This window comes from Ictidomys tridecemlineatus, chromosome 6 (assembly GCF_052094955.1).
Source record: "Ictidomys tridecemlineatus isolate mIctTri1 chromosome 6, mIctTri1.hap1, whole genome shotgun sequence".
NCBI lineage: Eukaryota > Metazoa > Chordata > Mammalia > Rodentia > Sciuridae > Ictidomys > Ictidomys tridecemlineatus.
Window position 1 is genome coordinate 135,441,339 of NC_135482.1, and position 72,089 is coordinate 135,513,427.

Sequence of the window (72,089 nt, forward strand, 5' to 3'; positions counted from 1 at the left end):
GGTGCCAGATTTATTTTGACATAGCCTTACAATCAAATTTGAGATCTTTTATATTCTATAGGTCGAAGCCTACCATCCACCTCTTGCTTTGTAATAAGACATATTTATCTTTTATTGACAACTATGTTATATAGTAAGCCAACAAGTAACATCATTACAAATTTATAGATTCCTTTTTGAGTGATAAGAGGATGTAAAAATCAAGGAATAAAAACTTACTGGGAAAAGGGAGATGAGGGGCAATTCTATTTACTGGGGTTTTGGAATTAACAACCAATTTGTCATGGGCTTTTCAGTGAATATTTGGTAGCTCCATAGTGGGTTCACATTCAAACTATTGGGATTCATTTGACATCAGCCTGCTTTAAATGTAATTATAATTGAATTGATTCAGTTTCTATCAAGACATTTTCAGATGAATTATTTTGAAATATAGATCTTGTAACTTAGTTCTTTACTATGATTTATAAGACAAGATTGTCTAAGGCTGGAATGATTCCCAATTTTCTCTCTTTGTGAGTGTGTGTGTGTGTGTGTGTGTGTGTGTGTGTATGTGTGTTTGGTATGATTTTGTTTTACAATTTTTGTAGTTGTATCTCTGCTGGGCTATTTCTATCGATAACTAGTATCTCAATGTCTCTATTTACTTTTCTGTTAAATGGAAAGGAAAATGCTTAGTGTATGATTCCACCTAATCCTTAAGGATCAATTGAGACTATTCTCATGAAATTGCTTTTTAAATAATAAAGCACTAAAATTTTTGCCAGTTACTTAAGGAGACAAATATAGTGTGGACAATAATATATATAGAAGGAGGGAAGCTCAAGCTTTGCTGAAAGTTGTTGGTTGTTCAATATGTGAACGTAAAAATATCAGTGAAAGAGTATAAAATGGGACTGGGCTGGATTAAGTCGTCTGTGTTTGCTAGGCCAGGTTTGGACTTGAGTTCATTAGGTTTTGAAGTCATTGCCTTAGAAAGGGAGGGTTGGTGGGATGGGGAAATATTATGCGGCATTAGGTTTAAAACATCTTAAGATGGAACAAAGGAATCAAACAGTTATTGAAATAATCCAAATGGGAGAAAATTAGGCTCTAACCTGGAGAAATTGAAAATGAGGGCACACTGGGGAAAGGGAAATGGAAAGGATCAGTCAGTTTCGGATATGAAGGGTGGATGGATAGGAAGATTTGTGTTATCTTTGCTTCTACATTTTGATGGCTTGGAGAATAGGGAACACAGGTGTGGCCCCAAATCTCAAAATTAATCTGGTTCAATCATTGCTTTTTTTTTTTTAACTATACCATTACAAGAGAGATTTTTGTGCCTCTAGGCAATTTCTTTTTCTCAAATTGCCACTGCATGTGTGTATTGGTTGTTTAAAAATTATAGCTATTAGATAGTCAATGTTTTTACCATATCCTATATTATGAGCCAACATTCCAGCTTCCATGTGTTCACTTTTAAACAAAACACATTTGCAGAATTTTTCTGACACTACATTCTATTACATGTGTGAGAACTAAATCTGGAAAAGTTTAACAGATAAATACCCATCCTTTTAGTTATGCACAGAGGATTAGCACAGGCAACTTCCATAAATGTTAATTATCTGACTCCTTGGCCGTTAACATTTTACCACATTCAGAGGGAGAGGTCACATATAAAGAGGAAGAAGAGAGACAAGTAAATTATTTCCATACAGCATATTGCATATCCATTAAATTTAAAAAAGACATTTATAAAGTGAAACAATGTCTTCCCAGTATAAATACAAAAGAACAAACAGTTATTTCCTCTTAAGTCTTTCAAATTTGCTTTGGCTGAGTGACCTTCCACCTGTGTTCTAAGTTGTTGGGATTTGAATTCTTGGTTGTATCTCCTGTGGATTGTCAATGTCTTTCCCCTCACTTGGTATTTCACTAAAGTGATTTCTATTTTTCAGAAATAATACTTGAATGGCTGTTTTTGGAAGGTGCTTTAGACCAGAGTTCTCAAGATATAGTCCCTAGACCCTCAGCATCAACATTATCTGAGAGAATTTGTTAGAAATGCAAATTCTTGGCCTTTATTCTAGAACTTCTAAGTTAGAAAGTCCAGTGGTGGAGCTTACTACTACTGTTTTTTAAATTAATTTATTTATTTTAATTAGGTATGTATGACAGCAGAATGCATTTTGATTTATTGTACAAACTTTTCATTTCTCTGATTGTACATGATGTAGCATCACATCATATGTGCAGTCATACATGTACCTAGATAATAATGTCCATGTCATTCCACCATCTTTCCTGCCCCCATACTCCCTTCCCTCCCCACCTCCCCTTTGCCAATCAAAGATCTTTTATTTTTTCTATCCTTCCCCCTTACCTGCACTCCACTCTCATCCCCCCCCCCCCACCGGCCCTGTTAGCTATTGGTTTTTAACAAGCCCTTCTGAGGATGCTGGTGGGTTCTCAAGTCTGAGAACCATGGTTTTTGACTTATGTTCAATCATGATAGGCCTACTTGGTAGAAATTGCCTTCTTTTCTAATGTCAAAACTGAGGCTTAATGAGATAAATTAATTTTTCCAAAGTTGTGCAGGTCTAGGATTTCAGAACATACTCCACCACTTCACCAGACTGACTTTTTCCAGTGTGCATTGACTGAAGATTAAATGTAGGCTGTGTCTCAGAACAAAAGCTCAGCTCATGACTCCTCAGGCTATATTATGAAAATACTTTGCCCATTTCTACCTCTTTCCTTCGTAAATAAAGCAGGCCTACAGATAATTTACCAATTAGTGTGTATGTTTGTGTGTGTGTGTATGTGTGTGTGTGTGTGTATGCGTGCAGAACCCTAAATATGATCAGTGAATCAATCTGCTAGCATTCAGAGCTATGAGACAAAACACTAAGCCATGATAGGTAAGTAGAAAGAAAAATCACTGGAAAATATCTTTAGAAAAGAAGGCATGCAAATAAAATAATATGCTTTAATAAATTGATTTGCCCTTTCTTTACAATCTCTAATATGTAAATCTCTACTGAATGGCTTTAGGGCTTTCCATGATGCAATTCAAACATTTGAATCTAAAAGTGAATAAATGTAGACATGTTGAATTTTCAGCTCCTAATTCCCAGCTTGCTCCTCATTTAACTTCTAGGAGTTGTATTTCCCTTTCTTCGTACAAGATTACAAAAGCATAGTTCCTCCCAGTTAAACCCCATGCATGTCGCTAACCCCACTTCTCCAAGGAAACCATCTTCTCTAAGCTTAGTTTGACTTTATTTTGCAAATATCTGCTGAAAACCTGGTATAGTCCCAATTTTGCACACTGGAAGGAACATAGGTGATAACCAGGACATAACTGCACATTCTCTTCCTTATAGCCTTTCCTTGGTAATGAAAGTCAGTCACATACAAATAACAAATGTAAACAAAGCAGCAGTGTGATACATCTCATGGAGAAGCATCTTGCTGTTAGAATTGCTACAGATTCAGGGATCAGATTGAGATGTTTTCATTAGAGTGACCTTAGAAAAATTAATCCTGAAAGTTGAAAGCCTGGGGAGGACCCAGAGAGAGGGCCAGGAAGGGCCAGGAAAGGACACATTATGCTTAAATAGACCCTGTTTTCCCACCTGTCCATCTCCTTCCCTCGTTCTCTGTTCCTACTCCCTGCAAAACACAGAAACATCAGTGTGTATCTGTGTGGTCCAGTAATTGAGAGTTAGAACTCATGCACACTTGAGTTATACTTTCTTTTCTGTTTTCAGTCTTCTTAGATTGGGGGCCTGTATTCTGAGGTAAAGGAAAGAGTGAAAGTGTCTCACCTGCCTTTATGAGCTCTATTGACTTGTGTAAAATATTAACCTGACTTCATAGGAAAGAAATGACGTGGGTGAGGAAAATGCTAATTGGTGAGAAAGAAGGAGAGACAGGATTTCAAGCTGGCGTGGATCCTGGCAACCTGGGGAGAGCTCTGCAGCTGGGAGGCTCTCTGGGTGCTGTGCTCATCTATATTCAGTGGCAGTCTGTGTTCCCGACATGAGCGAACTGAAGAACTTAGAGCTGGTGCCAAGAGCTCCTTCTGAAAGCAATTATCAGGATTCACCATATGATTTCAATTCTTTGTGGACCATAAAAGAGACACTTCACCATTTTTTGAAAAGGGATATGAGCAGGAATGTTGGTAGCTTATGCATTATTTAGAGCCTGCCATCCTGCTTGGTCTCACAAAGGAGAATGACAGCATTGTCACATGGGGTTTCAGTGATGGTGGAAATAAAGATGTTGGATTTTGTAGCTTCTCTGAATTACCTGTAATCTGGCGACCTATAATTAGCTTGCTGAGGATATCAAACCTTCAATTTTTTCACCTATCACTGAAGGTAGGTGTCTGGTATCTCATTATATAAAAAAAAGTCATTATCACACATATTTGAGAAATGTAGTATAATGATAACAAAGTCATCAACCGCGGCTCATGTTTTGTCTGTAGTCAGGAATATGAAAGTTTAAAGGACATTGCATGAACACAGCTGATAGCAGGGTTTGACTTACTCCTATTTCTAAAACTTCCACAGAGAGCTATTTTGCTTTGTTTTGAGACATTTTCAGTGAAGTACTTAGAAGTTTGGGAGAGATTGTTGCATCAAGTCACATTAATAACATGCTTGCCCGCAGCACTATTTTGAAGTGTAATAGTTGCTTTCCTTTCCTGTCCTTTGACCGTTCATGGGTCTTTTTTTAATTGTTCATGAGAAAAAAGCTCAGATTGGAAACCACTGACTCAACCCTGGCCCTCCATTCTGAGCAGTCACTAGGCTCTTCTCCTTCCTCTTGTGTATACCTCTAGAAACTTGACCCACTATGTGTTAGTCTGGGTTCTCCAGAGAAACAGAACCAATAGGGTGATTATAGGCATCTAAAAGACAATTTATAATAGATGATTGTCTTGCAGGATTATGGAGGCTGAAAAGTCCCATAGAATGACATCTGCAAGCTTGAGAACTTGGAAAGTTAGTGTTGAAACTTTCATTCCGAAGCTAAAGGTTCAAGAACTCAGGAGTGGAGGATGAAGGGACTGCTTATATAAGTCCCAGAGTCTAAAAGCCTGAGAACCCAGATCTCCAGTCTCCAAGGGCAGGAGATGAACATCCCAGCTCAAAATAAGAGAAGATGTCTTCTGTTTCCTATATTGAGGCCCTCAATGGATTGGATGATGCTCACATTCAGGAGGGCAATATTCTTCACTCAGTCTACTGATTTAAATTCAAATATATTCAAGAAACCCATGCATAGACATATACAAGCATAATTTTTTACCAGCATTCTGGGCTCCCTGAACCCAGCCAAGTTGACACATAAAATGAATCATCCCGTATCATCCCCTCCTCACTTCTCTAACTGGTCCCCTCTTTCCTTGGTTTCTTTAGATTCCTGTGGGCTTTCTCCTTTCTTTGACACAGAATGTAAACTTCATATTACCAGATTCATCTCTGAACCACCTTTGGTCACATCACTGCCAACTCGGAAATCTTGAATAATTTCCATTTGCTTCCCAAATAAAGTAAAAACTCCTCTGTGTAACACTAGGGCCATCCTACAAAGTAGGGCCCTGTTGATTGCTTCTTCTTAGTGCATACTATGTTATAGGTGGCCTCTGCTAAAACTTTCTTATTGACAAGCATGCTTTTATTTGGCTAATTTATTTAGTAATTAATTTTAAAATTAAACAGTTCCTGGGAACTAGGAGATATTTATTGCCATGATCACTAAGGATTCAAATTATAACCACTCCTTGGCATCCATAATATGTAGAACGAGGCTACTTCCGTGAGCAAAAACTGGCTTGGTGCTCATTATCTGGTATTTTCCCTTTGAACTTATATGTATGACTTGTATTTCACAAAACCTACCTACAACAATATTAATGGTTCAAAATAACATACACACTTGTCTTATGGTTTCTGTAGGCCAGCAGTTCAGATACAACTAAGTTAAATCCCTTAGTTAGGGTTTCATGTCTGTAATCAAGAAGTCATCCAGTTTGGGCTGGGTTCTCATCTGAAGGCTCAATCAAAAATGGTCCTGCTTCCAAGCTTCCTTGGTTTGTTGGCAGAGTTCATTTCCTTGAAGTTGTGGGACTCACGGCAGCCTGCTCCTTCAAAGCTGGCCATGGAGAATGAGGGACCTGGTAAGATAGGCTCTTTGCTCTTTTGCTCATAAACATGTTTTTAATCACGGTTGACATTTTTTATTGGCTAGAAGCAAGTCAAAGATCTTGCTCACACTTAGGGAGAAGATATCACACAATGGCAACACCTTAAGTATCATGAGAACTCTTTAGAATTTGTGTGCTATACTCTATATATTACATTTTTGGCTTCTTTTATGGTATTTTTATATATCTTGATCTTTGAATACTCTGACTTTCTCCTTAGATTTTTTTTTAGCTCTGTGGGTTCAATGACTGTTTATTTATGATTTACTGTGGCTGCATGCTTGGAGCAAAGCATATCTGGATTAAACAATTTATGAATCCAATAGATCACTAGATGCTTATATTTTTCTGTAGTTTTTCTTTGTGTCAGATTGTAAACATTTAAAAGTAAGAGCAGAAATAGTACTTATTTTGCATACTACCTGATTAGGAACCAAGCAATTTTATACTATTTTATACTATTGTCACTTGTTAAATAAATATTTAAAGATATTGAAATTAATAAATGCTAAAATTTGTGAGATGACTTATATTCTTGCCTTCAAGATCACACAACTACCATAAGCTATGAGATAAATTATATGAAAGATGCCTCCATATCCTTAGTTTTCTAGGAATGTTATGTTGCTGATATTTGGGCAAACTATTTTTCTTAATTTGCATGAAACATTAACAGTTGTGGAAAGCTGAGAAATATCCTGAATAAGAGCACTAGATAAAAGATGTATTTCTGGACTAAAGTAATGTGGACAACCATTGCCATAGGTAGGGGAGGAGGATGCCTGGGAAGGGAGAATAAGAAAGATAATTCAACCTTTAGTGAAAGGATTTTCCAAATGATTCTATTGGGGTATCTGGTATCTTAAAATGTTATAAAGAGTTCAAAATTCCATTATCCAAAGAGTTTAAGGGATTTTAAACAGATTCCCTTAGAATATACTCTTTGGATTTTTTAATAATATTAATGAATATTATACACATCCAAAGGGAATATTTAACATTCAACTTCTCTGAAATTATTTTTTCTTGAAGACTATGTGTGTGCACTTGTGTGTGAAAAAATAATTAGAAAATTTCCTGGTTGGGTTAAAAAAAATAAGTTAAATTAGACGGAATAAAACAAAATGACATCATAAATTCCACCTTGACTCCTACATTGTTTGAGGGAACAAAATATTAATCATAGTTGTGTGGACGTGAGTGGGGTTAAGGACATCTGTGTGCATTAAGAAAGGAATAGAGACGTTTCTAAGCATCTGTGTTTGCATTTTGAATTTAGATAACTTAAACACAGCTTATCCATTAATTAGCAAATCTATGAGGGAAAGATCCATGGTCACTTTAGCAACTTGGTCAAGTTTCTACTAAACCATTTGAACATGTAGTGAATGTAAAAAAAAGTACGCATTATTTTTGCCATTAATTGAATGATATTATCCACATGTACCTATATGAGGCCCAGAAGCTAAAGCAAAACACATTTCTTCTGTATCGTGTCATCTTCTGTGTCCTGTCAACCTGTTTACTGAAAAGGGCATGGGGCTTTTCTGTAATAATCAGAGGTTTGCTTTACTAAGTCCTAAGGATGTTTTATAAACTTGAAATTGATTGTTAAAAAACAATCCCAAACAAATACATTTTTTAAAGAATGTTTACTCTAGAGAATTGTTTGTTTTCTTAGAGGAATAAACTGTGTTGGTCTGGGAAGCTGAATTTGTTCAACTACCTTTTGAAAATTGACCTGTTGAACACAATTTTACTGACCTATTTATAATTAACCATCTGATATATATGACATCTGAAATTCTTTTAAGGTTTAAATTTTATTTAAAAGCATTCCCCCCAAAAAGCATTCCTCAAAATATAAGTCTATACAAGTAAATATTGTAAGGGTTTTTAATGGAATACCTTCAAAAAACAAAACACTGTTTTTCCCTTAAAGATGAAAGTGAAGTTCTAAATCTAAACAAAGGAGATAATGGTGATACTTTTAACAGAAATGGCAAAATAAGACAGAAACATTTGATTTGGAAGAATGGTGGATGGACAGGATAATATATTTAGTTTTAGAAATGTTGACTTTGCGGGAAACTTGGACTCGAAAGTGGAAATATTCTGATGTCACTTTGGGAACCAAAGCGCTCAGTAAAACAGTCTTAGGGGAAGAGAGACATGTGTATCTGATACAGTCAATCCTGAAAGGGAGGTATTCATTATAAGGAAATGGTGCATGTGATTACTGAGTCTGAGAAGTCACACAATCTGCCATCTGTAAGCTGGAGACCCAGTTAAACCCAGGGCATAGTTTGAAGACCTAAAAGCCAGAGAAGCAATGGTGTAGGCAACAGTCTGAGGAATATCAAGGGCAAGAGAAGACTGATGTCCCAGATAGGCAGGCAGTCAGAGGGATTATGCACCTCACATTCCTACCCTTTTTGTTCTATTTAGGCTTTCAATGGATTCGACTATGCCCACCCAAATTGTGGAGGACCATCTGTTTTTACTCAGTCCCTCATTGCAGATGCTAATCTCTTCCAGAAATACCTTACACATGCAAACAAAAATAATGTTTGAACAGAGAGCTAGGCATCCTATGGTCCAGTCTCATTGACATATAAAATTAATCTTAACAAGGTGCTTGAGAAAAATTTTGTAAACAGCAATCTGGAATGCGGGTCTTTTTCTGTGAATGCTTCAACTAATGATGAGAAAAAAAATGAAGGAATCTTGGATGTTTGATGTCAACATTTCAAAATATATCTCATAATTGGTGATTTAAGATTGGAATCATTGAAATTTACAAATGCTTTAAAGTTTCATACATTGAAAAATCTGCATTTCATACATCTTTTAAACAAAGGAATAAATAAAGAACTATCTCGGTGTATATATGGTCAACACTTAGTGTTGGGTTGTGAAGTTAAGAAATACTTTGTATCTTTTCTCATAGTAATATTACAACACATAAGATATTTTATTTTGTAGGTGATATTTAGGTAGCAATTGATTATTTCTGATTCAATAATTAATGTTATACCAAGGTATACTAAGGTTAGAAATTCCTCTCTTTTTCTCAGGTATTTTTCCTTTTTATTTTATTTTATTTACTTATTTTTTGGTATCAGGAATTGAAACCAGGGGCACTTAGACATTTCCCCAGCCCTTTTATATATTTTATTTAGCGTCAGGATCTCACTGAGTTGCTCAGTGCCTTGCTAAGTTGCTGAGGCTGACTTTGAACTCACAATCTTCATGCCTCAGCCTCCTGAACTGCTGAGATTACAAGCATGCTCCACTGTACCCAGCTCCTTTCTATTTTTTTAAGTTACCATTTCATTTTTTTTTGTTTCTGTCAGTAATGAATTTAATGCTAGTATTAATAAAATTCTAAAGTTAGCTAATTTGTAAAGACATGTGGCAGACACAAAGGTAAACAGTACATGGCCCTGAGCCTACAGTTAATGTGACCCCTAGTGGAGTCTGAGAATTTCAGTGGGAATGCGGAGGTGGGGATGGAGCAGTATGACATAGAGTATTCATGCTCTGGTGTAAGGTCACAAGCTGAATCTCAGCTTTGATATTATGAACTATGCCATAATCTTAGGCAAGTTAATTTTTCCTAATTTCAGTTTCTTTATTCTAAAATGGAGATGAAGTTCTTTTTTTAGGGTTAATGGGGATCACTGAAAGTATACCTAAAGTACCAATAGTCTAACACAAAGTAGGCAATCTTAGAATCAGTGATTCTGAGTAGGGAAATGTGTGAAGCTGTCATGAAGGAGAATACAATTGAGCTGATCTGAAGCTTTTGATAGAGAGCTGATTGAATATTCTCAAAGCAAGCAAATTGTAATAAAAAATAAGGGAAGCTTGCTAGTGTGTTATATATTGAAACAGTATGGACAAAAATATGGAGAAGAGTAGTTGCCCTTGGTAGTTCACCCTTCAAAGCTGAGTTTTCTGGTACATATTGTTCGGGCACAAAATTAAGCTTTAATTTAGCTGCATGGTTTTGAGAAAATTACATAACCTTTCCAATCTCTTTCCTCAGCTTTAAATGAGGATAATGAATTCTGCAGCTGACTGTTCTTAGTGCTCACTATAGAATGACTATTATTTTATTAATATTTGGATGAGATTTTTGATAGGCAAAAACAATGAGATATGAAGAAAAAAACACTTTGGGCAAAGTAATAGTGTGAATGAAGACAGAAACGTGAAAAAAATCTGCTCATTGGGAAATTTCTTGGGTTATCTGAAGTATAAGAGATAAGAAGGGAGATGTTGGAAGGTAATGCTAGCAAGGTCAGTAGTGAATGCAGGTTGTATCCTTTAATGTTGATTTGTATTTAGTCCATTTAGAAAATGGACAGAGAAGTAACAAGATCATACTATGTTCTGTAGGATGATGTTTCTATCTTCTCTACAATTTTTGTTCCAGCATGCTGCCAAATCTTTGAGTTTGGCTGTGAGGATGGCCAAGAAGCTAGTTAGATGCCTAAGAACTTCATGGAAGACTTGATCAAAGACAGGAAATGGAGCTTGGATCTGACTGATGGTGCTAGCCTGAATGAGTGGCATCATTTACAAAGACACAGACCAGAGGAAAAGGGTCATATGTTAGAACAGTGGGGACAAGAGATGGAGCTTTGGAAACAGACTTGGGAGAAGGAGTAGAAAATTCAGTTGATGATTAATGACATCCGATTTAGATCATTGCGAAAAAACTTAAAGCTAGATCTAGAAAACCAGAATTCATTATTTTGGGTAAACTAGTCGAAGGCAGTGTGGGTAAGACCAACTAGAAATGTTTACAGATGATGAAATGGGCTTCCTTGCTGAATAAAATTGCTCCAATGCAGCTCAGGTTTGTGGCCCTAAATTAATGTCTCTTGGTTTTCTTCTTCCTGTTGGATGCTCTTTTTATCCCAAATTTAGAGAGTGCTCTTTTTTTCCTTTTGTGTTTGCATCTTTAGCTCATTAAGTCCTTTTTATTTGCTCTGTAACTTCCGTTAGTTATATCTTTCAAGCTATCCAACCCACAAACACTTATTAAGAAATAGACAAGATGTAAATGTGAGGCAGACATATTTGCTGTTCTCATGGATGAAGACAGACATAATTCAATAATTAAAATGCAATACACATTATGATATCCAAGTGTGGGCTATTAGGGGAAAGAGGCAAGTGACATAGTCTGTAAAATAGGGAGGGTTGAGAAAGCTGGGGGTAGAAGATGAAGCCTGATCTAAGTCATAAAGAAGAAATAGGAGTTATTCCAGAAAAGTGGCAAAGTAAGATGAAGTACATGGTCAAGAATTTCCTGGAAAGAGAACAGCATAAAGAAGAATAGAAAAAAAAAAGCACTTAATATCATTTCATATTTGGTTCAGACCCAAATCTCCCTAATTGTCCCAGGAATGTTTGTGTAGCTATTTTCTTTTCTCAAGCAGGGATCCAATTTAATTTCATATATTACATTTGTTTGTTATGCTTTTATGTTACTTTTAGCCTGAAGAAGTCCTTTAAACTGCCTTTTAAAGAGTTTTCTGAATTCATATGATTATTTCTTCATGATACCCTTTAACTTGTTCCTCTATCCTGAAGTCATTAATAAACTAGAAGATAGAGTGTTAGGTCTAAAAGCTTGGTGAGTTTCAGATTAAAAATTATGACACTATAGTTAATGTAGATGATCTCATATTGAAAAACATCAAAAGGGATACAGTAACACCTTCTCCCTCGATCAGTGATATAAAATTTCATTATTAATTAAGGGGCTGACCATGAGGTCATTCTATAAAGTAGATACTCTCTCTTTTCAATCATTAAACAACCTGTGTAATGACAAATGTTAGGAGAAAAATGCTTCATAGATCTTTTCTATTTCTGCATATTTTGCAAGTAGAGGCATTGATTACTTTTGTTCTGAGTTTTTTTTTTCTATATTTATTTTTTTTCTATATTTTCATAGCATACAGCCTAGGAAGATTGAGATAGAGTTTTCTTCCAGAACCAAGGGGAAGATAATAAAGATAATGTGTCCTTCAGTGAAATAGGTTGAATAGGTTTTCTTTTAATAAGTTTGGAGTTCCTAACCTAAGAAGCAAACCTACTGCATGCTTAACATTTAGCTGAGTTATAATCTATCCTTTGGAGACATTGGAGAATCAGTACAAACCTGGTAATGCTGCTGAATAATGAAATCATTTCACTCTGACCCAGAAGTTTCCAGTCTCCTCCATTCCCCATAGAACCATGCAGGCTCACTTAGCCTTTAAGCTGTGTAGAATCTCTGACACTTCACAGTTCTTTACCACCAATTGTTCACCTAATGCTGAAATTTAAACATTATTGTTTCTGCATTTTTAATTGTCATTCATTTTTCCAAAAAGAGGAGACTCTTGTATTCCCTCCTTTTGGATTACTCATTTGAAGTAAATAAAAATATCTCCTCAAAAAGTCTCACTTCCTTTTAGTAGGAATTGGTATATAGAAACTCAGACCTAAGCTCTAGATATTTCTAAGTTTTCTTACTGGGCACAGTTAGCAACTATATTTTTAATAGCTGTGAATTCATATTGATATTTTAATTTTAACATTGTAGGGGTTTTCTCCTAACTTTATTTTCTATTTATACCTTTTTGTCTTACTTTATCAATCTTGATAAACTTCTCTTCAGTACAATAATCTAATTCTCTCGAGTGACTCTTGAATATCTGGCTGCGTAGTTCTGGAGATGGGGACAGATCTTGACAGGCTGACTGACCCAATCTGCAAACAAGTGGATTCTTACCTCCTAAAAGAGGCTGCGTCTCTTCCCATAGGAACATGTTTGGCACATTAGGAAAAGCTTCATTCGATTCATTTCATACAATAAACCCAATCTCTGAAACTGAACGGTATCCATCCTTCTTACTTCCCTGAAACATCAGAACAAGCTCCTGTGGGTTTGTTTACTTCCATTCTTGACCTCTTATGTCCAGTCTATTTTTAATAACAGATAATAAGTGTTCTACAGTATCTCCACAAATTAAAATCGGACTGACCTGGAGGTTATGCTGTTATTTACCATGAAGGAAGAAAACGTCTGACCATTTAAAGGATGACTTGATTTTTTTAGCAGATAAAACTTCTAAACATATTGAAAATATCATTTAGATTCTATGAGACATATATATCACTGTAGATGCATAAGATTAAGGAAAGGTTTCTGATCTGACAAGCAAAGAGCTTAGAAGTTGTCAATCTTGATCACACAGGAACAAAGCTGAACAAACTGAAAATCAACAACACTATCTAAATCTATCAGAGAACTATGGTCATAGGGCAAACTACCATCCTAGTTACCAGGGCTTAACCAACCTATGAAGGCAAGGAAATACCCAATTCCAGCTCCATCGATTCTTCTTGTCTCACCCGAGGAAGGAAAAAACTAGAAAGAATTTATGAAGGTCACAACTCAGGGGCACAGGTTCACTAAAAGACTGAGATGTAGTAATTGGATCGTGAATATTTAACTTCTAGTTCTCCAGCCTTATCACCACATAGATAGAGCTGTTGTGTGAAAACAGGGGATTATTATTATTGCACAACTGCAAAGCCTAACTTTATTTTAGGAGGCAGTTTCTAGGGAAATCCAAACACAAGGGAAAGAATACAATGACGCTAGAGCAAATTTTAGCCTCTGACACCCACAGTGACAGTAAATAGCAAGCAGCCTAATTCCTAATTCCCTATCTACCTTAGTTCCTTTCACTAGATATAACGTGTCTGGCTTTCAAGAACACAAAATTGTAAGGTATGCCAAATGGCCAAAAGCACAGACTGAGAGACAAAACAAGTGGCAGAACCAGATTTAGGTAAGGAAGAGGTATTGGAATTATTATATTGGGAATTTACAATAACTAATTAACATGTTAAGGGAGCTAATTGAAAATGTGGATGACATGCAAGAACAGATGGGTAACGGAAGCTGAGAAGTGAAAACTCTAAGAACCACAAGACAACGTTAGCAATTAGAACCAGAGCAACAAAATAGAGAATGCCTTTGATGGGTTCACCAGAGGCCCGGAGAGTCCTATGGAAAACAAAGGTGAGCTTGGAAATATGTTGATAGAAACTTCCAAAATGCAAATACCAAGGAAAAAAAATAAGGAAAACAATGGAGCAGAATGTCCAAGATGTGTAGAGTGGCTACAAAGGTGTAAAATACATATAATGGCATTACCAGAGGAGGAGAAGAAAGAGACAGAAGAAATATGTGAAACAATAATGCCTGAGAATTTTCCAAAATTAACAATAGATACCAAATGATAAATCCATAAAGTTCAAACTCATGAAGCCCAAATCATGAACACAAAGCAGCATCATATTTAAACTGTAGACAATTAAAGATGAAGAGCTGGGTGTGGTGGCACATGCCTGCAATCCCAGCAGCTGGCTAGGGAGGTCAAGGCTGGAGAGGATTGCAAGTTCAAAGCCAGCCTCAGCAATAGTGAGGCATTAAGCAACTCAGTGAGACCCTGTCTCTAAATAAAGTACAAAATAAGGCTGGAGATGTGGTGCAGTGGTTGACTGCCCCTGAGTTCAATCCCCAGTACAAAAACAAAACAAAACAAAAAAACCCCCAAATAACCTATAATTCAGTGATTCAGTGTCTGGTTAAATTATTTCTCAAAAGTGAAGATGTAATAAAGATTTTCTTGAACAAAAATTGAGGAATTGTTTTTCCCACAATAGGTTTGCCTTGTAAGAAATATTATTTCCTTAGAAAGAATGAAAATGATATAGGTCAAAGGTCTTATCTGCACAAAGAAAGAAAGAACATTAGAGAAGGAATAAATTAAGGTAAGATAGTATCTTTTCTTTTTTTTCTTAACTGATCTAGTAGATAAAATTTTATTCAAAACAATAATAGCAACATTATTAAGTGATTATAGTTTAAGTAAGATAATTGACACCAATGTTCTGAGAGATGGAAGGGAGGAGTTGGGAATCCATATTGTAAGATGCTGTGCAGGAAAGAGTATTGATATTTAAAATGGACTTAGATTTTGAAAAGTTATTTTATAATCTGTGTAATGATCTATTGGAAAAAGATAAAATAAAGGTATTCATATTCAAAGCCAACTCTTTCAGTGGTCACTTTTGAATTCAGTCTCTGATGATGCACAGTGTTCTCCTCAAGAACTTGGTGATACACTGTTATTTTACTTTATTTGTTTGTTTATTTATTTATTTTTGGTGCTGGGGATTGAACTCAGGAACTCTTGACCACCGAGCCACATCCACAGCCCTATTTTGTATTTTATTTAGAGACAAGGTTGTTGGGAGTTGCCCCAGCTCCAAAGAGTAACTTCCCCATCCCCCAAGAAGAGCCCTGCTGGCTCACATGATCCTTACCCACCAATCAGACTAGCCCTGCTGCTCACCTGATCCTTACCCACCAATAAAAAAGCACCCCATGCCAACTGTCAAACCACCCTCGACTCTATAGATATGCAGAACTGTTCCTCAATAAACGGGCATTTGCTCTGACAATGACCAGCCTTGTTCATTCTTTCAAAGGTCTTATTGAGTTGCTTAGAGTCTCACTTTTGCTGAGGCTGGCTTTGAATTTGAGATCCTTTGCCTCAGCCTCCGGAGCCACCAGGATTATAGGTGTGGGCCACTGAGCCTGGCAATAGACTGTTATTTTAAAGGAAATCACAGAACTAAAAACCAATGGTGCTAGACTTACGTGGTTTGCTGATTTTTGACTCTTTTGTTAGGAAACCTGAAACATTGCTGAACTTGTCTGACATGCCATCTTCCATCCCTTTCCCATAATCATTTGGTTCCTGTGTTTTAAAAGAGTGGTGCAGACATTGTGTCCAGGCATTTCTCCCATATTGCTGAGACCTGTAAGTTTTGGTGCAAGCACTGTTGATGTTTGTAGATGCAGAGGCAATGATGACTATTTGACCCATGAGGATTATCTGATACTAGGAACGTACAGTCCAATTTAAAAGATATTAAAATCATCTTTAAATTTTAAAATTTAACTCTAAACTGCATCTTAGAATTGATGAAATATAGTGAGCTAAGTTGTATAACTCCTATGCTTTAAAGTCTCACATGGATGCTGTGAGGTCCCACTCAGATTTTCTATAAAGAAAGGTCTTCTGCTAATCCAAATTACCTCCATTACCTACTTTCCAGCCCCTTATTGTGAATTATCATTCACATATCATAGAAAATATTCGGCCTTTGGTTCTTTGGGAATGGCTTATTTTGCTTAGCATAGTATTCTCCAGTTCCATACATTTACTGGCAAATGCCATAATTTCACTCTTCTTTAAGGCTGAGTAATATTCCATTGTGTATATATGTCACATTTTATTTATCCATTCATCTGTTGAAGGGCACCTAGATTGGTCCCATATTTTAGCTATTGTGAATTGAGCAGCTATAAATGTTTATGTGGTTGTGTCACTGCAGTATGCTACTTTTAAGTCCTTTGGGTATAAACGGAGGAGTGGGCTCGTTGAGTCAACTAGGGTTCCATTCCAAGTGTTCTGAGGAATTTCCATACTATTTTCCAGAGTGGTTGCACCAATTTGCCATCCTACCAGCAATGTATGAGTGTACCTTTTACCACACATCCTTGCCAAGATTTGTTGTTGCTTATATTATTATGATTCTGATACTAGTAAGATACAGTCCAATTTAAAAGATATTAAAATTAAAAATTCAGCTAATTAATTAATTAAATTCATTAATTACACTTAAAATTTAACTTTGACTGGAGTGAGATGGAATCTCAGTGTAGTTTTGATTTGCATTTCGCTAATTGCTACATGTTGAACATTTTTTCGTATATTTGTTGATTGATTGTATTTCTTCTTTTGTGAATTATCTTTTTCAGTTCCTTTGCCCATTTGTTGATGGGGTTATTGGATTTTTGCTGTTAAGATTTTAGATTTCTTTATATATCCTAGAGGGGAGAGAAGGGATGGGAGGGAAGGGACAGGAGGAGGCATAGGGGTAGGAATGATAGTAGAATGAATCCGACATTATTACCCTATGTGCATATGTGATCACATGACCAGTGTAACGCTACATCATGTTGAATTGTTTGGTCTAATTGTTTAGACTAATGAGAAGCTATACTGCATTTACGTGTGATATGTCAAAATGTATTCTGCTGTTTGTGTATAACTAATTAGAACAAATATATATATATATATATATATATATATGGAAAAAAAAGAAAAGCTTCAATGTCTAGCCCCTGGAAGAGCTGTCAGAGCTGTCAGTCCATTGGGATTCAGGGATTCTATAGTTATAGACTGGACCACATTCAGGGACCTATGGAGTCAGGAGTCTGAAGGCCTGGCCATGTCTGCACAATGTGGGGCCCCCTCTTATTGGCCATATTAGCTTCAGAGCTCCCTGAAGGGATCCCTGATCACCTTCTTCAAATCAGTGCCATTTTATAACTTTATATGAAATCAACCAAATTATCATATTGGGGCATTTTCTAGTTTGTCATTTATCTGCTATTTCCCCACCTCCTCACGTAAGACTCTCAGTTCCATGAAGGTACATCTGTGAGCCCAGTAAATGCTGGTCAGAAATAGGCCATGATCTAGAAGGGTGCCTGTTACCACCACCACACAGTCCTAGGGGATCTGAGCGACGTGAGAAAACTCCCTATAAGGCACGATTCTCCCAGATCTGGCCTGGCTTGGGAGAGTCTGTGCACAAGATACAGACTCTCTATCAGGCATCAGCTATTTTATTTCTCTTTGGCATTCTTTGAAGCGCTTGTCCAATTAAAGGTTGAACACTGATTAGAAGATGGATGCATCGATCACCATATTATAAATTTTTCAGAACAGGCTGAAAATTCACCCAGTCTGTGTGGCTGCAGATGTCACATAAACTGGGCTGTTCATACCCAGCAGCCCCTTGAAGAGGGCCGTCTGGCCCATGTAGTTCTCAAAGTGGGTTGGAATCAGATTGCCCTGTGAATGTCTCAGACACTCCTGGCCCTCACCTTCTGCTGTGTGCTCTCCTGGAAGACTTCCAGTTGTAGCACTCTCCTGGAAATTTAGTAGAAAATGCTGAGAGCACCTTTATCTTAATCTTGTATTCTTGCTAAACTGACTGAGTTCAATAGCAGCTTCTGGAAAGCATTCTAATAATCTCTAGCGTGTTTCAGAAGCATTACTCACATTATCACAGAAACATGTCTTGCTCCAGAAATGTATTTACAGTTCCTTTTTAGAAACACAGATGCAGTCTAGGTAAATAATACAAAACAATTTTTTTTTCTTGCCAAGGGAAAAACGCTGTTTTTGTATTTATCTATTTAAAAAGCAAATGAAATCATTCATACTGAAGGAGGATGTTATGATAGAAGGAGATCTTAGACTTGCTCACTTATTAATCTATATATTTATTTATAACTATGTTTTCAAGTTTATCCCTGTAGAAGGCCCATCTTAATTCAGATTGATTATATTAAAGAAAAATATTGTCTTAGCTCTTCTATAGTTAAAGAGACAGGGCCACTGTTAATTTACCATCTAGCAGTGTGCTATTTAAAAAAAAAGTGGGTTTAAGTAATTCTCAGGATGAGGAATATGAAGGCTTAGCATTTAGAGATTATTTATCTATAAAGTTTTAACTTATTGGGAATATCAAATTGTAAATAATTCCCCTTTGATGAGACAGAATTTGAATGCGTACATAACGATACTGATACTAAGATCAGGCCTCTTCTTGTTCTTGTCCCTGTAACTCAGGATGTAAGATCTATACCATTTATAGTTCAATGGTCATTTTCATTATGGCAATAGATTGTGGGATGACTCATTGTTATTGTACCTCAACTACACCTGCATGATTTAACATATATGGTTGAAGCAGTTTAACCTTCAAGTTATTGATGCAAATCTGTAAAATACTGGATTTGAGCCAAGTGTGTGGCTTGTGGTGTATACTCAAGAAATAAATTCTGAATGAATGTGTCCTTGCCTCTGAAATTCCATTTACAATATTGAGATGGCATAAAAATTCCACTGAGTCCCATTGCTCAGGTGATTGGAGTTGAGGGAGGCATTTCCAGTCTGGACCTCCACAGTATATTTGCCAAAGAGCTCTGAGTGAACTTGAAGCAGCTGGCTAAGGTAGAAACCCTAGATATGGCTATTGGATTCATCTTCGATCTAAGAGGAAAGAAAACAGTTCCATGTGGGAATTCTGCTGATTCTCACAGGAGTTTTTCACTTCCGTGCATGGGCCCAGAGTCTCTGGAGACCCAGCTGTCTGAACCGGTCTGAAATGAAATGTGCAGATTTTGGCGCCCCAGGTATTTCTTGTTCTGCTTCGTAGTCTCAGAGAGACAATCCAAGAATGAGTCAGAGGGAGGTTTTAAGGCTGACAGGAGCTGCATCTTGGGCTCAGCTGTATGAATCGGGGAACAGGATGAATGGATTGCTAGCCCACTGATGTGCTGCCTGATCGGCCTGGCATATGTTATCTGACACCCCAGTCCTGGAATGCTGCTAATGGCTGCCTGAAAAAATATAAAATCTAATGGAAAAGTAGCCCACTGAACCAGAAGGAATCAGCCGTTCATTCTACCTCTATTGGAATTGATCTTAAAAATTAAAAGCAAGCCCAAATTAGTGTCAAAGTCCAGAAACAGGAAAGCTTTAAAAGCATCATTAATCTGTTCCTCTAGCATATCTAGTCAGTTACATGCATTTTGTGAAAAATTTTGTAAAAATAGATGAATCCTTAACTTATAATTTCTCTTTTCTTGAGGGATCTACTGTTCTCATTAAGTGACATTTCACTGACACTAATTCCTGCTTCAGCCTATGGATTACCAGTTCTCCCACTGGTACAACAGAGTCCTGTGATGAACTCCTCCACCAATTTCCACATCTGCTTTAGAGCTCCCCCTGGGCATAAAAGTTTAAATACCCCTCAGCTGTGTACTCTGCCTCTGTCTTTCTCTCCCACCTGAATCATGGACAGTTCACTGTTTATGAAAACTAGTTTTGGCATGAGGTCATGTTAATATAGTTTTATGATTATTGCTGGCACTGAGCATGGTGATTATGAGTGTGCATCCACATTTACCTCTTATGAAAGCAGGGACAATGTAAGCATAGAGTCATAAGACTGAGGCATGGATTAAGTGAGATTTGTAGAAAGATCCAGGGTTCTAGCACACACTAAGGGCTTTATACTAATGTTAGCCAGAAATTATGAATAATTTTAAAGATATTAGTTGGCTGTTAGGATTTTTAAGCATTTTTTTTAAAATTATAATGCCTTAGTTTGGACTGCTATAACAGAATATCAAAGACTGGGTAGCTTAAACAACAGAAATTTATTTTTCACAGTTCAGTTGGCCGGAAAATCCAAGATCAAGGTACTGGCAGATCCTGTGTCTGGTGAGAGCGGGCTTCCTGTTGTACAGATGGCTGCCTTGTTGTATCCTTATGTGGTAAAGAGCAGAGAGCTGATTCTTGTAAGGCCCTTAATTACCTCCCTATAGCTCTAGATCCCAATACCATCATGTTAGAAGTTAGGATTTGGACATATGAATTTGTGTGTGTGTGTGTGTGTGTGTGTGTGGCGGGGGGGTGGGGGTGGGGGGTGAATGCAAACATTATGTCCATAAGATGTGGGAAGAGGAAACTTGTTCATGTGGATATATCACATAGGAAGTTTATCCCAACCATGAGCGAAAGTTCTTTATTCTTTTTTTTATTGATTGTTCAAAACATTACAGAGCTCATGATATATCATCTTTCATACATTTGACTCAATTGGGTTTTGAACTCCCATTTCTACCCCAAATACAGATTGCAGAATCACATCTGTTACACACTCACATTTTTACATAATGGCATATTAGTGACTGTTGTATTCTGCTACCTTTCCTATCCCCTACTATCCCCCTCCCCTCCCCTCCCCTCCCATCTTCCCTCTCTACCTCCTCTGCTGTTGTCCTTTGTTTATTATCTTTTAGATTCTATATGATTGACGACTAGCTTATTCTCAGATATACCTGTTGGAAGAAGTGAGGAGTAGATTTGAGAGTAAAAGACAATGGAATATGTAGAACTGTCCGTATTCCCTCACTTATTTGGGCAGAATCCTGTGGGAACTATGGAGTGATGGAGAGAGCCCAACTCAGGGGATCAGAGGACCTAGTGGCCTTCCCAGGTCTGCTGGAACGCTCTGAGTCAATCATTTGTCAAGATGAAATTTCAAGTGTTCATTTGTAATGAAGGAGCAATAATAATCCTTGCTGTACAAACCCCGTGGATTGGCTATAAATGTCCTATGAAGAAAATACAGAGGAAGAAACTCTGAAAACTAGAGAACAATAGACATGTATAAGGTACCAAACTGTCAAAGAACTTTCCAGATTTTCCTAAACATTTGATTATTTAACTAATTTAAATATTCCCTATGGGTGGAGACCCATACATGTATTCTTCCCCAAAGGAATAGTTGGATATAAGTAGTTGTTTTGGAGCATCTTCCACTTGGGATGACAACATTCACTACTCTCATTTGAAATTCTAAAGAAGGACAAGTTATTATTTTCTTGATACATTAAGCAATTTTAGTCCCTTTTTGGTTTATGAGATCCCAAATGCAATACCTTTTTAAACCAGAAATCTCTATTGTATTAATCTAGGGCAAGTGGGAAATCTCGTCCCTGGACTAAAACAATTTGTAGTCACAGCTGCATCTGGAATGCAAAGATACAGGAGTGATCTCTGTTAAAGTTACCCCAAATATAGCATTTAAATTTCACTTTCACCCAAGATTCCAGATAGATGTCAATAGTGAAATAAAGCTTGATCCTTGACACAAATTGTGTAGCAGTGTTAGATCACACTGATGACTTAAGAGTAGGTTTGACAAATGATGTTAGGTTTTCAGACTACAAAACAAATTGCTATGAGTGTCAGAGACATGAATGTCATTCAGCCGTCATTCGAAACAATGCGCATCTACATTCCAGGTGATCATTCAACAGATACTTTTCTGATCCTTTTTATATACACCAGGCACTGTGCAACTCCTGGGAATGTAGTGTCTTCCCTCTCTGTTGATGGTTTTAGCCAAGGCAAATCTTGAAGTATTTTTTTTTAAAAGCTATACTATCGTCCTAAAGATTCAGGATCAGTAACCCTGCAGTAGGACCAGGGCAAGCAGATTAACAGACACATATGCCCCAAGCTTTTGCTGTGTCACCCTGGTTAATATTCACCACCCAACATGCTGGTAAGTGGGGATGTACATAATAGAGTAAAAGCAATTTATGAGATAAGAACAGGATATTGTGGACTCTGAAATGGGAATATTTCATCTGTCCTCAGAAGGAGTTGGGTGGAGAAGGATTTCAGGGGAAGGTGACTCCTAGCTTTTCGTTCTTTTGTGCTATTTTTCTAATCAAACAGTCAATGCAGGAAACAAATGAGCATAAGAAGCAAAGGTCACTCATTATCTATGATGTTGATATTCTTACGTTTTACTGTAATGTGTATAGAGTGGATTTTCTTAACTATTCCATTTTTAATTCTATAAATCTTTGAATTTAAAGGTCATTGATCATTCTGTAATCAGGGGAATAGGTCATAATAACTTCAAATATCTCATATTTTTTCCTTTTGTCTTTTCAAGGACTTCTATTATCTACCTTTTAGTATCTAATTCTATTCATCATGTCTCTTAATTTTCATTTAAAAAAATTTAAAAAATATTATATATGTGTGTATACATATACATACATATACACACATACACATAGGTAATTCACAAAGCAGGAAAATAAAATATTTTCCTAAAACTTTTCCAAGACAGTTATACCATGATGAGAATAGCACACAAATTTTAAATATCCTCAAATACAATTGGTTAATAAGTCTAATCACATTTAAAGATATATAACACATTTAAAAAACAAACACATTAATCAAGGATTACGAATTTGGAAAGGATAAAAGCACAAAGTGAATTAACCCAAGAAAACAAAAACAAAGGGGTTCCTTGATTCATTTGTTTGCATTTCTTCTGCCTTTATAGACTCCACCGATTCTGCAATTTATTTCATCTATTGCATTTGTATTTTCAACTATTGCATGTTCAATGTCCAATATTGCTAGTTGTTTTTTCCTCTTTGACTTTCTCTGAGGCTATAACTGCTTTTGCAGTATGGAAGGAGCGATGGGAAACCCAAGCACCAGCTTGCACAGCTTTTGATGAGTTTAAGGATAAAACAGAGATGGGCTCTCCTTTCCTGTCCCAGTGGAAGATTTCAGAAGATTACTTCTTTGTTTTCCTGCAAGAGGGAGTCTAATAGATGAATTCTTTGAGTATTCTCATTTCTTTTTACTTCACAATCTTATTAGTATTATATTTTAAAGAATCCAGTAGGCCAAGAAAGTTCTTCATCTTCAGGCACCAAAGGTTCCTCATTATACTTATTTTCTAAACAGTCTGTAATTATAGCTTTAATCTTCCTCGTCCTAGGAATTATTTAGAACAGTGTGGGTTTGTTTTCTAAAATTGCTATTCAATTGGATTTTAAAAATTGTACTTTAAAAGTATTTCCTACTTTTATTGCATTGTGGTCAAAGTGGCCTATACTATTTTTTTTCTAATTCAGAATACTTTCAGAATTGAAGTTATTTTTATTGCTTAGTTATATAATTATTGTAGCTATTCAAAGGAATCTTGACCAGAATGTCTTCTTTCCTTTGGGAAACTATATATTTTTTTTCCTGCTTGGATTCCTTTTAGAACTTTCTCCTTATCCTTGAAATTCAGAACATGTTAAAGTCATTTCCAAATGATGATCTCTTTTTGTTACTAGGCATATTGCAAAACAAACCATTTAAAAATTTGCATCTGCAAGTCTTTGACTCAGGATTTTTTCCCAATATTAATCCATAATTATGCCTATTATTCATGATTTCATGTCTTCTTTAAGAATTCTTTTCCATCTTTCTCATCCCAAGATTATTAAACTGTTTTAAATGCAGTTTGATCTTTAATCTTATCTGGAAAAAAATTTTTTTATTGATGTGCAGTAAGTAGCAAATCATTATTTTGTTTTCTTTCAAAACTTATTACCAATATTTTGATACTAGTGATTTAAAAAGACATATTTTATGATGTTGCAATTCCCATGTATATTTAAATGTATTTCCGTACTAATTGTCCACTGATCTATGGTTCTATTTCTTTAATATTTAATGTTGTTTTAATTATAGCAGATTTACATATATTCTAAAATTCCTTCAGTGAATGGTCCCCTACCTTTCTCCTGTTTTGGTGTTTTTATGATTCTCATAAATATATATTCCAGATGGACTTTTGAAATTCATCAAAATAATTTGATGTTTATTACTGTTTGCATATTAATGTTCTGGAAAGAAATATTCTACATCTGCACTCTCCACCTTAGTGATCACTCGCCACATGTGACTAGTGGCTACTTATTAAAATATGGCTAGTGTCACTGAGGAACTGAATTTTAAATTTAACTTCACTTTAACTAATTTCAATTTAATTAGTCACATGTGATTTGGGGCTACTGTATTGAAAAACGTAATCTTCGGAACCAGAAATAGAGGGGGAAGGAATAAATCATAGGTATCTCCAAAAGGAAACATTTCATTCTGCTTTTGTGTATTCTTTTCTCATAATTGTTGATGTCAAAGTTCCCAGGTAAATTTCTTTAGCACACCTTTGATTCAGGGACATGGTGTGACTGCATCCTGTATTCTTCCTGGTTCCAATGGCCATTATGTCAGGGAAGAGTCCCACCAGACTGAGAGACATTTCTGTTTCATACATTTTAATTTCATACATACTCAACTGGTCTTAAGTGAGCTACCAGAGCAAGAATCCAGTAGCCCTCTTCTTGTCCGATGCTTCATCCTCTTGAATTGTGAGAAGCTAACAATCTCTATCAGGAGATCTTTCACTCATTTGCCAATTCACTACTATCTCAGTTTAAATAGAAAAATGTTGGTTTCTGAAATTTAGATTCATGATTTTTATCATTTCAGTTTAGGAAACAGTAGTCTCATATGCCTTGAACACCATCTTGCATTGGATAAGCCAAACCATTGTAATATCTGTCATGCCCATGCCACATTCTCTCTTCTTGTGGAGTAATCCTATTTTCATCATGGGACCTCGGCCCCATTGCTACAACTGTTTGGCTCAAAGTTATCTGCAAATGGCCAACAAATTTATAGATTAGGGAACAATCTATGCGATGGTATGAGGAAATGAATTCAGCCAATTAATATTTTCCCTAAATTGGAACTAAAAACAAAAAAAAACCTAAGTAAATGATCCACATAGCCTTGTGATAATTACCTGAAAATTCTTGAAAGAATTAGAGAGAGATCAGTTTTTATTTGGTACTTTATAGACTAAGTAACTCCAGTGCAGAAACGGAGTAAGCAGAAGCCAGTTGGTAACTAAGGGGCCCCCTGTGGAAGAGACAGCACTCTGCTTGTGGAGGAGGTAGAACCAATGAAGTTAATAGGGTTTCCCCCAGGGGTTTCTGATGTTATTAGTGCCCCAAAGTATGAATATGGTTAATATATTATAAGCATCTCTTTTAACTTAATTTACTTCAGCATTGCTTATTTATTTACTTATCTACTTGAGATAACTTCTTGAGATAAGTTTCTGTTCCTTAACAATTAAAAGAACATAGTCTGGGGGTCAGGGTTGTGGCTCAGTGGTAGAGTGCTTGCCTAGCATGTGTGAGGCACTGGGTTTGATCCCTGGCACCACATAAAAAAAAAAAAAATATTCTGCAGGCTTGATTGTTTTCCCAGATTTTATGTCTTGTCTTTTTCTATTAGCGAGGATACCCATCCTCATGTCTCTTGGTTACCTGAGACCTGTTTGATCATGACCAAATGGCATGAATGGTGGAAGGGAGACAACTTAGGAAATGTTAGGCATTAGGAAAAGTATAAAAGCCAGAAGCAGCATAGTTTATCTTTGTAGTTTCCAAAGCAGAAGTCTTGGTGTTTTGCAGATATAAATTAGGATACAAAGTGCAGGAAGAAAAGAGGGCTTCTGATTTCATGTAAGGCAGAATAAGGTACTGGAACATTGATTTGTGTTTTGGTTTTGCTGATCTTAAGAGATGTAAATGAAGGGTATTTCCTCCCTCTCCTCCCCTATCTGGTTCTAGATTCCTTTGTTCATTTGGTCCTTTTTTCCTTCCTTTCTCCAACAATCTGTCACTCTCCATCAATTTCCCTCCTTCCTGTCACTTCACCATTGCTCCTTTTATTAGCCACCCCAATGCCAACCTTAAAACCATCTCCTTTATCCTATTTTAAAAAAATAACCTTTCTCTTTATTCTATGCCTTTCACACTTTTAAGTCTTCACCAAACAACTTGAAGGAATAGTACAGACTTATTTTCTCATCTCTCAGTCCCCATGTGCTGCAATCCAGTTTCTGATCCTCTAACCTAAAGTACTTATACATCCTATTTTAGTTTAGTTTTTTCCCTCTGCAATACACTGTGCATGCCTTGGAGGCAGGAAGGACTGTCTTTTCAGATGTGGCATCTGGCACAAAATGTATAATCAAGAAAATGAATTCAATCAACAAACCTTGCATAAAGAAGCCTCATCCATTATTCACTTTAGCTTATATAAAATGAACTTATATTTCCTAGGGTATGAGAGTAACAGAAATCCAATGTAACCTTTCTTAGTACCATACTATTATACCTACATTTTACGCATCCCATGTTTATGTTGTACTTCTTTTCTCTTAGAATTTAATAGGATTGTCTATCCATTTGTTTGTTTGTCTGTACCTGCCTGCCTTTTCATACCCTATCTCTCTAGACTACAATTTGATCTTCCATCTATGTTTGTTTAAAACCTGAATTTTTATCAAATTTATATAAATTGACTTAATAATTTTACACTCCAGTGGTTCTCAATCCAAAATAATTTATACCAATAATGCAGGTAAATGACACATTTTGTTAAGATAATTGTCCCCCCATTAGTGCAGCAATAAATAGAATTTATGACCAGTAGCATAAAGACCAATGTGGTTCAGGAGGTTAGATGGAATCTAGTAGCCATTGGTTATTCCTGCATGATGTGCTTGTGTCAAATTTTTCTAACTCAAAAAAAAAAAAAAAGTGTAAATTGCATGATACTTTTGAGGCCCGGGTAAAAGGGCAGTCAGTGAATATAATGAGTGATGAGATCAGGAGGATGGGGGCTAATTCAAAAGAAATAATATGCTAATACCTCCAGCGCACTTCCCTCTCCTCCAACCTGTTGCTAAGGTTACCTGCCTTCAGGAAATTGTTCCCCAGCAGCAAGGAGTTGTTAATGAATGCCCCCTGGGGAGCTCCCTTCCTGCCTGTTCTTCTGGACTGCTCTTTTCACCCTTGGATCATTCTAACTTTTGGTCAAGAAGGCAAGATAAGAAGAGGGTGGATGAGAATAAAGGAAATCTGAAATCCTTAAAAGGGGCAGGACACCTCCACTCCCGCAGGTACCATCTTTGGACCCTCTCCTCTACCAGGAGTCTTTGTCTCTCTCTCCCTTCTATCTTCTAAATAAACCTTTTTGCTTTTGCCTTGGCTTTTCTCAGGTGTAAATCTTCAACAGGGGAATGAGGGCCTGGATCCTTATTTTCAATACCAGTATCATCTTTGGTTTCGCTATTGTGTACAGGGTATAAATAGCAAAGGAAATAAAGAGGGACTGACTTCCTTACCTGGAGAAAAATTTTTTTTTTTTTAAATCAGAATAGACAACACATACATGAGCACATCCCCAGAGACACATATGCACAGGTATGTTTGGATTGTGTCCATTACCAAAGATTGCTAAAGTTATCTTGAATGAGATGCAGTTTATCTGGATTTGCTTTGTGGGAGAGGTCAATTTTAATTCACATTGAGAGTTTTTAATCTACATGGAAAGGGTGTACTTTGAAAAGGATGATAAGGCTTTGGGGTGGCATGTTTTCAGGGTCAATAATGAAAGCAAATAAGGTGGTGGAACATTCTGGTGCTACCAACTGAGAGATGTCAGAAGCTGAGAAAGAAGTGCTGAGAATGAGTAAACACTGCAGGCAGGAAGTTGTTGCTATTTACAAAAGAACTTTGAGTCATGTAATACAGTTAGGGACATGAGATTGAAAAGGAAAGAAGTTAATGTAAGCATGGGAAGAATTAAGACTGGGAGGAGGTGATATCTCTGAGACATAATCATGATGCTCCTGGCGACCATGGCTTGAGTCCTGACAAATTCTTTGCATCTAAAACAAAAGGGATGGATAGAATATGTAACTAGAAGTTTTCTTTAGAGAGAGGAAAGAACACCCAGGGAGGAGAGAGGGAGAAAGATTAGGTTTTTAAAAGTAATTCTTTAAAAAGTAATATTGAATTTGGAATATTACTTTTTGGGAGTTATTCAGAAATAAAAGAATGGAAAATGAAAGTGAGTATCTGGCAACAATGCTACATGGACTAGGCTCTTTGCTGCCTGGAAAAGCTATCAAAAGAGCCCCGAAGTAAATGATTATCTTGGAGGTTTGTGTATAAGGGAGACTAGGCTTTAGAGCACTTGATGAATTACAAAGAAATGGAATATTGGGTTTCAGTTCTTAAAGTGCAGCCCTAGGACCAGAATCCACCTCACTGCCCAGAAAATTTAAGAAATGCAAGGTGTCTATTTCCTCCCCAGACCTACTGAATCGGAAGCTCTGGGGCAGAGTAAGGCAGCAGTTTGTGCTGTGATGAGGTCTCCAGATGATGGAGAGGCAGGCAAAATTTGATAAAAGGATATAGCATGTGCTCATTCCTGTATCAACACATCACAGACAGGAAGAGTCCCAGAGACAGAAAGATTGCAGGATGTTAATGTAAGCGACCTTGCAAAGAGAATCCATCCATGACAGTTGATAGGAAACTTGTGAGAAGAAACAGTAGAGAATGGTTTTTTGGTTAGGAAAATGCCTTCTTTTAAGAGTGAGGAAAACATTAAATTTTATCAACCATGGGGTTTAAATTAATTATGTTTTGACATAATTTTCTACAAAACCAATTTGTGAATGGCGTTCAGGATACACAAACACTTCTCTCCCTTCCTTTTCTTTATCAAATATTTTCTCAGCAGTATGGAGTAGTATTTTCTTTTTAAAATTTTTTATTGTTTGGTTTTTAGAGATTCTTCTTATACATTGTAAGAGAATAGTGCTTCCTGTATCTAAAGCAGCTGTTGAAATCTTACGGCTTTTCTAAGATTAGAAGATAACAATAGTTGGTGTGTTAATCCTTTTCAAAGGCCATATGTGAACATGGAAAACACATGAGTCTGAAGCTTTAATCGAACATCAGTCAGGATTTGCCTTTTCTAAAATGTTAAACGATCACCAGTTTGTGAGCAATAAAGTCAATCAATATATTCAGGAATAATGATGGCTGGCAGATTCATTTTGAGAATCTGCGGGGAGATAATAAATTAGAGTATGTTGTAATGGGTTACATGGCATTCATATAATTTTTTTTCCTGTGCCATCCAAGATAAAATCAAATTAGAAAAGAATATTTTGGGAATGATGAACACTCAGGACTACTTAATTGTAACCTCATTTTAAAAATAAAATTTGTTGAAAAATAATATAGAAACAAACAAACAAAAGCACATAAAAATAAGGGTAGAACTTGGTGAATGACCGCAAAATAGATATATCCATATAACCATGACTCCAATCAATGAGTACAACAGGAAACAGCACCCAGGATCTCTCCTTGGTGTGATTTCCTAAAAGCATCATCTGCTCTGGTTGGCAACCTTCAAGATTCATCTCACCAGCTTAGAAAATGAATATTTATCCATCATATTGAGTGTCCCTTTGTTATGCCTTCTTTTACTCATCATTTTTTAGTGAAATTCATCTACTGTTGAATATACTAGTTTGTGCATGTTCTTGTCTGTGTAACATTTTTTTTTAAACCTTAAAAGTAATTGCCACATTAATAAAAATTTGGAAAATAGATCTAAAATAAAAATCCCATTAATATTCAAGTATACAGATAGCAATACCTCAGGTTGATTTCCCCAAAGCTGACATCTGACACTAGGAAGTGAGAACAGGTAGTTTATTAGGAGATGGCCCCAGGAAGCACCAATAGGAAGCTCTACAAAAGAGAGAAGGAGGAAAGGAAACCAATACTGGGTAACTAAAAATCTGGCTACTGTTTTTGGCTCAAGTCCACTGGAGACATCTCAGAGACAGTATTAGACTTCACCCTGAATTGTTCCACTCAAGGGACAAATCATCTGGACTATTTATCCACCAATCTCCACATTAGTTGGGGATACCCACCATGGTCTAAACTCCCCGGCCACTCTAGCCCACCTAGCATGGAGGCAGAACATGGTGCCACAGTTGAAAAAGCTCTCTTGAGAGTTGTAGATACTTTTATGGCCAGTGAACCCTGTAACCCGGAAATCTGAGTGCTGAGAGTTTTTATGTGAGGCCCTGGCAGTATTGGCTACAAAAACATTCTCAGCCTTGAAGCAGCTCTAAGTAAAACACAGTAATGAATTAGTGGTTGGCAGGTTGCTGTATCCAAACTCACAGTGAGTAAACAGTAAATGTTTGGTTAATCATCTTTTTATGTTGGGAAACACATTATTTCTAGTAAGCACCTATAAATTTCCTTGGGATCCAAATTGGGTGTTTGTCTTTACTTCATGACTGAACGTTAACCTTGAGCTCCAAGGAGTAGACTATTGAATCACAGCAGTGGTACTCTATTACAAATTCCTGGTTTATTCTGGTAATTAGCCATTTGTAATTGACCTCTTAAAAAGCACTGGATTAAAAACCAATCAGGAAGTTCACACTCAAAAATGGAATTGTGAAGGTAATAATATTGCATCAAATTGAATTTTTAAAACATGGTCTTTTGTAAAGAATGAGATTAAAACTGACCCTCAATTTTTGATGACACACTATCACTGTGTTTGCACAGTTTTAAAATTGGAGCTATAACTCACTTGTGTTATTTAGAGAGCTTATAAGAAATCTTTTTTTCATTTGAAAAAGAAAGGTGTATTAAGATGTATAAATTTCTTTATGTACTTCAATTTCCTTTTTACTACCTGGAAAACGTTTGGAGACTAAGCCCATGAGCACTGCATATTCATGATCATCCATAAAGGATATGATTCAGAATTTGGTCTTAAATGATTGCCCTTACTTTACATATTCTCCCAGCTCCTACTTTATTCATCAAAACTATCATTCTAAAAATGCTAGGCAGCTTCTTTAGCTCCTTAAAAAAAAAAATCAGACTTTCTTTTGAGGTAGTTTTCAAACAGGTTATTATCACTGTAAAGATGTTTTCTGTTGAACAGAAATTCACCTTCTTGTGTTCCTTGCTCATTTTCTTCTGTTTTAACACAGCAGCATCCAGAGCACTGGTCATTCCATCCTGGATAACAGGCATAGAAACATGACACCCAATTTCTCCTTCCCTATTTACTTATCTTTCTTAAGGCTGAACCATAAATTGTTCATAAAGACATTGTGTTGGGTCCCATTTCCTCTTATCTGTTAGTTAAGCTTAAATTGGTGATGATGTTTTGGCAACATTTTATCTAGAAGTAAAACCAACCAGTCCTCTAGGTGTGCTCCTTTGTAGAGAGTTTGTCAGAACTCTTGACTCTCATAGTTTTGGAAGTGGTTTCTCTTGATATGGAGAGGGTCAAATCAGGAAATCTTTGATGGAAATAATGTCAATAAAGAGTTTCGAATATGTATCAGCAATGAGAATCATGAGAGGTTCTAGGGAGGAACTCTAAATCAGATTCAGCTTTTAGAAGAGTTTGGTAGTAGTAAAGTATATGATTCACAAGGGAAAAAGAACAATTTTGGGCTTAATTCATTCTGTTTTTATATCATGTATAGATTTGATCAGTAGACGATCAACGTCTCTTTCGATGACCTATAATGTAGATGCTGAGCAAGGACAAGAGGAAGAGAGAGTCCTGCAGAGTCAACCAAATTTCAAGACACTTAGACTTCTTCTGTATGATCATTCAGCCACTAACACATCACTGAATGTGTTTTTGTCTTTTATATAGGGTTGTTATGATATAACAATAATGACAGATTAAACATCTTAAAAATGGTACTTACAGTCTTCTGAGTGCGCTATCAATGTCAACTAATTTAACCCTCTTCTCAACTCTTTGAGGTAGTATTATTTCCATCATTATTTGTCAATGAGGAACCTCAGGGACAGAGACCATGTCCCTACAGTGGATAAGTGGCGGAGTTGAAGGACCTCAGGGACAGACTACATGTCCCCATAGCTGGTAAGTGGTGGAGTTGTGTTCCAGCACTGAACTCTGGCTTCCTGAGTCTAGTACGACCATCTTCACTCTGATTCCTCAGTAGAGTGAGGACAATGAAGAATAAATGCCACTTAATGTGACTGCACAGAAAGTAACCTCAAGTCCATGGCCTGTTATCACAAATGTTTATACCTTGGGAGATAGGAGGAGTAAGTATGGATGGCTACTGCCATTTCAAGAGTAAATATGTTTCAGCTGAGAAGTATATAAAAAGATAATGTTCCTATTCTATCAAAATGAGTCAAAGGTGGAATTGCCTTGTTTTTATTAGAAAATTCATCCAGTTGTTTATTTTTGCAGAGTATAACCTTAAAAGTTAAACTATTTGGGGGGAATGGAGTTGTAGCTCAGCAGCACAGTGCGTCCCTAGCATGTGTGAGGCACTAGATTCGATTCCAAGCACTGCATATAAATAAGTAAATAAAATAAAAGCCTATCAACAATTAAAAAAAATTTTAAAAAATTGGTCAAGCTATTTTTTGAAAATCGAATTTACATTGGACTTAATGCAATCACCAGTTCATAGCTAGAAAATTTGAAAATACCCATGTATTTTGATGTTCAGTTTTATTACTTGTCCATTTATAGCTGACTCTCATTATTCATAAAAGTCATGTTCTATACAGATGCCATTTTTGCTCTTAGGGGAACTACAGGGCTCGGTTCCTGTGAGCTTTGGGTATAACATTTTTGTAAACTAATATAGAGGATTGTTTTATGTATGTTTCTGTTTAAATATGACTTATTTAATCCATATTTGTTGATGCACCAACACTGAATTCACAGCCAGCAGCACTATAATTTATGTATGAATGAAGCTTCTCTAATAAATGTATTTTCTCCGTGAGACACATGATGGCCTTTCTGTGCCTAGGGATATAGTCTGCACTTAAACATGATACACAAGGGCCTTTTAAAACATCAAAATAACTAACAAATTGTACAAAAATGTAGACAACCAAGCGGTAAGAAGACTATAAAAAGGATACTTGATTTTAATATAAGAGCTGAAACAAGAAAGGCAAAAGTTTGCCTTATTTGATTTCAGTCTGAAATGCACTAATCAGGTAACTCAAATTTCTCCTCATTGGTGCATATTCACAGGTGACCTTGAAAGGACTATGAGTAAATGATATAAATGGGGATGTAAATAAATTTTATCAAGTGAGAAAATTTCCAAATACAGAATAGGTGAATCATGAGACCCTTATATTTGATAAAAACCCAAGAATTGCTAATTTTAGGAAGTTAACAATTCAGATGGATTAGATGGTAACCTTGATAACTAAAAGAATTTATAATCTTTAGTATTTTTCTTGAGGAGATTATTTCTCCTAAAGTCACAATATTTTTAGGTTGTCTTTTAAAGATGAAACTCATTATTATTCTATTGGTTCAGAATTCTCTTGCTGAGAAGTGCTAATGGTATTAACTGGATTTGAAGTCTACAATTTTCCTTTGCTTTACCTCTTAACAAACAGAGAATTATAGACACTACAATTATACAAATCTTTATAAAAAGGCTTAAACATATTTATATAAAGAACTGTTATAAAAGCAAAATTAGTCAAAGACTGGTAAAGACCAGAGGTAAATCTCAAATGCAGACAGGGACAAAAAAAAAAAAATACATCATCCTAAAAAGTAGCAATAATGGCCAGCTTTTTAACACAAAATTTAAAAATCAGAAGACAAAGAACTATCATCTTTAAAGAGCTGAAAGAACAGAACTAAAAATCTGTAATTAAACATTTTAAGAAAATAGCCTTCAAACTGAAGGCTATATAAAAACTTTTCAGTTGAAGAAAATACTAGACAGTTTGATAACAGCACACTGAGTGCAAAAAACATTAGCAGAAGTTCTTCAGGCTGAAGAAAAGTGATCCTTGACAGAAATTGCAGGAAGAAATAAAGATATAAAACAATAAAACAATAAAGTGTAATGGAAAGATACATGTATGGGTAAAGCTAATATTGTATTGACTCTTTAAAACAATAATAATAATAATGTCTTATGCTGTTTATATCTTATGTTAGCAGTAAAATATATGAAGATGACTCATGGTGGGGTAGGGAGGGGAGCATGGGAGTAATAGATGAATTCTAGATAGGGAAGAGGGGTGGGAGGAAAAGGGAGAGGGTAGGGGATTAGCAAGGATGGTGGAATGTGATGGACATCATTATCCAAAAAGTACATGTATGAAGACTCGAATTGGGTGTCAACATACTTTATATATAAACAGAGATACATATAAAGATATATGGTATATATGTGTAATAAGAATTGTAATGCAAAAAAAAACCCAAGATACATGTATAAAGGCATGAATTGGCGTGAACATACTGTATATACAAAGATATGAAAAATTGTACTCTATATGTGTAATAAGAACTGTCATGCATTCTGCTGTCATGTATTTTTAAAAAAATAAAATCAATAAAACTAAACAAAAAAACTTATAAACATGTTGACTACCTTAAATGTATTTTAATTAAACAAAGATATCTTAGCATTAAAAAAATGGGTAAGAAGGTGAAAATGGAATTAAATACTTACAAGTTTCTTGTATTGTTTGGGAAGTCCTAAAACTGCTTGGGTAAGGTAAAATGCAGTAAGTGAAAGACAGCATCATAAGCTCCAGGATAACTACTAAATAATAACACAAGAATACATAATTAAGGGAAGTGAAGGAGAACAAGAAACAGTACTCAAGTCATCAGAAAGAATGGAAGAAATGAAAAATAGAGGGGCAAAGAGCAAATGGATAAAGAAAACAGCAAAGTTGTAAACATCAACCAACAATTACCCTACTTGTGCTAAATGTGAACAGACTAAGCATCCCTGTAGAAGATTTTCAACCTGAACAACAACAACAAAAAAAATCAAATAAATGAGGACCATATGTATGTACTTAGGAGAAGTACGTGGAAAATGATTATCAGAAGGGTAGGTTGAAAGTAAAGGATGGAAAAAAATACAATGATACATATATCTCAAAAAATATATCTGTGTTAATATAAGACTGACTATATTTTGAGGTAAGATTTCATAATCCTTAATGTCAATCCCAATAGAAGATGTAAAAATCCTATGTACCTAGTAATACACAAATACATAAATTTGTATGTACCTAAGTAGGTACATACCAATAAAGCAAAAATTGACAAAACAATCAGGATAAATACACACATTTACAACGAGAGATGGAAATTTAACATACTTTTGTCTTTGTTGTGGACAAAAGAAGCAGACAAAAAAAAATCACTAAGGATATGGAAGATTTTGCAGTTACAGCTAAGATATTTTACTAAATTAAAATATGTAGAATGCTAGACTCAAAAAATTCAGAATGCACATGTTTTCAAATGCCAGTGGATCATATACAAAAATAAAATCTATACTGAACAACAAATTAAGACAACAGTTTTCAAGGGATGAACTAATATGGGGACTATTTCTAAATATAGGGGACTTAAACTAGAAACCAATTATGTAAACATGATTTAAAAAATCTGTAAATATTTAGAGATTGATGATGGGTAAAAGAAGAAATCATATTGTGAATTAGAATGAAATTTGATCTGGGTGGTCATGAAAACACAACATACAAAAATTAATTCATATAAAAAATACAACAATTCATAATTCTGAGGAATTTATAAGTTCGTAACAAAATGAAATTTTGTTTTATCTTGTGCTAATTTGTTTGTTATATTTTTTCAAGGATTTTGTTTATTTATTTATTTATTTATTTATTTGATCTTTGAAATTGTTGGGTTGGTTTGTATAATTACACGTTTTTCTTGGTATCCTCTTATTATCTTTTTAATGATTGTAAGAATCTCTAATGATAACTCCTCCTTGATTCCTCATACTGGTGACTTGTATTCTGTCTTGTTGGGGACAGAGTAACTAGAGCTTTTTAAAACAATATTGTAGTTGAATTTTTCACAGAATCAGCTTCCGAATTTGTTTATATTCCCTATCATTTCTCTTTTATTGTTTCCTGTTCTTTCTCCCTCTGTTGTTACCTTGGCTTAACTTTGCTCTTCTTTATCTAAGCTTCTTCAGGCAGAATATTGGGACCTAAGGTTTTTGACTTTTCTTATGTTGGATTTTAACCATAAAGCTATACACCTACTTTGAGATACACAAATTTTGATACGTTTATTTTTATTATCAATAGCACAAAATGAAAACAAACTGACTTTCTCAATTTATTCAGAGAGAGCATTTGATAAAATTTAGTATTATGATTTAAAAAAATGCTTATCAATCTTGAAATATAAAGGAACACCCTGAAATTGATATAGTTAATTTATTACAAAGCCACAATAAGTCAATACTTAATAAAATGCTGATTGTTTTACCTCTGTGGGCAGGAGTCAGACAAGGAAGCTCACTGCCAATAATTCAACAATGTACAGGAGACCCTTGCTAGTGCAAGAGGGGAACAAAGAATAATAAATGATACGAAAACTGGGAAGAAAGAGCAACATCGTTCCGGTTGGAAAATGACATTGCTGCAATAATATGTAAGTAAAATAGATAAATTCCTAGAGCTACTAAGCTAAGTTAGCAAGATTGCTGGGTGAACATCAACATATAAAAATCATTATGTTTCCATAAACTAGTAACAACCAAACAACTAGTTTGAAATGAATACCATAAAGAATCTATAGCACTTTGGAAATAAAGCTAATGAAGTAAGTATAAGACCTCTGTTCTACAAACTACATTGTAACGGGGAATTAAAGTGATGTGCCAGAAATGAACTACATATCTGGAAGACTCAGTCATTAAGATATTAAGTCTCCCTAAATTGATAAACAGGTTCAATGCCATCCTAGTACGAATCTCAGCAGGATTGTGTGTGTGTGTGTGTGTGCGTGTGTGTGTGTGTTTTATAGACAGATTAATTAAAAAATACATGTGAACATTCAAGAACTTATAATAGAATGGGGCATCTTGAGGTATAAACTGAATAACTTACTCAAGCAAATATCAAGGTTAATTTATTACAAAGACACAAAAATGAAGAGAGTGTTCGGTGTTATAATAGAACAAAATAATGATTCCAGAAACTTATATTGTTATTGGGTTTATGACAAAGGAATTACTGCAAGTTGTGGGAGGAAGGTTTTTTCAACAAATGCTAGTTGGTCAATTGGATAACCATATTATAAAAAAAAAATAATGTTGATCCCTATCTCACACCATATGCAAAAAGTAATATGAGTTGTGTTAGATGCCTACATGTGAAAGATAAAACAACAAAGATTTGGATAAGACATAGAAGAATATCTTCTTGAATTTAGGGTGAAAATTATTTTTTAAACAGTGTATCAAAAGATTCTAATCACAAAAAAATGGACTAATTGGACTTTATTAAAGTCAAACACTGGTTCATCAAAACCACAATGAGGGTGACAAGGAAATCATGTACCAGGAAGACTTCTAGCAATACATAATATGAGATAAAAATGTTGTTAAACGTGTTTGCCCAGCATCCATATGTCATCTATGCATCTATATCTGTCATATTTTATAAACAAATAACAAAAAAATTGAGAAAAAATTTGTTCACAAAAGAGGATACTAGAATTAAGCATTGCTAAGAGATACTCTGCAAACTACCTGCCTGCTACTTGGTCCATGTGCCTCCTGTTATTTGACTCAAATGCAGCCCTCCAGTTCACCCTGGACTATTTGAGATAGCTTGCTTCTTCAAGCTCAGAACTTCTCTCATCTCCAAGCTGAGCACATCCTCCTCCTGCCAGTCACCATAGCTAAGGCTCACCATGGTGACCCTGTGGAGATAATCCTAATGGCCAATGGTCCATTTCCCATAATCTCAGTTATTCAACATGTTACAACTCCCAATAGTTTGACAGCCTACATCCACATTTTGGAAAAACTTTTTTTAATTTTTATTTTCCTAGTGCAGCTTGGCAAAAGACAAAAATGGTTCACCTTTAGTATCTCCCGCTGCAGCCTCCATGTTCATTTTCTCAAGCACAAAAGGTGAGGATTTGACTTTTCATTTGTGTTCCCAGAGGGCCCATGCTGGTGAGTTCCCCTGAATGGACGAAGCAATTCCAAGCTACAAATTGTTCTTCAGCAGATCTATTAATAAGGAAGGAAGATTAGACGGTAGGAAGAGGAAAGAAAGGAGAGGGAAGGGAGGAATGAGACAGGGAGGAAAGGAGGAGAGAAATAAAACAAAGGAAGGCCCTTTTTCTCAGGCTCTAACCTCAAATTATTATAACACTTTCCAATTCTCATTTAAAAGACTAGGTAAACATTGTGTGGGAACTTTCTTCCTTCGAATTCAAGAAATGTTCATAGATTTTAAAATGTCACAAGAGCAAACACCTGCAGCTCAGCACTGTAACTATTTTAAACCAGGAGGAGGAGAAAACATGGGGAGCGAAGGGAGGTTTGAAGCCCTTAGGTATAGCAGATAGTGTGACAGCAGTACCTGAAGATTTCGTCCAGGTGGTGTAAATCATTTTAGAAAAAGGGAAAAACTGTATGAAAGCATATGTGGGGATATGCAGTAGGATAGCAAGATTTCCCTGCTCTTTGTGTCTGGAAGTGATTGACACTTGGATAATATTGTGACCCCATGAAGATGGGCACCACACCTCCTTTCTTCCCAGGATTTAGTAACCCCCTCCTCTATCATTTATTCCTCATTTAATCTTATAGACATTCCCTCACCCTGGGGCACATTGGGAGCTTTCAAAGATTCTGAGATAGGGGAGGCTCCATTGCTTATCTCTTAGAGAACTGGGACTAATTCCAATTAGTCCAATTTCCTTCTGTGAGAAGCAGCAATTATACACACACACACACACACACATATATGTGTATATATATATATATATATATTTTTTTTTTTTCTTTAAGATCCACTGTCTATGATATTTTCACTTGCTGGCTATTATCTTCTTGTCCTTCTTGTCCCCTGTACTTGACTATCCTTCTCAGAAAAGCTAAGGCAAGGACACCAAGGAGGATGCCTGAGGGCAGATCCCTTGCTTATCTGTGTATTTTTTTCCTGTTTTTTTTTTTTTTTTTTTTGCGTGGGGTACCAGGGATTGAACTCAGGGGCCCTTGACTACTGAGCCCCCACATCCTCAGCCCTATTTTGTATTTTATTTAGAGACAGGGTCTCACTGAGGTACTTAGAGTCTCACGTTTTCTGAGGCTGGCTTTGAACTTGCCATCCTCCTGCCTCAGCCTCCTGACTTTTAAGAATTAAAACAAACCTTCTATTGTCTCTGCTACTGTCACTGCTCTGAAGCCTTGTGGACTGTCCAAAACCTCCTGGCCCACACTGGCCCCATCTTCTGTTGTCAAGGAAGTTGGGAAAAGAAGAGATTTGTGCCCTCTTTTCCCCTGTGTATGTTATAAAGAGGCACTCTTGAAGTGGCTGTCTTCATGGTGAGGGTAACATCACATGCTCAGAAAGAACAGGGTTTTTTTGTTGTTGTTTGTTTATTTTTTATATTTTTTAACTACACAATAGCAGTGGGAAAGCATCACAATTCTTATTACACATATAGGGCACAATTTTTCATATCTCTGTATATAAAGTATGTTTATACCTTTATACATGTGCTTTGTTTTTATATTACAATTCTTAATACTCATATATACCACAATTTTTGTATCTCTGTTTGTATGTTGACACCCAATTCAAGTCTTCATTCATGTACTTTGGATAATGATGTGCATCACATTTTACCATCCTTGCTAATCCCCTGCCCTCTTCTTTTCCCTCCCACCCCTTTTCCCTATCTAAAATTCATCTATTCCTCCAATGCTCACCCTCCGTACCCCATTATGAGTCAACCTTCTTATATCAGAGAAAATATTAGGCATTAGTTTTTTTTGGTATTGGCTAACTTCACTTAGCATTAATTTCTCCAGAGCCATCTATTTACCTGCATATGCCATAATTTTGTTCTCTTTTATTGCTGAGTAAAATTCCATTGTGCATATATGCCATATATTTCATTCATTCATCCACTGAAGGACATCTAGGTTGGCTCCACAGTTTAGCTATTGTGAATTGTGCTGCTATAAATATTGATGTGGCTGTGTCCCTGTAGTATGCTGTTTTTAAATCCTTTGGGTATAGTTCGAGAAGAGGAATAGCTGGGTCAAATGGTGGTTCCATCCCCAGATTTCCAAGGAGTCTCCATACTGCTTTCCATTTTGGCTCCACCAATTTGCAGTTTCACCAGCAATGGATGAGTGTGCCTTTTCCCCTACATCCTCACCAACACTTGTTTTCTTCATAATAGCTGCCATTCTGACTGGAGTCAGATGATATCTTAGAGTAGTTTTGATTTGCATTTCTCTGATTGCTAGAAATGAGGAACATTTTTTCATATATTTGTTGATTGATTGTATATCCTCTTCTGAGAAGTGTCTATTCAGGTCCTTAGCCCATTTGTTGAGTGGGTTATTTGTTTTTTCAATGTTTAGCTTTTTGAGTTCTTCATATACCCTAGAGACTAGTGCTGTATCTGATATGTGAGGGGTAAAAATTTGCTCCCAGGTTGTGGGCTCTTTGTTTACCTCACAGATTGTTTCTTTTGCTGAGAAGAAACTTTTTAGTTTGAATCCATCCCATTTATTGATTCTTGGTTTTAATTCTTGCACCACAGGAGTTTTATTAAGAAAGTTGGGGCCTAATCCCACATGATGAAGATTAGGGCCTACTTTTTCTTCTAACAGATGCAGAGTCTCTGGTTTAATTCCTAGGTCCTTGATCCATTTTGAGTTAAGTTTTGTGCATGATGAGAGATAGGGTTTAATTTCATTTTATTGTATATGGATTTCCAGTTTTCCCAGCACCATTTGTTGAAGATACTATCTTTTCTCTAGTGCATGTTTTTGGCACCTTTGTCTAATATAAGATAATTTGTGGGTTAGTCTCTGTGTCCTCTATTCTGTACCATTGGTCTACCGGGGTGTTTTGGTGCCAATACCATGCTGTTTTTGTTACTATTGCTCTGTAGTATAGTTTTAGGTCTGGTATAGCAATACCACCCGCTTCACTCTCAGGAAGGAATAGGTTTTAGAACAACAGTTGGTGTTTTGTTGAATGTCAAAGGTTGTCTCTTTAAATAATCAACTTCCTATGTGCCTATCCAGAATGGAGGACAGACACTGGGGGGCCTGGGCAGCCTAACTGTTCACAAGGTATAATGTCTAATCTGAATTGTCAATTTGATTGGATTAAGATATGTTTTGGATTCAGAGATGCCTAAGATTAAGGGATGTCTGAGTATGACAACAATTGATTGGCATGTGGGATAGCAAACTGAAGTGGAGACCTTCCCTAAGCCAGCATTGTTCAATGGATTGGAGGCTTGGATAGAATAAAAGTTGGAAGAACAAGGAAGCAGCAGCAGATGCAAGCTCTTCCAGAATGGGTTCTTGATAGCTGCTGCAATCATCAGACTCCAGCTCCTTCACTCTTCAAAAGTGGACTTTGCCCAGTGATTCTCTAGGGAGTTTCCAGACTTTCAGTCCTGGATTGGGGTAGCATCATTGATCCCTCTTGTTCTGAGGATTCAGCATCTTGGACTGTGCAGCTACTGGTTCCTCCAGTTCTCCAGCCTGCCGACAGCTATTGTGGGACTATCCAGCTTTTGGTTGTGTGAGCCAATCAAATAAATTCCATACACACACACACACACACACACACACACACACATACACACAAACACAACATATAGTATATATCTGTATATATGACACCTATTTCCTGTATGTTATATATATCTGTATTATATATATCCTATGTTATATATATAGCCTATATGATAAATATACATATATGTGTGTGTGTATGTACATGTATATATATGTATGTATATATGTATCCTGTTGTTCTGTTCCTCTAGAGAATCCTGACTAATACACAGAGTTACCTAGGATAGGAGATAAACAGTTCCACCTGAGATAAGGTGACTGAGGGGATCTGGAGAAATAATTGCAAAAATATTGGGGTGGAATATTAGCCAGGATTGATGGTTGAAAAGTGATGATTTGTTGACTTTCAGATCTAGACTAGAAATAGAAAAAATAAAGTGATTGTTCAGAGTAACCCAAAAGAAGGAATTTCCTATGTAAGGCCTTACATAAACAAAGATGCATTTTAATTATTATCTTAGAATAGCCAGTCTTGTATAAAAATATGCTGCATTTCCCCCATGCCTCTGGTGAAGTGGGTTTTGCTATAATTGGAATATCTGACATAAGAATAGTTTGCGATTCATGCCTGCACTGTGTGGTGAGATGCAGGTATAATAATCTTATTTTGGGGAAGATCCAAATAGAAGTATTTTGTATCAAATTAAACATACTTTTATCATGCATGCTTTTTAATTTGTGCTTCAGAATATGTGACCCATATATAGGGAACATAATTGATAATAATGGCTTTTCCAAAGTCATAGTCATAGAAAGAGCTCTAAGACTATGTGGTACCTGGAAAGCTCAGTAAAGATGATGTTGGTGTGGGCTGGTGCCTTGTGTGCACAGTGCATGTGGCCATGTTGTGCCTCCACTGGTGGATGATCTCATGCTGTGTAAGGTAGATGGGGGTCAGCAAAGTAAAGAAAAGGTTGTTACCAGATGGAATTCTGGTTTCAGATAAAGATGACCAAATTAACCCAGATTATATCATGTGCACAGATGCTGTTATGGTTTAGATATGAGGTATCCCTCAGAAGTTCATCTGAGAGATAATGCAGGAATTTTCAGAAGTAAAATGATTGAGTTATAGAGAACCTTAACCTGATCACTGGATTAATCCACTGAAATAAATTAATTGGACAGCAACTGTAGGCAGGTAAGGTGTAGATGGAAGCAATAGGTCACTAGGGAGTGACTTTGAGTTGAATGTTATTTCCCTGGTGAGTGGAGAACTCTGTCTGCTTCCTTGTGGCCATGTCCTGAGCTGCTTTTCTCCACCATATTCTTTTTCCATGATCTTCTAACTCACCTTAGACCCAGAGAAATGAAGTCAGTGGTCTATGGACTGAGACCTCTGAAATCATGATCCAAATGAACTTTTCCTCCTCTAATTTTTCTTGTCAGGTCTTTTAGTCACAGCAACAAAAAAGTTGACTAAAACATATGCTGTGACTAAAAATAAAATGGAAAGTAGCGCTGATGAAATGTATGACTAAATATATAGGTTTTTAAAATCATAATTATTAGTGCATATTAATTGTACAAAATAATGGGTTTCATTGTGACAATTTCATACATACATATAATGGACATGTATAGTATCCACACCCCCCACTTCCCTCTCCCCACTCCCCCTCCATTACCCAAACTATCCTCCTTCTACTTGCATATCATACATTTCTTCCTAGATTCCACATATGAGAGAAGGATGTGAAACTTGTCTTTCCGAGTCTGACTTATTTCACTTAACATAATGATCTCCAGTTCCATTCATTTTCCTGCAAATGACACTGCTTCATCCTTCTTTATGCCTGAATTATACACCATTGTGTATATTTAACACATTTTATGTATCCATTCATCTGTGAGCATCTAGGAAGATTTCATAACTTAGCTATTCACAATAGACCAATAAACCTGGGTATTCAGGTGTCTATTGTAGGCTGACTTTGATTCCTTTTGATATGTACCAGGAGTGATATGGCTGGATCATATGGTAGTTCTATTGCAGCTTTTTGAAGAACCTCCATACTGTTTTCCACAATGTCTGTATTAATTTACATTCCTACCAACAGTGTATAAGGTTCCCTTTCCCTACACCCTCAACCAGCATTTCGTATTTATTTATTTATTTATTTATTTTGCTAATCATTCTGACTGGAGTGAAGTGGTATCTCAATATCATTTCAATTTGCATTTTCCTGATGTTGAACATTTTTAAAACCACATTTATTGGCCATTTGTGCTTTGTTTGAGAAGTGCCTGTTCAGTTCTTTTATCTATTTATTAGTTGAATTATTTATTGTTGTTGTCATTAAATTTTTTGAGTTCTTTATTTTTCTGAATATTAATCCTCTGTCAGATGAATAGCTGAAAAAAGATTTTCTTCCATTCCCTAGGCAGTCTCTTCGCTCTGTGGTTGGTTTCCTTTGCTGCTCAGAAGCTAAAGAAAAGACCTTAAAAGATACTATTTTTTTTTTTTTTTTGGTTAAAATGTAGACTTTGAGTTCTACTGCTTGAATTTGTACTGCAGCTCTGTCACTCGGTGACCACTGCAGCTCCATTTCTTGTGTGCATATAATTATCATAATTGTACTTATAAAACAATGAGCAGAGTGGCTTAGCACATCATAGACTTTCATCCAATGTTGGGTATTATTTTTTGTGTATTAGACCAAATGAAAATTCACTTGATCTCCTTTCAAAATTGTTATTAATTTTGAAAACCTATTTTCTTGTATATTTATTTGAAAAGGTGTTTTGTAGATAACCAACTTGAGTTGTTAAGGCATGCATATAAAACCACATGAGTATATGGATGTATATGTGTGTTCATGGTTGTGTGGATGTGTGGATGTGTGCTAATACTTGAGTGTATGCACATATATATGCCTGTTGATGGGTGTTGTGTGACTTTTCTGGGGCTGCTGTGAAAAAACAACCATAAATTTGGTGGCCTAAAGCAACAGCAATTGCTCTCTCACTGTTGTAAGGGCTGGAAGGCTGATGTCAGTATCACTATGCCGAAAGGAAGGTGGGGTGGTGCTGAGCTTCCTGCAGAGGCTGGAGGGGAGCCTCTGAACCTTGCTTCTTCCAGCTTCCAGCTGCCAATCCTTGAATTATAGCCACATCACTCCACTCTCTGCCTCTGTATTTACAAGGCATTTCCCTTTTCTCTGTGAGAATCTCTCTTTGCTACTCCTTCATACCATAAAACACTTGTGATGCTATTTACGCCCATCTGTATAATCCAGGATGATCTCCCCATCACAAGGTCATTATTAATGTTAGCAAAGAATCTTTTTTCAAATAAGGTAAGAGATTTCATGGATCTCTGGAAGGATACTTTTCAACCCATTATAGGTGTACATATGTGTATGAGTGTATGTGTGGGGGCCTTGGGTGAGTATAGATGTATGTACATATATTGGTATGATTGTTATGTGTATGTGTGAATGTATTTATATATAGGTGTTTGTTGTGTGTGCATGTGTGGGGGCTATGAACGTGTATGTATATACCATGTGTATACTCGTGGGCATATGGGTGTGCATATATGAGTGCATGCATGAATGTGTATATGTGTGTGAATGGGTAATGAGCATGCATGCATGTGTGTAATACATGTGGGTATTTTTGATGAAAAGTAGGTTATTCATCTGACCTTTGCCTAAGATATTTTATTAGAGTTCTGAAATGTGAAACAGTTGGAAGTCTGTTCTAATGAATCAGTATTCTCTTAACAGATGGCCGAATAAACACAATGTTTCTACCTTCCCAGAAATCATCTTAAGCACAAAATTGTTATGGTTTGTGAGAAAAGAGCAACCCTGTTTAAATGCTAGTAAACAAGGAAGCACATACCTCTCTTACCTCTGTCTGAACCTCAGAAAGAGGACCCAAGTGGGAGTTCAACTTAATGAAAAATGCATTAGGAGCTGTCCTGATGACCCAGAGGATCTATTGCTCATTTTAATCTCAGCCAACCAGGTAAATAGGCGCTGGTCCATGAACCCTGGCTCCGAACAAATCAGGGAAAACTTAATGACAGACAGTGGCTCTAAATGAGAGTTTACGCTTTCTTTCCCCACCGCCCCCCCCAGCATTTAAAACCTGCCTGTGGAAATAACAGTTAGGTTTTATGAGGACTGGAATGTATTCAAATCTGCCTTGGTGTTTGGTGTAAGAAAGTGATTAGGGAAGACAGAGCCAAGGTTGAGATAATGCTAAGAGGACAACTTTTTAAAAGCTTAATATGTATTTAGTATATATTATTTTGCATATAAACTGACATATGTAAATGTTTAAAATAATTATTTTAGGCATCTATATATGCTAGAAAAATGCAAACGAGATGATGATTTGTAAAGCACTCCACTAGCTATTGTGGAGATGACCAAGGTAATAAAGGAGTAGTATCCAGCTTGGTCAATTAATAATCTATTGTGGAATATAAACTGAGGCAGGAATATGTGACATACAAGCACATATAAGACAATTTCGTGGAGGCGCACAACTGTGAGAAGGGCAGCTGTGGTGCGTTTGAAGAGTAGGAGGTTCATCATTAGAGCCTTGATCCATGACTAAGAAATTGATAGAGCTGACTCTAGGGAAGACAAAAACTAGTTGTAACATGGTGAGTAAAGATGGGAAAATGCAGGGCCTGTTAGAATAACATAACCCATCTTTCTGGAACATATGATATCTTGAACAGGATTCCTGAACCTAAGGAGTGTTGATATCTTGGATCAGATCAATCATCAATCTCTGATGTAGGGCTTTCTGTGTATGGTAGGATATATAACAGCATCAGTGGTCTCTACACACTAGATGCCAATACCACCTTGTCTTCCCTGACCTCACCTCCCATGTTGTGACAAACAAAAATTTCTCCAGATAGTGCCAGATGCCTCCTGGCAGCTAACAGCCTCTAGTTGAGAACCACTGCTCCAGGACACTGCTATTGTCCTGTAGCCCCAGCATCAGCTGGGAGCTTGTTAGAAATGCAGAACCTCAGGTCTCACCCAGACCTACTGAAGCACTCTGCATTTTAACAAGATTCCCAGGTGACTCATGTGCACGTTAATATCTGAGAGCTACTACTTTGAGCACTAGTACAAGAAAGGGCTGTTAATCCTGGTTGGAGTGAGATCATGAAAAGATTTGAACATTTTGCTACAAACTTCGTAGCTATGCAGCTAAATTCATTTTTCCTTTCGTTGCAGATTTATTTCAGGAATACTAGACTGGAGGTTCAATATTACCTCTTTAACCTTCTTGCCTTTCTTATAACTTCAAACTCAGTATTTAGGAGAACGGCACATGCCAGCTAAAAAAAACTGTATAGTCTCTCTTGTGTCTGTAAGAATATATTCTAAACAGAAGTTACTTTGGGAGCCTGTAGGGAAACACTTTAAGAAGGAGCAGACTCTGTTCATTTTCCCCAGATATTTATTTTCCTTCCTGGAAAAGACAGTGATGGTTTCAATTCCAACAGCTGTCTTTAAAGTTTGAGAAGAGCCATGGTCTAAATATGGTAGAGTCCTAAGTCAGAAGGAAGCTGGCCAGAGAGAAAAAAAAGGAGAGAAAATTGATCCAAATCTTTTAAGCCACTGTTTTCTTTTCTTTTTACATTTCTTGTTTTTAGATATACATGAGAATAGAATATATTTGACACATTACACACACATGAAGTACAACCCATTCCAATTAGATCCCGTTCTAAAGCCACTGTTTTTCAGAGATCTCTTACTCAGATAAACGCAACTCCTAACTGACTGAGATTGCTGATGTGATGGGTGCACTGGAGGAAAGGAGACCCGTGCAGAAACTATTGTAAGAGTATGGGTGAGAAACGGGAAGAACATGGATGGAAGTGAAGAGAGGCATTGAGAACCTGCTATTCTTTGGAGGTATGATAATATTTTTGCTTATCTCTGATGTTGGGGAAGGCTATGAGGCTTATAAACCTTTAAAAGTCAAGGCAAGGAGTGGAAGCTACAGAGGTAAAAGGAAAAGAAAGGTGGGGAGATATCTCATGAAAATCGAAGAGGAAAGAGGAAAGAGACGGGGCTGGGGAGGAGGGAGTTAGGGAAAGGAGAATTTCTGGGGAATGATATTGGCCAAAATGCACTGTGTGCATGTACAGATATGTGACAATGAATCTCACCATTATACACAACTATGATGCACCTGTAAAAATATGGAAAAAAAATAAAAGAAGAGGAGTGTGCTTAGGATTCTGTGATGAGTTTGGTTTTCATGTTTAGACCCGAAGGACGAAGAAGACATCAGCTAGATGTGTATGTCCAGAAGTTGCCCATGAAGATACGATGCTTCGGGGGAGCAGATGAGAAGCAGCACTGAGGATTTACACACTGAAGGCAGGAGAAAGGGGTGATAATAAGTATCCATTGAACTGGATAGAAAACTCTATAGTAATGGGCTAGAGGCAGTTAAGGGGTTGCTGCTGAACAGGTTCCTCAGGAAGTATTTTCAGTGGTATTTAAAATGGAAAGGACTGGGAGCTGTTTTGAGAAGGTGTATCCACTCAGGGGACACATCCTTTCTGCAGTGGTCCTGTCATCAATGAGATGAGGCCTTTGCTAGTCCTCAGAAGTCAGGCTGAGGTGTGCTCCATCTTTGACAGACTCTTCTGAGTCGTGAACCTTCAGACTGTTCTTCAGCTAATGCTGTCTTGGAAATTGTGGAGCCATGGTGCATAAATACGGTCAAGAGTTATTGCCTTCTAGGAAATATTTTCATCTTTCTCTAGTCAATAGCTTTTGTATACTCCAAGGAATTCATTCCACAAAAGTCATTGTATTAAATAGCTGTACACATAGGTCATAAGCTAGATGTATTCAGGGATGGAAAGAGGGTAACACATTGAAATACCCCTGGTAGAGCTTTGTGCATATGGAAATAGGATAGATGTGATCAATATTTTAGTACTGTAGACTGCAGGGTGCCCTGGTCCTGGGTACTGCTAAAGATAGGACTCCTCATTTGTCCAAAATATTTGGGGTCTGTGTGTTTTCACTTTTTGGGGGGAACACTGTCTTAGTCTTTCCTTCTTTTTTTTTTTTGTCTACATAACTGTATTCTCTTTTAGCATTTCCCTCTTCTCTATATAAAAACCTCAAGTTTCATCCATTTTCCTCTTTTCTCAAGAAAGATGCCCATTATACCCACTGTTTCTTACTTTGTGTCCACAGTCACTTATGGGCAATTATGGAATCCCCAAAGCTGTGAAACCAGAAGTTTGTAATTTTTTAAAAAAATATGCAACTCATTTGGCTTTAAAATCTAAACTGATGTGAGGTATTATGTGGTCTTTATTCATTTCTAGAATATTGATTTTATTTGTATGGAAGAAATGTCAGTGTGTTTGTTAAGAGTGCTGCCTTATACCTTAGTAGGAGAAAGAATATTACTATCTTTTGAAAATTGGAAACATTCCAAATTCCAAAATAAATCATGTCCCAAAGTCTTTGGATGAGGGAATGTGGGCCTATCCTGTCCTCAAAATGCAGATGAGAATAGGAGGTTGTGATGAATGGGAAAGCATGATCATCATCGGCAAATGACACCCTATACTAACTGCAAAGCCTGTCAGAATCAACTGAAAAGCAAGTAGATGTAAGTAAGATCACTAAATCCAAAGAAGGGTCATGTAAGCAATTCAGCCCAGCATTAGCTTCTGGATTAATCTTGCAATTAGGAGAACTTCAGGAGCCTTGCTTAGCTCACTAAATGACTGAGATCAAATGGAGTTTAAGGACAGCTTTGCCTGGTCTTGTACTCCAAAACCAGAAGCACAGCTCCTGCCTGCATTGGGGCCAGCTCCCTACTTTGCCTTCCTGTTTCTCCCAGGCTCTTAGGGCTGGCAGATCTGACTAAAGAGCGTCTATGAGGAGGGAACCACAGCCTGCTCCCCGGACTCTCCAAGCCCAGGCCGCCTGCCTAGTCCCTTTTCTCGGGTCCCATTGACTCGCTCCCAAGCTTCTAACTGGCTGGAATCTGCTCCCTGGCATCCCTGCTCTTTTGCCTCTAATAATTGTCTGCTTGTCTCCAGCATCATGCCCCTCGTGTCATCATAACTGTCAACTTTGATCTTTTTTAGAGATGACATTCAGACAGCTTTGTTGAAATTTTACCTACAGAGTGATTGTGCAGCATGTCATAGGAACAGCCTCAACAATCACAGAGACTGGCACAGCTGTGCCTACATGCCCAGAGAAGGCATTGAGCTTTGGTGACATTTTAAATCAGAACAGTGACTAATGATGCAAATGGAACGTAAACGATGAATCATACAAAATCATTATTTGTCTCTGTACCAGGAAAAACTGAAACAGTGGGGACTGTTTAGTGGTACATTTTCAAGTCTCACAGATGAGCAGGGTCACGGAAGGAATATATCCACAGGATAGCTTCCATGTAGCAAAATCTTCTTCCTTCGTCTTCCTTTCTCCTCTTACCCCTTCCCTTCCCATCTCCCTTCCTTTCCTTCCTCCATTTCTCATTCATTAATCAGTCTTTTTATCTGAAGACAGAGTTAATAACAGTATCCTCCTAATAAAGATAGTTGCAGGGATTAAATAAGCTGAGATGTTAAGGTGTGTGTGTGTGTGTGTGTGTGTGTGTGTGTGTGTGTGTGTGTGTGGTGCATGTGCATCTCAAGTGCTTTTAGTGCTTAGCCCAGAGTAAAGTGCTTTTTCTTGTTGGAACTGACCCTGTGCCAGACCCTGTTCTGGAAGGTAGCAACACAGACATGAAAAGTCTAGAACTTAAGCATCTCCCATATTTGAGTTTTCACAGGATGTGTTATTCTTGAAGCATAAACTCTGACATGAGATGGACTGGATTTGAAAGTCATCTCCATCCTGTCACTCATTGATGATATGACCTTGGGCAAGTTGCTTAATCACTATAAATCTTGGTCTCTTCCAGTGGGGATAATAATATCAATGGCAAAATAATAATGTCTATTTTGTAGGTTTGTTATGAGAAATAAAGTTCATAAAAGCAAATGAAGTACTTCACAGAATACCCAATTAAGTAATAAATACTGAGTTCCTTTTTCCCAAGGTGCTCCTGATTATTGGTCCTAAGTTGGTCCTTGACAACTGTTTTTTTTTTTCTTCTTTCAGTTAATGGATATATTTTTAAAGTCTTTTTAGATATATATAATAGCAGAGTATATTTTGATGTATTATACATACATGAGGTATAACCTCCCGTTCTTGTGGTTGTACATGATGGAGAGTTATACTGGTTGCGTATTCATATATGAACATGGGAAAGTTATGTCGGATTCATTCTCCTGTCTTTCCTGACAAAATCTTACATTAGGACCCTCATCCTCATGGATAGGATGGAAAGAATATGAGGTTTGTAGAGCTGCTCTGCATCTGGTATCTGGGGAACTTTTTGAGTAAAATACATCTTCCCTAATATATTGCCTCCATCCTGACATCACATGGACAAGAGAGGGGCTCTGAAATAAGAGTGCCTTGTTTCAAACCTCAACTCCCACAATATCTTGTCCTGTGTCTAGTATTTATCTCACCTTTCATATTTGTTTTCCCATCTGTAACGTGGATGTAATAATAGTCCCTAATTCACATTGATGATTAAGGTCAACTAGGATAATGTAGGTAAAGAACTGAGTACCAAAAAAAAAACAAACAAACATGCCTAATGTGCAGTTGATATTAAGTTGGCAATAGTTATGTTGTTTGTTTTTATTAGTATTTGAGTCTGTATTTGGGAAAGAACTTGCACACCTGGATTTCTGAGGCTTTCCACACTCACTTTACTTTTATTTTATTAAATTTAAAAATTATTTTATAATTTATCTTAATTTTTAGTAACTTTTTTTTCTTGTTTCAATAGGAACCTATGTTCATCACTGCACAAAATCTCAGAATATTCTCTTTCCTCTTAGCTAACTGCATCCCTGGGCATTCTGGGAGTCACGGGAGGTAAGCTGTTTCATGACAGCTGTACATGCTTGCCTAGCATTAGTTGGTGTTACGGCTTGGATCTAGAATGCCCCCCATCCCACAAAGACTCATGTGTTAAAGGGTTGGTCACCAGCTGACTGCACTATTGGGAAGTGACAAAAATTTTAGAAGGTGGGACGGTGTCTAGCTGCAGCAAGCCGTTCATTTGGGTGATGTCATTGAAGGCGCCATATCGTGTCCCTGGCCCCTTCTTCTCTCTCTGCTTCTTGACCATCATGTGGTGAACAGCTTTTCTCAGCCATGTGCCACCCACCATGATGTTCTGCCTCTCAAAGATCCAAAGCAACAGGGCTGAGTGACCATGGACTAAAGTCTCTGAAGCAATGAGTCCAAATATATCTTTCTTCTTTTAAGTTGATTTATCTCCAGCATTTTGTCAGTGATAGAAAGCTAACATTTTGTATGTAGCCTCATAAGGAATATCACCAAGAATCATATGTTACCCCATAACTGATTGTCTTCAGAGCAAGCATACACTTGGATAACTAAGTATACATTTTCTACTTTGGGACTGTAGTTTTTAAGTTTAAGTTTTTTTTTTTTTTTTTAAGTTTTTAAAAAAGCTTTTTAAGTCAGATTCAGAGATAGACAAATGTGATCAGGGAGAACGGATCTATATGGTCTGCCATTGTCCTGGTTTATTTCTAGCATGATTGCACACTAAGCAATGGTGATGCTGCCAGCAGCTACCATTTATTAAGCATCAGGCACTTCCCATGCATCAGCTCATTTGTTCCAGAGAGCAACTCTGAGAAGTCTGAGAAGTCTGTATTGGTTTCCTCTCTTAGCCACGAGAAAACTAGATCCAGATTAAACAGCTTGTCCACGTTCACAAAATTCAAACTAATCTCAATATGCCTTAAAAGTTGTTTAAACTACAATGTGGTAGTTAGAACAGATTTAAGCAAATAAATAAAGAACAATGCCAGATGCAGTGGCACATGCCAGTCGTCCCAGCAGCTCAGGAGACTGACAGGAGGATCACGAGTTTCATGCCAACCTCAGCAACTGTAAGGCACTAAGCAACTCAGTGAGACCCTGTCTTTAAATAAAATACAAAATAGGGGTGGGGATGTGACTCAGTGGACAAGTGCCTCTGAGTTCAATCCCAGGTACACCTCGCCACCCCCCCAAAAAAAAGAATAAAAAATTTTTCAACAATAATCTTTACTGAAGGGAAATAAATATTCTAGGAACACAAAGAATAAAAACACAAAATTGTAACGTTAAACTATAGCTAAAGCTTACTTTTCTCAACCTCCAAGCCTTATTCCAACCCATACAGATATTTTAAAATCTAATCCAGCTGGGCACAGTGACTCATGACTGTAATCCCAACAGGTGGGGAGGCTGAGGCAGGAGGATTGCAAGTTAAAGCCAGCGTAACAACTTAGGCCCTAAGCAGCATGTGAGACCATGTCTCAAAATAAAAAAATGAAAAGGGCTGAGTTCAATCTCTAGTACCCACCTCAAAAAAGAAAAAAAAAAAAGAAAGAAAAAGAAAAAGAAAGAAAAGAAAAAAATTAATCTAGTAAGCCAGAGCAGTTCATAAGACTTTGACCTCATTAAATTGTCAGGTAGATGAAGCTTATAATAAACAAACAGACAAGAGCAACCTAAAAATTGCACACAAAGAGCTTTGGAAACATCTGAATACAAATCACTTTCTAAATGTAGGATGCTCTTATCATTGATTGTACAAGAAAACAGAACCTTAGACCTTCCTAGCATAGCAGTAATAATGAAGGAAAGCCCTTATGCTCAAAGTGATTAAAGCATTTAACTCACAAAATGAGCACGGGGGAGAAAATCTCGTCTCCATTTTTCTCAGTGTTATGACACACAATGAATAGAATCTCCCTCAGGTTTTGCTAAACATCCAAGCTCTTTACTTTTCACTATTTTATTCATTTGAATTCACCTTGGATTTACTAAAGAGAGAGAGAGAAAAAAAAGACCTCACAATAAATGAGAAGGTGTAGTTAACAAGGTACGTTAGTGGTTCTTCATAAAATCCATGTGGTGGTAAAGCGAACATCATCCTACCCTCAAGTTACACTGTTTGGTGGCCAAGGGTTTTATGAGGTGAGAGGAAGTGAATTCATCATTAAAAGATAACTAATTAAAATTAAAGATGGAATAGGCCCTTCACCTTAAGTTATGCTCACACGATATCTCACCGTTCTTGCTTCACATTCAAAGCATTTTAGAAAAAAGAAGATAGTAACTACAAAGTCGGCTACAGAATTTACCAGGGTGATATGCCTTCAAGTCGTCAGTGGAAGTAGGTGAGAGGTGACCGGCTGAAGGGAAATGCACTCTTCTTGTTCTCTCCCCATTACACCTTAGATGTCATGGATATCTTGGCATCTATTTACATTTTCAGTTTCAGCACTCTCAAGCAATACTAATGGCCTCGATGTACACCATATACACACTTAGAACATTTTGCTGAAAATTATATTTGAGATTGCTTTCCTTTTAATAAAAATAAAGCATCACTATTTAGCAAATGTACCAAAGGGGGAAAAAATGACAATGTTTGCAGTTCTGTAATCAAATAAGCAATGTGTTCATCTAGGTTGTCAAAAGACAAGATTAGAACAGATTTAGCCATAGATTTAATTGGCTTTTATTCTGGATTTATGAATTGGAACAATCTCACTTCTATAAAATGGAAGGGAGTTTCCACTGGTCAATGGCAGAACAGTGGGTTTTCTAAGGTGGCGACACGGAAACAGAACAATACAAAGAAGCTTGTTGGTTAATGCCCAGTTAGTTCATGTTAATCTTTTAATATAAAGGTTAAAGCAGAGGTTTTACTATAAAGGTTAAATACAAAGGTTAAAGCATAATTAATTCCTAATTATACTGACTATGGTAGAGTGGAATCTCCTATTTTCAGGAAAAACTGGTCTGTTTGAGGATCCCTCTGCTTCCTTTAAATTTGGTTATGTGGAATTTTAACATGAATGATTTCATTTTGGTTTATTCTTTTCTTTTGGAGCTTGATAGAAGAGCTTAGCTAAAAAACAATGGCCTTCCGTAATTTTTTCTTTTGCAATGTATCTCTAAAATAATAAAAAGCAAAATTTTCCAAATATATGCCAATTTTTTGCTTTTTCTTCCTTTTCTTATCCTTCTTCTTCTTCTTCTTTTGTATTGTACATTTTAAATTTTCCAGGTCAGGAACTATATCTGCCATTGTCATCATGGAGAACCCAGAATCTAGTACAGTGTCTGTACTACATGCTCAATGAACACTTTTGTTTTTTGCATAAATAAATATGTTAGGGACTTTCCATATCATTACATATCTTATAGCATCTTTTTAATGACGTGTAGCATTCCATACTATGAATGTATTGTGATTTATTTAGCTTTTTTTTTTTGCTTACCTAGGCTATCATTGATTTTTTTACTATTGTAAATGAAAGGAAATATTCATGCAGCAAAATATTTTCTTAGAAATTCCTTTTGACTCTTGGAATTGTTGGTACAAAAAATAAGTAAAGAAGAAACACTATAATTGTCAAAAAACCAGTAAACATATTTAAATATTTCACATTGGCATATATATGCGTGTGTGTATATGTGTGTATATATGTGTGTGTGTGTGTGTGTGTGTGTATGTATATGTGTATATGTGTGTGTGCTTGTGCATATGTGTGGGTATATTTTTCCATACTTTGTGACTTGTAGGTCTTTAAGGACAACAAGTATGAGAGAAAAATCTATTCCTTTATGAGACTTTTTTTCTCAAGTATACATTTTATGAAAAAAGTTATATATCTCCAAATTTTCAAACTGTAAAGACTATTGGTATTATCCTCTTTTAATTGTCAAGAGTCAATAGTAACAAGTGTCAAAGATACTCTTTTTCTTCTTTCCTTACCTAGCATAACCTTGGCTTGTGGTCTCAAGAAGCATTTGAAATAGGTAACAGCTTCAAAGTCATGGAAGTTGCATAAATGACTGACATATTTGTTCTTTGAGTACCCGCCAGTCCCCACAAGCTAAGAGAATGTCTTCCTCTCATCATTTTTCTACGGGTCAGACCTAAGAATGACCTGTCAGGAGATGAAGATCTGCATGCAGTAGTTCATTAAGATTGATAGCAAAGTCCAAACTGATATATGCACTCCCCCCCACCTGGTTTCATGGATGTCTGCAGGGACAAGACTGAAGAGAATTGCTTCTGATCTAGTACAGCAAAGGGTTACTTTGTTGTTCATCATTGTTCATCATCTTACACCCAAGGAAGCCAAGCACAAGTTGTGCAAAGTGAGAAAGCTCTTGTGGGCACAGAAAGAATCCCTTATCTTGTGATCCAGGATGCTCACAACATTCACTTCCCTGATACCCTCCTCAAAGTGAATGACACCATTCAAATGGATTTGGAGCAAGACTTCTGATTTCAAATTTGACACTGGCAATCTGTGTATGATACCAGAGGTGCAAGTAACTTGGGAAGAGAGAGACATCCTGGCTCTTTTGATATGGTTCATGTGAAAGATGCCAGTGGAACAGCTTTGCTGCCCAGCTCTCCAACATTTTAATTGTTGGCAAAGTCAACAAAATATGGATTTCTTTTTTTGAAGAAAAAGAATTCATTTTACCATTGCTGAAGAGAGAGACAAGAGAGTGGTGGCCAAACAGAGTGGTGGGTGAGATGGTTTCTAGTTGACATGTTGGAGGTCTCTGTTCTTAGTTAAAAAAAAATATATAGATAGATTGAATAGATACTCTCTAGCCACTGAAAGCCAAACTCCTTTGTCAGGATAAATGAAATTTCAGGAGGCGAAAACATTTTGTTGAATGGTGATCAGTAACTCATCCCAAATCTCATTTAAGAAAGTAAATACAGCTGGAGCAATAATGCATGTCCTAGAGGTGTCAGGCGAGAAAAGATTTAACACCACACAATAAACTATAAATAAACAAGATAATTCTGAAGAACCACTGCACATTCATTTGTGTCAAATAAGGAATTTGGAAATAAGATAGCCACCAACCAGCAACTGTGGTGATAGTAACATTTCAGAATTCATTAGTGGAGAAAGAAAATTCATGATCAAGAAATAAAAATAAAGGAATTTTCCAATCATCTTTTGATTCTATAAGATGATGTAATTCACCCTCTTGAATATGACCCTTTAAATGTGTGAAGCAAGCGAATGTTGTATAATTCAAGCATTTCCTGAAGTCCATGAAAGCAACTCACTTAAGCTTTCAAGTTGCATATAAAATGGCACTAAACAGTTTCATTTTTTAAAGCATGAAAAAGGAAAAAACCACTGAAGTTTAATAAAAAAAATCTGTGATAGTGAATTAAGATAATGTCAAAAAAGGAAGGATCCTGTGGAGCTGAGAAAGCCAATCCTGATATGTGTTCAGAAACAGTAAGAACAAGGTCCTGAGAGAGATGTCCAATTATAAGGTCACCTGGGTACTTGCTAAAAAGTACCTTGAAAGAAGTTATATTGCAGGTACAGTGAAGCAGGGTCTCTAGGGAGTGGCCTCAGAAGCCTTAGTTTTATCAGTCACCATGATTTTTATTTTTTTAATATCTAGGACATTGGAGACCCTTCATGGAAGAGGGTTCTTGTGTGATATAGTGCAGCACTGGAGGATTGGGAAAGAGGCTTGGTTGTAAGGAAGAGGAGATTAAAAGGCCATTTGACATTACTGATTAAACCAAGGACCTTATTCAAAGTACCTAGCATAATATCTGGCACAATATAATATTAATGTCAGTGTAGAAGAATCACATTTGAATGCTACACTCAGATGTGCAAAGAAAGCATCTTCTTTATCTTCCTTATGAAAGTGATAAAGGAGTAATAGAGAAAAAGAATTGAGTAAAGCCCAGTACATCCAATATACTTTGTTAATTTAAATAATCTAAGTGTCTCCCTCTCTCTCTCTCTTTTTAAATAAAATCTCATTTAAGAGGATTTTTCTCTTTCTTGTTGTGCTTCTTCCCAGAGGAGCATCTGATTGGGAGAGAATGGCTCATTCCTGGGAAGAAGTCATATAAGAGACTTGGGGAGCTCCGAACAGGTGTAGCTTGATACACAGTGGGTGAGGACTGGAACAGATTCAAGTGACAGACCAATGTCCTAATTTTACAGATGTTTAAGTCAATGCCCCGATGTGCTACGTGTTTCTGTATGAATTACATTGCTCATGAGAGAAAGGCTTGGGACTTAGTCACACCCACAGAGGGTCTACTTTTTAATCCAGGGCAGATTCACAGTGCACCATCTTTAAAGGCAATTTCACCCACAAGGATTGCATTTATGAACTCCCATTTTTTACCCCAAATACAAGTTGCAGAATCACATCGGTTACACATCCACATTTTTACATAATACCATATTAATGACTGTTGTATTCTGCTACCTTTCCTATCCCCTACTATCCCCCCTCCCCTTCCTTCTCATTTTCCCTCTCTACCCCATCTGCTGTTGTTTTAAAAAGGCTTTGTTCCCAGGTGGTGATATTGGGAAGCAGTGGGACTTTTAGAAGGTGAGGACCTACTTGGATTTCCTTAGAGAGGGTATTCCCTGAAAGTGGTTGTAGGGCCCAGCCTTTTTCTCTTTGGTTTCTGGATCATGAGTTAAGCAGTTCATTCTACAGAATCTCCCATCATTCTGTGCCATCCTCATCAGAGGCCCAAAGCAATGGGGCTGCCTGATCTTAGACTTAAATCTCCAGAACTATGGCCCCAAATAATCTTTTTCTCCTGATACGTTAGTTATCTTAGGTATTTTGTTATAGTAATGAGAAACTGACTAACACAAGCAACATTAGCTTCTATAATAGATAACTTCTGAAACAGTCTAATATGAATGTGTATCCTCTTTCCTTTCTGTTTTATGTTTTTGCCATCCTGCAGGGGAAGGGTTCCCTCATTTTTCTAAGTTCACGGCACTCTTAGCCCTGTAATTTTTTCACAGTAGTCCTAAGCCACAAAAATACCTATTAGTTCTGTTGATGGAATAGATCAGCTCTAAAATGTAGTAAGTGTCTTATGTTCTGAAATATTTCACTTCTGATTTGGGGATACTTTTTTCTAAACAGCATCCCCAAATCAGAAGTGAAATATTTTTATTATTACTACAAGAATAATGTACCAATTGGAAAGAGTGTGTCCATTGAGTACTACACAGCTTCTCCAACCTTGAGATCAGATTGGATACCACCCAACTTCATTTCCTGTTCTGTATTGATTTTTACATTTCACTTTCTCTTTTTCAGCAAGCACAATGTTAAGAAACTCTGGAAAGAAATGTAATGTAATGTTGGAACTGAGGATTACCTTGAGCTAGTACTGTATGTAATACAGTTTGTCACTGACTTCCAATGGTTGGATTTAGGAATTTTTGGCTTTATGATTATGGAAAGAGGATACACATTCAGTCATACTTCCTATTTTGAGTTTCGATCTTTTCCCTGGTTCGTGTTAGCTCTTGTGGTGCTGGGTAGTGGAAGCAACCTGAAACTCCCAGTCATTCCAGTGATCCAGAGGGTGAACCACCCATCCTCCACACTGTGCTGTGTCGCTGCTAAGCCACCATATTTGGAAGGTTAGATGTACTCCATGCATTTTTGACTTACAACATTTTCAACTTGTGATGGCTTTATAGGGACGTAATCGCACTGAAAGTCTAACAGCATCTGTATTTGATAGATGTAGTGTTTCCCTGGAAAATACACAGTATCTCAGGATAACACTGTGAATTTGCTGCAGTCCCTTGGGGTGCCCAACATACTCTTTAGGAACTTTAGTTCTTAAGCTTGGAGTTATTGCTTTCCAGCTGAGAGATGTGGAAAATGAGAAACGAGAGTCATCTATGGGAGATGTCTACGTGTGGAAGTGGCACACATCACTTTGGCTTCTTGTTCCTTAGCTGTGCCTGGTTTGCTTCCTCGGTGACATGTTTTGCTGTGGTAAGTACCTGGAGTGTACTCCCGCTTTCCACCGAGAATGTGACATCACATCTTATGGGGCTCTATGGATGGCCGTTCACCTAAAACCCAAGAGGTTAACAGAGATCTGAACGTTTATGCCATAAACATAGCAGGAATGAACTGTGGACCGCTCCTCTGAAGACTGTGTTTGAATAGCCAGGCTGCACTCCTGTCAACTACTCAGAAGACCAAAAACTCTGGCTGCAATGGGGCCACATCTTGATAGCCTTTCAGCTGCCCTTCGAAGCCTTGTCCTCCAACACCAGTGCCGGCCTCCAGTGTCAAGGGACCTTGTGTGTCCTCAAGTATCTATGCTGCATTGATCACACCAGTCTCCCGTGAGAACCACACTTATAAATGTATGTCTCAAACTTTAATTAGACTTTACTCCCCTCAGAGGCCTGCTTTTAACCTAATTGAGCAACTAGATTTAATAATTTAGAACTCACTCATGACGTGGTTAACGTACCTCATCTGTGGAATGTATTCCCTGTGAGGTTTGTTCTCATTATTCTCCCCCTCTTTATGCATTTGTGAGTCAAAAAGGGGGAAATAAACGCTATGGCACTGAGTCATATGATTTGTCAACTCATACTGTGATCATCTTGTATTAACCATTCTCTTCCATGGAAGTGACCTCAGACACTTAGCAATCCAAACGGCAGAGACAGAAACGTGGCCCAGCTCCATGCCTGCCAAAAGATGAAGGATTTTGAACCAAGAATAGACTCCGCTACTCTTATCTTAATTCTTGGCATTGAATCTTTTCCAACACGATTGTGTCAATGGCCAAAATGAGATAGAAGAAGCAATTTGCAATCAACAATTTAAAATTCTAAAAACATCTAAGACAAATATTTTCTTTCTTCAAGTGTTGATGAAAGTGTTGATTTGGACCGGGGTTTCTCAACCTTGCCACTACTGTTGTGTTGGTTCAGATATTCCTTTGCTGTGAGTGCCATCCTGTGCCTTGTAGGGTATCTGGCTCTATTCCAGCATATACCAATCAGATGCCAGCAGCATGCCTCGGCAGTTGTAACAACCCAGTCATCTCTAAACATTGCCAAATATTCCCTGGGGGATGAAAGGAAGCAAAATTTACAGGGGCAAATATGATCAGAAGGATGGAAAGAAGTTGTGAGTTGCTTCCCTACTAGAGAATTCCCAGTTATATATGCAATTTAAATTTCTCACTGTACTTCTCATTGTATCTAAACTCTTTTCAAATAGCCTTTTGATTGCATATTAGTGAGCCCCACTTTGGATCAAAGTATTCATTTTCTACCTTCAGGAAAAGAAGCTGCTGGTGGCTCATAGTAGAGTTCTGCCCTGATACCTGCCTTCTACCCAGAGGGGCTGGGCTGCTTTTCCTAGGGCACACCTCTGCTTCAGGGTACAGCCCTCATCCAGTGGACTATGGGTGTGGGAGGGAGGGTGGGATAAGGCCTATACCCCACCACAACTGGGGCCACTCGGAGCACTTCAACTTTCCCCTCCACGCATCTCCTCGTCCCTCACTTCTTGATGGATGTTGCTCCCTGGAGAAATTCCAGTAAGCTCCCTGCATGAAAATCTGTCTCTAAGTCTATTTTTAGAGAGCGCAACCTACGATTCACACCTTCAGCATTTTATTTTAACTTAACACAAATACTAGTGTTGCTTCCCCCATCTTTTGATGTTGTGAGAATGCCTTTTCTTGATTCCAATTCTCCTTAGCAGAGTTCCCCCATCCTTTATGCATTACCCATATTTACAAGTTTGTGTTTTGGTTTATTTAAAGGAAGTGAAAATCTAAATAGAGAATTCAAAGCTGAGTGCAGAAAGTGTTTAGATTTTTTTAAACTGTTTTACAATTGTGTTGTCACACCTATTTTAAGAGCAATTTTAGTTCCACACTCACTTTCACTATTTATCTTCGGAGCATTCAACTTGGTCAGAGAAATGATTTTCTTTTAGAGAATCATATTGTTTGTTTACATACTGTTTAATTCAATTAGAAATGATAATTATATATAAAACTTGCATAAATAGGCTGAGAATAAACACACTTAAGAATAAACCCACCTAATGAGCAAAAGGTTAATCCGTAGCATTAGGTAAGTAGAGGTTTCAGAGTGTTTAGACCTATGCAGTTAGAAGAATCATGAGAACCCAGGGCTTGGTCCTTGTCTAACCAGTGCCTAATTGGTCAGAAATGCAAAACAGGATTACAACTCTTCAGGAGACCCAATATCATCTAGGTCCATTATTACAGAAAAGGGCACTCAGATGTAGAGAGAGAGAATTGGTCTTGAGTACAACCAATATTAGAAATTAGGTTTCTTACTCTTAATCAAAACTATTTCTTCTATACTATAGACACAGACTAGATAGATCAATTGGGAATTATAATTTATTTGCAAATCTTAGACTTCAGGTTATTTGAAAGTACCATTAAAAAATTAATGTCTGATGCTTATTGGAATGTGTGGAAGATAGTGTGTTCTGGTACGTCTTTAGCATTCAGAACTGTGAACCACCTTCCTAATGCTCCAATCAAGCTAAAATTAACTAACTCTGAGGTAAAGAGGATATAGGTAAACTCGTCCACATATGTAATTATGAAAATAGCTCTTACCATCAAATAGCAACCATTTTGGTTTGGGTCCCATTATCATAGTATAATGAATGCCTCTTCTATGCAAAACTTCCTGAGAAATTACTGAGGAAAAATAATCAAGCTGTTCTTTCTCTTTAATTTTTATTTTCTGAAAATAAATTAGAGAAAACAAAAAAAAATAAATTAGAGAAAACACTTTTCTTCCTTCTTCTCATTGGAAAAGACAGGAAGAGAAGTTTCCAATAATTTTTTTTTCAGTCTACATATCGTAAAATTTCTAATCTGGAGTAATTATTCCCTGTATTTTAAAAGTATTAAGTCTATACTTGGCTTGACTTAAAAAATTGTGATTTCTTTTTAGATATTTACTACATACAGTATAGCTTTTTGAGTTTTTGAGTTGTTTGCAAAAATGTTCCACACAGTTTGTTGCACAAAATTAGAATATATCTTTCTTTTTATTCCATGAGTTATGTGTGTGTATATATATATATTCATTATTCAACTACATATATTACATATATGCATGTATTTATGTATATGTACACACACAAGAATATTAATGTTTAGAAACTTTAAACCTCCATTTGAGAGGAAGTAAATTTTATATCATTTGACACTCAACTGAGGGCAAGTCAATTATTTAGAATAAATTAATGTTCTAGATATTAAATGCATAGGTAATTAATGATAACTCACCCTGCTATTTCTTTGTGCCAAAGTTTCAGCATTTAGGTAGTTTTAAATTTTGAACTATTACTCAAGGTGTTGGTGTGAATTCATTTGAACATCTCTTTCAATACTCATATTTCTCTTGGTATAAAACCTAGGAGCTAGACTTGCTGGGTCACACATGATACACATTTAGTTTTAGTAGTTACTCCCAACTAGTTTCCCATAGAGATTATATCAGTTTAAGCTATAATAGCAAATTGTTCATTGCTGTATACCCTCACCCACTTAGTCTCTTTCTTATGAGGTATACTGGTGCATGCATAATTATATATCACGATAGTTTTAATTTGCATATCCATTATGGTTAATGAACGAATGCTTTTATATCATATTTTACCCATTTAAAAATGCTATTTTAAGAAGTATCTATTCAAATTTTTACTCATTCTTCTATTTGTTTGTTTATTTTTGTCTTATTAATTTGTGGAAACTCTTCCTGTATTTCCTGTCTGAGTCCCTTATTAGATCTGTTTATTGTAAATATTTTCTTCCATTCTGTGAGTAGGCAATCCTTTTTTGTAATCAACCCTGGTGCTATTGGATTGCTCAGTGGTCAATCAATTCTGAAAGGAAGAAAAGAATACTGACTTTCATAATAATAGCGTGAGTTGAATTCCTGAACCATTATTGTATAATTTGGGTGCAAGTCTGCTAAGCTTGAAGAATCTCTTTTCTCATTTTATAAGATTAGCAATACTACTTACAAAGTGTTGTGAGGGTTAAATGAGCCATTGCATATGACAGGGCCTAGCAGGGTGCTTAGGACATGCTAGATGCTTAACAAATTTTATAGAATGGAGGGCAATAAAATATTTTTTGACTTAATTTCATCTTGGGTATTTGATAGTAGCTGCAGACTTAAAATTTCTCAGTGACAAGTTCAGTGTAATTGTAGAACCTCCCTGAGGCCTGCCTTATCTGCCATTCTTTCTTAACTACTATTGTATTTTTGTGTGGGGAGGTAAAATGTGTTAGATTTTATAAAAGAATAAAATACATATTTAAGTAAGCATGTTTCCCTAAATGACAAAGAACACATATTTTTAAGAGAAATAATTTGTGTGTGTTCAATGGGAACTAGTTAAGTATCTTCCAAATCCTTTTACATTGGAAATTTTCCTTGGGTTTTCATGGATACCTTACAGGCTAAACACATCTGAACTTTTATTTTAAATGCATGTGTTCTGCTTACCTGTTAGTGACATTTACTTCTAGTTACAAGAAAATTGGAATTCAGGCCTGTCTGGGATGATGTGCCTACCTGGATGGCTAGTGCTACTTGCCTCTTGTAAGTATGGAACATCATGATCTCAGCCAAACACCTGAGTGCATATCCAAAGAACAATTGAGAAAACGCCATTGTGAGAATTTTCTAACCAGATGATAAAGTGGAAATTCATTATTAATTCATATTTCTTTAAAATTCACCACTCAGCATTTCTATGGTAGCTACAGATGTTATTCATTCCTACTTGAGCTCAATACCTTGAAATTATAGGCAGAGGACCTCCATGTAATTAGATGTAAAATACATAAAGAATTGAACACTATCTCAAGAATTGACAAAAGTATATTTTTTTCTTATGAGAAGTGCTATATTAATTACTCTCTACTTTAAAAAGATAAATTTGCTCAGATGAAAAGATACAGAATTGTTCCTTTTGCTTTCTAATAAGTGTCTACTATAACTGAACACTCTGAGGAATTATAAAAGTTGGTGTTCTTTCAAGCGATAAAATAGTTTCAGAAATCTCCTACTTTCATTCCACTTACAGATCTTTGTTTTCTCCTCTGAGGAATTCATGCAGAAGAATTGGGAAAATGCCAGGAGTACAACACTTGCTTTTACAACCTGTTACTATATAATTAAAATAGTTCCAAGTAGCCTGTTGACTTCCAAGGTTTAATGGGTTAATGTGGTTTGTGAAAACTTAAGAGGGATCCTGTAAAACCCTATTTGGGACAACATCCTGTATTTCAATGATATTGTCCTTTGAGGAATTATGGAAGAATTACTCCTTTATTGTTAGTTTTCTGAAGTGCAAGAAGGACCTTATATTGACCAACAACCAGGCATGCTGTTTATAGTCAATTATTTGAGACAATTTGTTAATTAGTTCTGGAAATCCTACTGCAAAATACTTTCCCACCCTCCTCAGATCTGCTCCAGATATTTGTAAGTTTTTAACATTTATGTTTTGTGATCTGAATTTTTAAATTTGTATAACACCTATTGATTTCAAATGGAAAAATAACTTTCTTAGACATTTTAAAGTTAAAAATTAAAATCTAGACACTAAATCAATTTAGCAAATGAAGTTGGACAGAATCAAAGGGTGTTAGATGTTAGTGGATTTTGTTAACTATAATATCTGGTTTGAAAAAAAACTCTTGAATGGGTTGCCTTGAAGGGAAAAAGCCCAGGGAAGTTGCTCTAACTAAATTTGGAAGTTCTTAAGAGATACAAAGAAATATTGAGATGGAGGGCACTGGGCTTTTCTGGGTCTCCCAGGAGTACAGGATCTACTGAATCTCTGGTTTGAGAATTGGCAGGAAGAAGAGAGGACTGATTTTGTGAGTTTTATTCTCAGACATAGAAGCTGTGGGTGGAAATCCAATGGGGATCTTGCTTATCATGTCTGCAGTCAATCCATGGACCAGGTATGATTCCCTAAGGTTGTAATTTCCCTGGCTATGTTAGTCATCTTATATATTTCCTGGGAGGACTGGCAGTAAAATCATTGAAATGTAAAAGTCTGAATGCGTTAGTCTTTGGAAGCAGTGATGAAAGAAGTTATTTACTTTTTTATTCAGAACCACTTCTTGCAATAAAATGATGTGCCAGCCACCAAAGGGCTGTGACACAGAGGAGAAATGAGATTTCTGAAGTGGTCTGGATCTTCCCCATTGAATGTCCATGAACTTTCCCCCTATTCCAAGTGATTTAAATTTCACTTGAAGATATTTTTAAAATGTCACACTGAAGTTCCTATAATCCAGAACGCTTAAAAATGTTCATAGAACTTACATTTTAACAGCAGCACTCTTGTCGTGATAACAGTGGCACCAGTGTTGGAAGTAATGTTCAGATATAGGTTACTGAATAAATAGGCTATAAGAAGACAACTGTGATATCATCCCTATAATCAATAACAAATAAAAGGCCAAATCCTGGCACTGATGTTTGGATCCACTAATAACAGTGGCATGTATTTCCTACCTTTATAGAGTAATCCACGTTTTTGTTATGCAAATTTTCTAACCAACACAGAAGTATAGAGAATAGTATAATGAACTGTTATATACCTGTCACCTGTGTAATTAGAATTTTTCCCACTGCTTTTATCTATCTCTTGTTCTAAGCTAAAATATTTTAAAGCACATCTTAGGCCTCATTATCAAGGATTTTAAATTTTCCAATGTTTTTAATTTCACTTATCGTCACATTGATCTCACTCCAAGTAGTTGTAGCCGATGATTCTGTCACCACTGGACAGGCGAGGAAGCTGGGGCCCAGACCTTCTACTTGTTTATGACAATCCAAGGATGATAGCAGAGCTATGAACATCTCCCTCTTAGCTCTGCTAGAGTTGGTGGCCTAATGTCACAGTTCCCAGTACTTGGTCCCCATGTAGAACCTAGCTTTAACAACTCTATTATTTTACCAGGTAACAACTCTGCCACTCCCATCCAGGATGATACTGATGTAACTATAGTGGACACTCAAACTCCCATGAGTTGTTCAGATTCTGTGACATGGGAATGTAGTATAGAGCCTACAAACAAGTATGTCTTCTAAGAGGTTGTGAGATATGTGTCAATTTGGAAATGGCAGGTCAAAGATGGTCTCTCTGATAGGAGAGTCTTGAATAGAGTTCTGAAAAAAGAAAGGGAATAAAATCATGCTGATGTCCAGAGGAAGGGCATCAGCAATGAGCAGAGCACATAACAATAGCAAAGGCGCCGAGTTGGGAGCATGCTGAGAATATGTCAGGACTGGACAAGAGGCCGGAGGGGTGAGGGTAGAGGAAACTAAGGTGGTGGTGGTGGGTGATGGTGGCAAAGAGATACTGAGGGGTAAGGCTGTGGAGGGGTGTTGTGGGCCATAGTGAGGCCTTTGGATGTTTTCCCAAATTCTATGGAAAGATACTCTAAGGTTGTGAGCAAAGAGGTGATAAAATCTAATTTGGAAATGGAAAGGATCCTAAGCAGCTGTATAGAGAACAGGCAGAGGGGACCAAAGGGTAGAAATAGGGAGAATTGTTGAGAGGACATGGCAATAACCCAAGCAAGAGTCAGCAATGATCAGAATGGGAATGGGAGTTGCGGAGATACTGAGATGCAGTTGACTCCAGATCCATTTTGAAGACAAACTCAATAGTTTCCGGCACCAGTCCTTCAAGAGGCATAAGTTCCCCAGGTTTCCATGAGAAAGTACAATATGTTTCTAAAAGTTTCTTTAAGTTTTGTTTGACTAGTTTGCTTTTGGTGTCTTACCACAAAAAATATTCTTAACTTCCAACCCGGTAGTCTTTGCAATTCAACCTGTACTTAATGAACGCTTGCTATGTGTGTAGTTGTCTCTGGCAGATTTTACTTACAAAGATGGCTGAGCGATAATGGCCATCCAACCTGGTCTGACAACTTGATCTTGCCATCCCCTATTAACAGCTGGTCTCGGTGTCACTCTCCCTTGCAGGTTCTCTAGTGAAGAAGACTCCAGACCCAGCCAGCATCTATCTGACTGCAGCCACAAGAGACCCTGAGCAAGAATCTTCTAGCTAAGTTCAGTCAACCCCTGAACCATGAAAAATAAACTATACAATTATTTTTGTTTTAAGTTGCTAATCTTTGGGTGGTTTGATCATAGTAATGAATAACTGATTTAGTAACAGTAGGTGTTGCATTATGTAGGGCAGTCTGATTTACATTATTAATTCTATCAGTCAGATAATAATAGCAAATAATTATCTAGTTTGTAATATGCCAGGCATTGTTCTAAGTGCTTCACATATATATTTTTTTAAAATTACAACAATGGGTTCCTGAACTAGGTATTGTTATTACCCCATTTTACGTATAAGAAAAACTGAAGCATAAAGAGGCTCAACATCACACAGTTTATAACCATTGTGCCAGTTTTGAACCAGATGGTATGGACTCGGAATTACCCCATGTACTTCAACACTACCTTAAATGGCCTCAGATCCTGTTGGACTGTTTTCCAGGCCATTTTGTCTCAATTCTGTTTCCATGATATCTGGTAGTTATGACAACATACAGGAACAGCAGAGGTAACATAATGCAACACAGTTAATCTGAAAAGTATTTCTTTGCCATTTTGTCTGAAAAAAAAATTTTTTAAAGGAGACAAAAACAAAGCAACGGGCTCCTGATAGGTACTCATATCAGCAGATGAAACAAAGCAAGACAGACTGACCTTCCCACAAATATTTTCCCAAAATACAATGAAAATTTATTTTCTGAAAATTTCAGAAAATTTTCAGCATCCTCACAAAAACACATAAGTATATTCTTTATTAATATTTTACTGTCTTGAAAACAAGGACTTCATAGAAATTTAATAGGTCCAAATATGACTTTGGACATGGTTTAAGACACTAGTGTAAGTAGGTCAAATATTTTGTTTCCAGTATTCCCTTCCACCCCCCCCCCTTTTTTTTTTTTGGTCCCTTTTTCTCCACAGTGACTCTCAGCCTGCTTGATAAATTCTAAGTTTAATTAATTTAATCCAGCAAATATTTATTGAGCTCTGAATTTCCTGATAGGCAGCTATATAACCAGCTAACTGAATGTGCATCTCTCATGATGTGATTGGTGGAAGGACTTTAGGGAGGGGGGTGGGGGAGTAAGGGAGTGGGGGATGGTGGGGGTGGGGGGTAGGGGGGTGGGGAATTGAGGGTGGTGGGTGGTGGTGGGGGGTGGTGGGGGTGTGGTTGGGGTGTGGGAGGTAGGGGGTGGGGCTTAGCATGGGAGAAGCTATCTAAAATTTCAATGAGAACATCAGAGGTAGGACTTGGAGTTTGCAAGCAGGAGCAGGGAAAAGGGTGTTTCAGGGAGATGCTTGTCAATGTGAGCAAAGGTTATGTGGCATGTTAGTACAGAGTTTAGGTAATAGCGAGTGATCCCTGTGATTGTCAAGAGAGGAAGAGCAAGGGAGTGGAATTGAAAGAATAGGGAGTTACACACTTACAGTGCTTCTGATGTTGCTACGTAAAGTCAGGCATTTTACTAACTCAAAAGAGTTAAATCTTCACCTAAATCTTAGGCAGAGGAGACCTGCCTATACCCAAAGGACCCTAGAAAGGGCCAGGATGCAAATCCTATGACTAAATTAACTCCAAAGAGGTATTAACTCCAGGTTTTCAACTCTAATTGTGAAATGGAATGTCTGAGCTGCAGTTAAAAGAATTTCTGCCTTAGGGGAAGGATTTTTAGGAGTGGAGAGTTGAAAGCCAACTTTATTAGGTAGTATGTAATCACTTGCAGAATTACAACCTGCACAACACAGTCTTGCTATCTAATTTCCAGAGCAATTTGTGCCAGCACTCACTGGGATTTGCTCTCTGGTAAAAGATGATGGGATGGTCTCCTGGTCCTGAATTGGCAGGAAGAGCAGCGTGGCCTCGGGGTCAGCAAACCATCCTAGTTCTTCCTTGACGGAGCTCCCTCCTTCATTTGTAAGGAGGGACACACTGCTAATTCTGCTTGCTTTAAAGGATGTCGGTGACTATTGAAAATAATTTGACAACCATTTCTGTTACAGTGAAGCTTTGCCTTTTATCCTGGACAATTCCATTTAATTTTAATACAATTTAAAATTTCCAATCACTTCTCAGAGTATTGGAGTGGGCAAGGAAGTGCTGATTTTTTTTTTTTTTTTTTTTACCAGGATGATAACAGTAGAAAGAAAACTAAATTTGGAGCCCAAACATTCAAGTTTGGAATCCTGGCTTAGCCATTTATCAATCAATGGGTCTGGAGTGACCCTGGATCTTGTGAATATTATGTATTTCCAATCAACCCATCATCTGCCTCACAGGGTTATTCCATAAGGATATGATATTTTTATAATGAAAAGAAAGTGCTTTGTAAATTATAAAGGGTTCTATCAATATTTAGTGTAGACCAATTTTTGTGTGACTAGAAGCTGGTACAATCTGTGCATATTTGGAAGAGACTTTTGCCACTAATCAGACTCAGTATCAGGAATGAGACATCCACAAACCATTTCACAGACTGACCCATAAATCATACTTTGCCCTCGTTTGAAAAATCCAGTGTGTCTGTCATGTGTTTAGCCTAATGAAACACTAAGGAGCAGTACATGATCTTCATTGATGTATCTATGTACAATATTTCCATTTACTGCAGTTCTTGGTGTTTTTATAATACATATGTACTAACATGTAAGAGAAGCAGTATAGGTTCTGTCAAAATTTGAATATTAAAATCTTATTAAGATAAGGAAAAATACATTTTTTTCTGCCAAAAGAGATCAAGGTACTTAAGTAAAATATGTTTTTTGATTTCCAAGTACATAAGTTTTCATAAGTTTTACATATGTTTAAATAGATAGCAATATTTAAATCTCTGAAGATTTTTATAGATACTAAAAATTGCTCTGGGTAGCCACAATTTTATCTTTAGTCAATGAAAAAAAAAAGGATACTTTCCTTACTCATAGTTTCAGTTATCTATGGTCAATCATGTTCCAAAATTGTTAGATGGAAAATTCCAGACATGAACTATTTGTATGTTTTAAATTATGTGCCACTCTGAGTAGCCTGATGTAACTTTCTTCCATCCTGCTGCATTCAGTCTGGAAAGTGATTCATCCTGTTGTCCAGTGTATCCACATTGTATATGTTACTTGCCCATGTCTTATGCATTTGCAGATAGATTGTGATGGTATCTCAGTGCTTGTGTTCAAGGGAATCTTATTTTACTTAATAATGTCCCCAAAGTACAAGAAGTATAGTGATATTGTCAATTTGGATATACCAAAGAGAAGTTTTAAGTGAAAGGTGAAATTTTGCAATTTAAGAAGGAAAGGGGAAGAAAAATCAAGATCTACAATAATAATACTTCTCCTATTCATTAAATTGAGAAGAAGGAGAAAGAAATTGGGGCTAGTTTTACTGTCACACCTGAAACTGCAGGAGTCCCTGCTCTAGTGCATGACAAATGTTTAGTAAGATTATAGTTTTGGTACTATGGCTAGTTTTAGGCATCCACTGGGTGCCTTGAAATGTATCCCTACTGGACAAGGCTGGACTACTATTGAAGAATGTGGATAAACACAAACTATAGTCCTTGCAGACTT

The 72,089-nt window shown here is 36.8% G+C and overlaps 1 pseudogene; it reads left to right on the plus strand.

Annotated features, from left to right (window-relative positions):
* Nucleotides 1–22,234: 22,234 nt before the first annotated feature.
* LOC110598109 (small ribosomal subunit protein eS4, X isoform-like) lies at nucleotides 22,235–57,102 on the plus strand (annotated as a pseudogene).
* Nucleotides 57,103–72,089: the final 14,987 nt, after the last annotated feature.